The sequence below is a fragment of the Muntiacus reevesi genome, chromosome 18 (genome assembly GCF_963930625.1).
Source record: "Muntiacus reevesi chromosome 18, mMunRee1.1, whole genome shotgun sequence".
Classification (NCBI taxonomy): Eukaryota; Metazoa; Chordata; class Mammalia; order Artiodactyla; family Cervidae; genus Muntiacus; species Muntiacus reevesi.
The window spans coordinates 23,821,589-23,876,178 of NC_089266.1; the positions used below are offsets into that span (position 1 = coordinate 23,821,589).

Below are 54,590 nucleotides of genomic sequence, written 5' to 3' on the forward strand. Positions count from 1 at the left end.
TTCCTCTACAGCAAATGGGTAAACAGGTGGTTGAGAAATGGCAAATGGGAGGGGAGGGGAAAAAAAAAATCAGAAGAAGCTAGAGTGGAGTGTTTTCTTCCAGGTATCAGGGTCGCAGGTAGCTCCAGCCCTCCTTGGGAGCGAGTCCGGACAGGTGCAGCGCCTGTCCAGATGTTGCGCAAAGCGAGGCACGTGCCCACAGCCCCGGCCTGGATCAGGCTGCGGGGCAGGGACAGGGGTGGGGGTTTGTCCAGACCAGAAATAGCCTTTCAGGCCCCTGTCCCGGACACAGACCCCGGCCGCCGCCGGGACCGCTCCTCCCCACTCCGGCTTGCGGCCGTGGAAGACGGGGAAGGGTGGGTGGGGGGGGAGGCCGAGAGGTAGTTTGCCGGGAAAGGACACTTGGGGACCCGGGAGGGGAGTTCCCTGTGTCTGGGCCGCGGGGGGAGCTGCAGGCCGGCGGGGGTGAGTAAGGCCCAGCGGACGCAGGAGGCTCAGTGGCGGCGGCGGCGGCGATGGGGAGGAGGGTAATTACGCTGGGAGGCTCTCGCCACAGCACGTCCCCACAAATGAGAGGCCCCGGGCCCCAGACACCACACAACAAAGCAGGAGGCAATTATTTGGCTCCAGTGGGAGGGGACAGCCCTTCGCCGGCCCACTGCCGCTGAGCACCCGGCCTCGCCGAGGGCGCGGGGGCTGAGAGAGCAGGGACCGCTCTCACCGGCCCCCGCGGGGCAGGGGGGCCCGAGGGACTCCCGCTGGGTTACCCTCAGAGGGGGTCCCGGTTGGGGCAGGCAGAGCGGTAGGAGGCCCTCAGCATGATTAGAGCCATCGCTCAGCCAGCACGGAGCCTCCCACAAGGCCTCGGGGAGGCCTCCTGGGCACCCAGGAGGGCGAGGCGCGCAGGACCCAGGGCGGGGCTGGGGCGCGGACGACTCTGTGCGAGCCCTGGGGAAGCCAGTGGCCAGCATCTGAACCCCCCTCACCCCTTTCCCCCAGCTGTGGCCACACAACTGGCAACCGGGAGGCTCCCAGGCAGGTGGGAAACCACAGAGGAGGGAGCAGGAGCCAGGGAGATTCCAGAGCACGTGGCCAGACCTGGAATTCACACAGTTGATATGCAAATCAAATGCAAATTTGTCTTCTTTTATTACCCCCCTCAAAAATCTTTGGATCATGCCCTTTTGGAAGTGAGGTATGCCTGATGAGCTGGGAGTACCTCAGCCTCTGCTGACCCTCCCCCGGACTCTCCATCCACCCATGTTTGCTACAGGAAAACTGTTAGACAGTCCTTTAATACCTTGGATTCATTTAGGGCCTTCCTGCAAAGGACTTTCCCCTGTTTAGATGAAAGAGCCCAAAGTACAGATGGGGAAAAAGAGGCCTCAAGAAATTCAGGTACTTTCCCCTGCACTAAGAGCCCACCTGGAGGATGGCAGGGCTCCTGCAGCCTTCTGACAACAACTCTAGGTTATCTATGTGCCAACTGTGGAAGGGGAAAGAGTTCAGACTGGAAGCCCTAAAACTTGGTCTCTGGTCTCAGCTCTGCCCCTAACTTGCTGGGTTATTGTGTTCAAGTCACTTCTCTAGGTTCAAACCTACGGCTTGGTTCCTCTGAATTTCAAATGACCACCTCTGTAAAAAAGCTCTTCCAGATGTATCAGGGCCATCTGGTGTTCTTGCTCAGAGATGTCTGAGACCACCATCCCCAACTTCATCCCCATCAGCTCCCACCCTTCCCTGCTCCAGTTCCACGGAAAGTGAACCCCTAACCCCTGACTTTCTCTTCAAAATCTCAATCAGAATAAGCTTCAGGAAGCCTCCCCTGATTAACCCCGCTGAACTGATTGCTCCCTTATGTTGGGGCCCCTCTGTCTGTGAAAGGCATTGTTTGTCCCCTAAGTTTGGCTGTGTTGTTATTGTTGCTGAAAGAACTCCTAAGTAATTTTGAGAATGTGTGTAATATCCCCTTCTGCCCCCGCCCCCTGCCCCCAGCACAGGCTGAAGGCAAGGACTGTGTCTCTTCCACTGGACTAGGGCCTTCCTAAGGGCCTGGAGGGTGTGCTTGGGACAGAGGCCCCCACCTGGGTGGAACTGTGTCTCTACCATCAGATTAGGACCTTCCCCTAGGTTGAGGACTCTGCCTCCCTGACTTGCCTAGAGCCTTGTTCAGGAGGGGCCCTTCTCAGGGGAGAAGGGACACAGACAGCCTGCCTCTCCCAGCTCTTCACTGGCTGATTTCTCAACTTCTCCTTCAACTTTGTGCCATGGCCAGGTGGCTGATTTTGCCATCTCCCTTCTCCTGCCTGGGGGTCGTTCTGCCTCTTCCTTCCTCAGGAAACTGGCCTGGAATCTGCCTCCTCCTCCCCCTCCTCCTCTCCTAGCCTCCTGCCTCCCTCATCCCTCTCTAACACCTCAGGGCAAATATTTGCCATCTGTCTTGTTACTGAGATCCTGGGGCTGGCTCCCAGTCTCTCTGCTGCGCTGGGGGGTCTGAGAACACTTCTCATCAGAACTGCCCTCACCACCACCAGAATGCTTGGAGGTCCCTTGTTCACTGCCCTCCTAGGCTTCCTGGGGCCGGCAGTGTGGGTGATCTGAAAGTCCTAGTCTATCCTCTCTACTCCGGGGCTGGAAAACCTGTCAGAGTAAGCCTGAGTGGGTGGGGGGGCCACTGACACTGCATGCATCTTCCTGAGTGTTGCTCATCCACATCTTCTCTGTCTTCACTTCAGAGAGACTCCTTACCTAGGAACCTGCCACTTGGTATTCGTTCGTATATTACATTTATTGGTCCAACCCAAGAAAATTAATGCAAATACAATGCAAACCTGATACAAAGAGGCTCCACATCTGAAGAAGACTTGCCTCTCTTTCCAGAGGTGGTAATTTGCATTTCAGAGAAACTGAGGCTTAGATAGAATGCTTTCCTGGCTGGGATGCTGGGGCCTTTGGAAGATTCCAGGGGCCACTGACCTGAGTTGTGCAACAGGTATGCTCTCTTCTTCCTTGGACCTCATCTAGCCTGTGGGTTTTTTTTCACACAGTTTCTATTAATACATTTTTCCTTCTCTATGACTTGCTCCTTCTCTGGCTCCTGCCTCTCCTTCCCTCTGCACAGGAGCTCCACACCCTACCATACTCCCTGTGGTTGAGTGACAGAGATGGTTCCCCATGTCGACTTTTGAGGGGCCTCACCTGCCCCAGTGGGTACTCCCCACCAATCTGCCCATGAACCTAAAATCCCTGCTATTAGAGTGTTTCTGTGAGTGCCAGTGATAAATGCAGGTGACATCTATTTAAAGACCTGTGACACTGAGGAGTCTGGCTGATGGGTTATCACCTCAGCAGAAAGCAGGAAGTATAGATTTGGGATTGTTGGAGTGGGCCAGGGAATAAAGCTGGAGTGAAAGGAGAAGTAATCGCTAGAAATGCATTCACTTGACGAGTGTTTATTGAACACTTACCATGTCCCAAGAACTGAGCTGGGCCTGCAGGTGTGGTGAAGAGTGCCCGCCCTCATATAGCACAAGGGGGTTGTTCTCAAACTTGAATTACACCAGCATCACCTGGGATGCTCATTAAAACAAAAAGTCCCAAGCCCCTCTTGATTTAGTAAGTCTCTGAGGTCCTGGGAATGTGCATTTAGACAAGCATTTCTCCTTCCCTTGCCCAGTGGTATCCATGCAAGTGGTCTGGGGAAAGAAAACCCTGGGAGGGAGTTCCCTGGTAGCCCAGTAGTTAAGACTCTACCCTTCCAATTCAGGGAGTACAGGTTCAATCCCTGGTTGGGGAAGTTCCACAGGCCAAAAATGTATAAATACATTTTTTAAAAAGGGGGGCTTTCATGGTGGTCCAGTGGTGAAGAGTCCGCCTTGCAATGCAGGAGATACTGGTTCCCATATGTCTCAGGGCAGATAAGCCCATGTGCCACAACTACTGAACCCATGTACAGCAACTATGGAAGCCCGAGGTCCTAGAGCCCATGCTCCACAACAAAAGGAGCCACAGCTAGAGAGTAGCCCCCTCCACAACTAGAGAAACCTGTGCAGCAACGAAGACAAATTGCAGCCATCAAATAAATAAATAAATATTTAAAGAATTTAAAAAGAAGAAGAAGAATCTACCTTGCAATGCAGGGGACGTGGGCTCGATCCCTGGTTAGGGAACTAAATCCTACCTGCCAAGGGGCACCTAAGCCTGCCCTGCAACTACTTGAACCTGTGCGCCACAACTAAGACCCCATGCAGCCAAATAAGTAAATAAGTATTTTTTAAAAAAAAGAACGATTAATGTCTAAAAAGTCTTTTATAAATCCCTGGTGGTATGTTTTGAATTCTAAGAACATCCTGGAGTTTTGAGACCCCCCGGGAGGCAGAAAGAGGGGAGGAGGGTGCTGAGAGGAAGAATAAGCGGAGTCTGAGGGGAGGTGCAGGGTCTTCTCAGGGCACCTCGCTGGTCCCTCACGGTCCCTGTCTCCTAAGGAACAGTCCTGGCCCTCTCTCCTGAGGAGGGCCTTGCTCCACCGCAGCCTGTTGATTCCTGCCCTTCACCTCCCTCGAGGAGCAGGGCACCTTCTCTGGAGTCCAAGGAGGGTCAGCACAAACCGGGCGGGATGGCAGAGCCATCTGGCAGAGACCCCAGGCCATACTCCCCACCGCACCTGCCCCTTCCTCCTGCTCTCAGAGGTCCTCCTGGAGTCAGTGACCAGGCTAAAGAGAGAGGGGCTGAGAGGAAGGACTTGAGGAAGCAGAAACGATAGAAGTAGAGAGTGGAGGGAAGAAGCTGCCCCCCTCCCCTCTGCGCCTGGCGTTTGATGCTGGGGGTGCGGAGACATCTCCTCTCCCGGAAACTCAAGGCCAGACAGATAAACACAGATGGAGGGAGAGACTCAGCTGCTTTATTTATGGGCCCGGTGACAGGCCCTCTCCTGTCTCAGAGTCACTAATCTACCAGGCGGAAGAGACATCCCACCCCCTCGCCACCGTCTTCCCCCCCTCCTAAGACTGGGGCTCAGCCAGGCTCCAAGCCTCCCCCGCCAGTCGGGCGCAGGCCTGCGGTGCCAGCTCCTGGAGCCGGGGGGAGAGCGTCCAGGGCTCAGGGTCTGCCTCCAACAAAGTGGGGGACTTCATGTCCTGCTCCCCATGCCCCACCCTGCCCCGAAGGGGACATAGAGGACCTTTGACTCTGCCAAGGAGACCCACTCCTGTGAATGTGCCTGGGGACAGGGGGATGGTTTAGACACCACCTCAGGAGGTCCTTCCCATGGAGAGGCCACACAGTTCAAGTGTCTGGATTTGGAAGTGTCTGGGGAGCCCCCTGGGCTGGCCTGGTTAGGCCTAGAGCAGGGACTGATGGGAGATTCCTAATGTCCCCAAGGGGTCAGACTCAGAGCCAAAGGGTCTGGTTCCCTACAGTATTTCTTCCTCCTTCTCCTTCTTTTTTTTTTTTTCCTTTTTTTCCACACTGCTTGTGGGATCTTATTTGCCCTACCAGGGATCTTATCCAGGCCCCTGCAGAGGAAGCGCAGAGGCCTGGACGGCCTAACCACTGGACCGCCAGGAAAGTCCCTGCAGTGTTTGTTTCTAACGGTCTCCTTCTAATGGTGATTAACACCCACACAGAGGGGCTCCGGGGACCCCTGTGAACTCTTCCTTCTCTCCCCTGACATACTCCTGCCCCGGCAGCCTCTTAAATAGGGTAAATTCCACTGGAATGTACTGGAGTAGGATCCAGCAGTCACCAGGTCTCTCAGCAGCTGGACAGCACAGATTTCTCTGGCCTCCGCTGCCCTGTGCACATCTGCATGGCCCCTCCATCCTGACATTTTGATCCAGGTCTACCCCAAATCTGGGCAGGGGGAGAAGTAACTCAGCCTTCCAGAGAGAACAGGTCCCTCAGGCCCCAGGCTTGGAGGTCAGAGAGCAGGAAGAGGAGGGGGTCAGGGAGGGGGGCAGATTCCTATGTGGTGGTCAAAGCTGGACACGGGGAGCCTTTAAAATCCCAGAGATTTGAGGATTTAGCTCATAGGATCAGACAGCCAGCCGGCTCCCTGACTCACCAGACAGGGACCTGTTCAACTTGCCTCTCTCTCTTTGTCATTTCAGTGACTTTGGGTCATCCATGGGCCAGGGAGGAACTTCACCAGATGACACACTCCCCTAGCCCCTCCCCTCCGGGTCTGTCCTGCTCTCTGCCGCTTCCCCTCCTCTGCACCTTATCTTTGCAACTTCCCCCAGCCTGGGAAAAAGGGGGGATTTGGAATCCTAGCTTAGATTTCCCGTGAAGTCTCAGGCAGTTTCTTCTTCAGATAAATGGGCATAGCTTAAGGATAAATGACACTCACTTGCCTCTCCTCCTAAATCTCCTTCACCTTCTCCTCTAGGAAGCCCCTCTCCTAGATTTTCTCCCCATCCTTCCAGCACCACCTCAAGGCTTCATTCATTTGCTGTGTGTCCTTGTTTCTGGACTCTGATGACGAATCAGGGATGCGTTCTGTCTTTCCCCTCAGACTGGGAAATCTTTGTGGTCTAGAACCATGTCTCCCCTACCTAACCAAGAGCTCCCTGAAACAGTCTCCTTCTGGACCTGTTCCGAGCGCTGGGCACAGGACCCTGCCCACTGGCAGGCAGAGCCAACAGCCAGCCCTGGAGAGGGAGGAGGGTGGAGGAAGACAGGCACATTCATTTCTCCACTCTTGTAAACAGATCACCCCAAAGGTAAACCCAGGGAGTGATAGGCACTTATGAGAAAGGCTTCCTTCCCAGTGGGGGAGACTTTTAATTTGAAAAGAAGGAAAAAGAAAAAGCATTTCCCCCCAAGAGTTTCAGCATGGCTCATCCGACCCTGCCTTCCGATTCTCACTTGCTTCTTTCTTGGAGGCCCAAGACAGAGGGCAGAGGGTCTGCCCCATTTCTTTTGGACTGTTATGGTTCTCCCTTCTCCTCCCACTGGCCTGTCCCGCCCACCTGAGGGCCCTGGCTCCAAGCCAAGTGTCAACCTGCCCAGCCCCACCCAGGGTCCTTACTCAGGGCAGAACCAGCTGGGGAGGCAGTGCCTCCTTTTCGTCCCGACATCTGTCAACCTGTCAACCTCAAGGCCCCCTTCCAGGTGACAAGATGCAGTATTAAAATGTGAAGCAGCCTGTGGACCACTCTGAACTCAGGGGCATTTCTCGATCCACGACAGAGAAGGTGTGTGCGTTCAGCTTGGGTGCGTTTTCACCTCCTTCAAGTGATTTTAGAATCCATGGTCTCAGAGGGGTCATTGTGTCCATCCTCCTGCCCATGCTGAATGAGCATCTCTGTTGGATTTGAGAGCACCACCACCCTAGCAAAGAAACCATCATATGCCTGAGAATTACCTGGCAGTCCAGTGGTTAGGACTCTTGCTTTCACTGCATTGGTCCGGGCTCAATCCCTGGTCAGAGAACTAAGATCCAAAAGCCATGCAGGATGGTTAAAAAATAAGAAAAAGAAACCACCACACCTCTCCCCAGTATTCTGAAGCAATGAAATGCAGAGACCCACACAGAGCCTGCAGGCTGGTTGGTGTTGGCTACTCCCATTTAAACCTAGGAGACTGGGGTCCCATCTAGTTTCTGATAGGCAGAAAGCTGCTGCCCAGGAAGGAGTCTCATCCCTTTTGCCAGCTGCCCAAAGAGCTAATGAGAGCTCTCATTTGCTGAGCTCTTATTGTGGATCAAGCACACACAGTTTCTGGTTGAATCTTCACAACAAACTCTAAGGTTGGTCTTATTATTACTCCATTTTATAGGTGAGGAAGTGAAGGTTACGGCTACATTTCCCAGCCTCTTTTTGGGCCAAAGGCAGTAGTATCACTGTTTGATAGACAGCAGGGGGTGCCCACTGTGGACAAGGCTCTGGGCACTTGAGGGAAGGGTCAGTGGACAAACGCCTGGCCCTCTCTTGGGATGACATCTCTTTTTAAAAGTGTTTTATTTATTTACTGATTTATTTGGTCACGAAGTATGTGGGATCTTAGTTCCCCAACCAGGGATCAAACCCACACTCCCTGCTTTGAAAGTGTGAAGTCTTAGCCACTGGACCACCAGAAGTCCCAAAACACCTGTCTTGAGAAGTGTTCAGTCTGAAGGAGGGCACTGATGATCTGAGAAAAGAGTCAGAATGTACTTGAAAAAACAGTGCTTTCCTGATCCCTGATGCCAACATCCCAGTGGTACCAGCCAGAGGCTTCCATGTCTGTGTCCAGGTCCCAGGTGTGAGCTTAGGTCCCTGCTGACCCTATCCCCGGAATAAACAGACTTGGGATTCCTCTTCTCCGAGGACAAGAGAAAACCCTTTTCCAAGGCTGAAGAATTCTTGTGAAACACAAAGAACTTCTGACTTCCATGGCTGCAGGCCTCCCTTGAAGGAAGAACATTCTCCCACCTGGAAAAAGGGAGATGGCTAGGATGAACTCTGAAGGCATCTTGGACTTCCGTCCCATCCCATTTCCTCTTCTTCGTCCTGGCCAAGCTCTGGGGATTATGACAGTCTTCAGTGTGGGCAATAAAAAGTGCCTAATTGGTTGTTGTCCAGCTGAGGCTGCTCCCTCTTCCCCTGGTGGGGGCCGAGAAACCGGCTGAGTTAGTTTCACTTTTGTTATTGCACCCTCCCCATGGTTGCTGGGTGCTAGCGGAAGCAGGGCACCCAGTGGGAGTCAGCTGCTAGTACATGGTGATGCTTCTGCAGTAGGCATCCCCAAGGAGGCAAAGGGCCCCAGAGAGGACCAGAATGTTAGGTAGGCCACACTGCTTCTAACCTGGGAAAGAGGACACCACCCCCTGGCTTCTGGCGGAGTCAGGAGGAGTGCAGGCGCGCTTTCTGCTCTGGCCTCAGCCGCAGCACCTTTGCTTCTGCAGTGGAGGGCAGGGGAGGAGAAGACGGGCTCCAAAGCCAGGCTGCACCTGACTGTGCCATTACCCAGCTGCTGATTCTGGGCAGGTTACGTAAGCTCACTGTGCCTCAGCTTTCTCATCTGTAAAGTGGGGCTAAGCACACACAAAGCACTTAGAGCAGTGCCTGGCATGTAATAAGTGTTGAATGATTGTAGCCACTAGCAGTGTCCTAGCCTGGCGATGGGAGTGAAGAGATGGGATGTAAGTCAGGCTGAATTTCCACATGGGGGCAAGGAGGAGGGGTAGATGAGATGATTTCTGGAGCATAGAAGCTGGGTTTCCGAAGGGTTTCTCCGAGATTGCCCATGCTGAACACATTCTCCTTGTTTCCTCTTGGGGATAATGAACCTGACCTGTCTACCTGGGTCTTAGCCAGAGACTGCACAGTCACCATGCTGGATGGCTTCTTCCCTTCCCATTCTGAGGGCAAACCTTCTAAGCTTAGAACTTCCCTGTGACTCAGATGGTAAAGAATCTGCCTGCAGCTCAGGAGACCCAGGTTTGATCCCTGGGTCAGGAAGATCCCCTGGAGTAGGAAATGGCAACCCACTCCAGTATTCTTGCCGGAATAATCCCTATGCACAGAGAAGTCTGGCAGGCTACAGTCCATGCGGTTGCAAAGAGTCGGACACTGAGCGACTAACACCTGCACTTACTTGCTTCTAAGCTTGGGCCAGAGAGCCCTGAAAGCCAGGAGGGTCAGTGAGACCCCAGGATGGGAGATCCTCTGCCATAGAGGCTGTGCTCAGCTCCCCCCAGCCCTCTCTCCCACCACCCACCTTGCCTCTCCTGACTTTCAGCAGGAAGGCTATTCCTCTCTTCCTACCTCTGATTCCAGGAAGGGCAGAGCCAAGCACAGGCTCCTCACATTCCTGGCAAACCTGCCGCCCAGGCTGCATCCTCCCAGCCTGGGAGTCTTCAAACAGACTGTTCCCTCCTCTGGGAAACACCCTGCACCCTCTGCAACTTTCGTCTGGTCCTTCCTGAGCCCCTCCAGTGCTGGTGCCGGAGCCGGACACAAGCCCATCCCTTCCTTGCCTGTCCCCACCCTGAGACTCCCCAGGGCCTGCAACCTGAGACCCTCCCTCTCTCCCCTCGGTCCTGGATAAGTGTCCAGCTTCCCCCATCAGCCTTCGAAGCTGCGACCTGTGTCTTACTACTGATCCCCCTGGACCATGCAGGTCATCCCTCTGGGTCTCAGCCATGATAACCCTTTTTTCCCATTCTTCAGGCTCCCTATATTTGATCCAGGAAAACAGCATAGTCACTGGGCTGCCTGCCACCTCTGACTGCACCTGGGGGCTTGGCAGACAGACAGCCACCTGTCTCAGGAGGCTCAGGTGGATGCCGGCAGGCAGTGGAGGCCAGGGGCTCCCCATCAGAGACCCCTCAGAAGCCCCTCCAGCGCTGGAAGCTGCCGCAACAGATCACCCGGTGACAGGGTCAGGACCCAGCTAGGCTGCAGCAAGAGAGGGAAACCCCTCACCCAACTGTTGCCCTGCTCAGAACTTTCTCTGCCCCCTCCCCATCCCCTGCCGCTGGTCTGCGTCTGCTGTCTCTTGGGGTGGGGGGGGGATGCTTATGGGTAGGGGGTAGAGTGGGAGCAACGCTGCTAGCCCCTGGGGGGGCAGCTGAGATTTATGGGACTGGATTTTTACAGGCTGGGGAGAGGCCCCAGGCAGGAGCTGTGGAGCCTGACTGAGGAGCAAATGCATAAAACCTCCAAACATAAAAGTCTCAGCTGCAGCCTCCCCCCACCCCCCAGGCCTGTGGGTGGTGAGAGATTTACAGCTCTTGCACAAGGCCTGGAGGGGACTTGGGGAAGTTGTGAGGACACTTCAGAGCCAGAGTAACTCCCCACCAAAGCCTTCACCTTTCTCCTCTAGGAAAAAAAATATTACTCACCACGAGAACAGGTTGGAGCTGCCAGAAAGATGGTTATCACCGTGGGGACCCCGCCCCACCAGGTGACTCCCAACTTCCTCCCCTACCCTGGACTCTTCTCTGCCCGCAGGTCAGGGAGAAGTGCCTGGGGCTATGTTGGGGGGGGGGGAAGAGGGGACCACCTCCAGGAGGGCCTCCCTCTGGGGCGGTGGGGCTCATGCTCCCAGGGTCGGGAAAGGGCAACAGTGGCCTGGAAGTGGGGGCAGGAGTGTGGGTGGGTTCCCAACAGTTCTGGGAGAAACTCAACAATTAGGGAGAGCTTTCAGAGTGTGTACGTGGGGTAGGAGTCTTACCTGAAGGGAGATAAGGATGGCCCAATAAGGACACAGAAACAACAAAAACCCCGGAGCTCAGTGGCCATCTCGCAGATCAGCCAATGAGCCAAAAAGCTGAGCTGGGACTCTCAGGAGTGGAAGGCACTTGACTCAGCCCCACACCCTCAGTTCTTGCCCACTCAACTCAGCTGCCAGTCTTCCCCTGGGCCAAACCTCTGGCTCCTTCCCCACACATGGCAGGATTATCTGTGTCTAGGGCTCCACACTGGGGGCAGTTTAGTCGGTTCAAGGGTGTATTTCGGTCTCCTCCCTGACTCTGGACTTGGCACCCCATCATCCTGGTCCCCCACATCCCCTGCACCTGTATGGAGAAGCCCTAAATTTCAGCTGGGTGGGGGAGGGGAGCACTGCAAACCACTTGAAAGGGGCCCAGCGAGCATCGAGCATGTGGGACAGGTGGAGATCCAGAGCCTTTGAACTGGGAGGGGGCGGGGCTGCTGCCAGAAGATGGAAATCCTGGGCCAGGCTGGCAGCTTCACGGGGAGAGGGACGGGGAGGAAGCGCCGTAAAAGGCTGACCCACCCTCTCTCCAGCCTAGCCTTCCGCTCCCCGCCCCTTAGTCCAGCCTCCCAAGACCGGAGCTGGCGCTGAGACAGCCAACTGAGTAATGTCTCGGGTGCCCAGCCAGGTGGACAGAGACGCACTCACTGCCAGGCCCCACCCTGAGTGGTGGGTCAGCACCCCCAAGGCCAGGCCGGGGCACGGTGGGGAGGAGACGGAGGCACTGCCAGTGCAAGCAGGGCACCGGGTGAATCCAGCCCACCTGGGAAGAAGTTGGGGTGGGGAGCCCCATGTTCACTGGGGAGAAGGTGGGGTGCAGCTGTACTGATCTCTTGGCCTTTCTCTGGCTGGCGGGCAGGCGGGCAGGGCAGGGAAGGAGGACAAATTCAAGGTCAGCGCTCCAGAAGGGAGGGGGCCGTCAAAGGGGAGAGAGGGCTTTCTGCTCCCTTGGCCCCCAGCCCCCTTCAGATGACAGGCCCAAGGAGGAGTGGGTCGGGCTGGTCAGGACCTGCCTCCAGCCTGCCTTCCTTGCCAGCAGGTCGGCAAAATTGCTCTCCTGGTACTGCTTTTTTTTTATTTTATTTTTTGAAGCCAGATCAAAGGTGGGATCCAGCTGGGCGCTCTAGTAAAATCTCAGCAATGCGGAGCCTCGGTTTCAGTCGGGGAAACCAGGAGCTGGGGGAGGCACTGTCCCTGAGGGCTCCGGGATGAGACGAGAGAGTCAGGAGTGGAGCTGGTGGGTAGGGGTCCCGTCAGGAAGGATCAGTGACTGGAAGGATCCAGGCCAGGCCGCGGTCACCCTTGTCTCCACTGCTCTTCTCTCCAAGGAGGGACCCACCCACGTGTGACTCTCCCAGTCCCAGCATCCAAGCCAACTGGAACCTGTGTTCACATTGGCCACAAGTCACCGCTCTCATCCTTGTCACTGGCTCCAGGGCACTACTTTGTAAACCAGGAAGCTCTTAGATTAGATAAACTTACTCCCTCCTGCTGCAAAAGAGAGCACATTCCCCCTTTCCATTCTGAGTTCAGACTAGAAAAACACATCTCCTTATTTCTTTGGACTCTCCTGGTGAAGCTGAGATTCAGTCAGCCGGGCCAGCAGCAGCTCTCCCCTCCCTCCTTGCTGCTGACCACAGTGACTTCCTATGTAGGCCAAATCACTGCCATTCTTGTTTGGGAGACCTTTTCCTTCCCCCCAAGGACTACCACATCTCTTCTTCTTCCTGGAGCCACACTGCCATCCTTAATATTGTGGTTGGATGGGATTAATGGAATCCTGCATCCACACTGGTTTTCCGGGTGAACACGTCCTTAGTGCTGTCACCGGAGGACATGTTGTGCAAGCAGCCCACCCTTCTTTCCTCACAAGTCCTGAAGTCTGAAGAGGCCTGGTAGTGACTGGCATGCTGCTAGACACGAGGTGCGTCCAACAGGACAGAGACAGATTTCCCCAGAACCTTGGCTGACCCTGAGACACCCTTCTTGGTCATGACAAGGACGGCCTTCCTTGTTGCCCTAGGCAACAATCCTTTACTCAGGTTCCGGCTTCTCCCAGACGCTGAGGTCCCTGGCAAGGCCGATTTGGGATGGACAGTGAGAACGTGTGTGTGTGTGTTCCTGGGCACACATGCTTAAGTGGGTCTTGATGGAAAGGAAAGGAAGGCGAGAGTGCTACTTTCACAAATTCTGCCATCACTAATGCCCTGTGTAACCTCGGCCAACTCCTTCACCTTCTCAGGGCTTCAGTTTCTCCAACCATAAAATAGAGGGTTAATTGTCCCTCCTAGGGAAGCTAGCAGGGTTCGTTGGGCAATGGCTCTGAAGTGTCTAGGAAGAAGGAGATCTATAAATATAAGGGATCATTAGAGAGGATTTCACAGCCATTTTGTGGGCCCCAACGTTATTATTAATATTATTATGGTTATTGTTATCACCACTTCCCGAGTCTCTGCCAGCTGGGTCGGAGCTCCCAAGTGAAGAAGTCACGATCTTGAGCCCAGTGTCCCAGATAATGGCCTCACTCAATGCCCACTCTCCACACTCAGGCGGTCTGGGGGACCCTCAGGAGGCTAGTGATGGAGGAGGAGATGGAGTTTTGACAGAAGGGTGTTGGGGGATCCAGAAGAGAAAGTGCCTGCCCAGGGAACTTCACAACCGCTCTGCGTTCCTAGGGATGTTTCCAGTCTGCTGTGGGGAGTCTGGGCTCTGAGAAGCAGCCATGGAGCTGTGTTCCCAAGGTCAGGAAGTGTGGGGAGGGGCTGAGCGCAGGCAAGAGGCCAAGGGGGAGAGAGGATGCTGTTACCACAGGCAGTCAGAGGAGCTGGTTGGTAGAAAATGACTCCTTGGAGAGGCAAATGGTTCTTTTCAAGGAGTCTTTGTAGAGGCTGGAACGTGCTCTGTATTCAGGTGAATCAGGGCACAAGCCTGGCAAACAGTGGGTACTCAATGAAAGCTTGTTAAATTGAATTTTCAAGCTTGTCTTTCTGCTCCAATATTTAAAAAAAAAAAAAAAAAAACACCCAGCATCTGCTTTTTGGAAATGCCTTGGACGCCCCCTGGTGGGAACACACAAAGGCCAAGGAGCCACCAGTGCCTGCTATCCTAAAAGGATCCAGTGGAGGCTGCCTTTTGGAGGAGGTTTCACAGATCTCATCCCAAGGGGAAGGGGAAGAACTCTGTGGGGAAGGATGAGTGGAATGTCCTCGCTGGGAGATTCCATGGCAGTTGGTGGAGGACAGCCATAGGTCTGGGCAGGGGAGCCAGGGGACAGAGGGAGCTGATGAGTCAGTATTAGGATCGGAGTCTCTGGGTAGTGGAGGAGGAGGGGTTGCTGTGTGTGCACCTGGGGTGAGGATGGGGTAGCTGCCAAAGTAAAATCCGGGAGATACGTTTTACAGCCTCTGTTAAATTTTTCATGCTCAGAAAAGGCTTAAGGAAATCTGGATAATTGAAACCCTAGATGGACCTGGGAGAAAAAAAAACAGTGTTCATTTAAACTAGGTCTATGTTCCGTCAAATCTTTCTCTTGGCATGTAAGAGTGTCAGGAATGGTTTGAAAAGTCTGCAGCTTTGATTTTTCTGTAGGTGGAAAGAGGAGAGATGAGAATGTAGAAAACCAGAGGAGGAGAGAAGCAGAGGCTACTGGGAAAATCCTTAAGGCAGAACGAGCAGCCTGTAGAAGGCTGGGTTGGCTGCGACTCTTCAAAAACAACAATAAAACTTGGGTTGTAGCAATGAGTGAGGATCAACAGATAGTCGAATGCTGGGACATTGATATTCTCCTAATTTCTGGACATCCAACAGCAGCTGCACCAGGTGGTTCCTTTCATAAGAGGTCCCAGAAGGAATGTGGAGCTTCTTGAGGGCAAAGACTGCGGTTCTGCAGCGGTTCCTCCCTCCCTCTGGCGCCCTCGGCATCCTCAGGGATAGAAGCTCACTATCTGGTACTGATGAGTCAGACGGGGGCAACCACATGCAGAAAAGAAGGAAAAGGAAAATGTCAGGAAGCAGGAAAAACATGGGAAAATGAAGAGGGAAAGGGGTTAAGAGACAGAGAGGGAAGAAGTGAAGTGGAGGTGGAGGAAGCCAGGACTGGAAGAGAGACATAAGTACATGAAAAATGTTAAAAGGATGCTGTAAGGTATAGTTCGGGCCGAGGCAGAAAAGGAGAGATGACCTGCACATAGGTAGGTTACCTTTATTCAGGCAAGGAGGGGTGACAGTCGGCCTGATGACCAGGCTGAGCGTGAGATGGATCAGAGAGGCTTCATATTTAAAGGGAGGTTTGTGGAAGCGATAAGGGAAATGTTATCAGGTGGGACGTTTTGGGTAATCTTTAGTTGAGACGGCAATTGTAGTTGCACAGGGGGTGGGAGGTTTTGGGCAGGGGGTGATAAGTCCCCTGGGCAGGGGGTCGATAAGTCCCAGGCAGATGTAAGGGGTAGGAGGTTTCTGGGCAGGGGGTGATAAGTCCCAGGTAGATGCAACCAGCCCGGAGCACCAAGGTGGGACTTAAGTCAATTTTGTTTGCTCTGCAGTTAGATGATTCAGCAAGGGCCTTTGAGACCGTTGTTTTCTTTTCTAGGCCCAAGGACTCCTTCATTCTAGACCTTGAAATCATAAGAAATGGGGAAAAGGGCGCTGTATCTCTCTGGCTACTTCCTGCTGGATAGGGGCGACAGTTCTGGGTCTGGAACGGAGGATCATCCTAGGACCCAGGGTCTCTTTTTCCTGAGGTAGGGGTGAGGCTCTCAAGAAGAATGCTCTTGACCTCGTCTCGAGAGATGACCCGAATCCGTTCTTAGGGAAACCTTTCAAAGAGACTGAAGAGACAGGGTCCAAATAAGAGGAATAAAATGATAAGTACCAACGGTCCCAAGAAAGGGAGAAACCAAGGGAGGATCTGTTGGAACAGGTTTTGGGGAGCGTAAAGGTTTTGTAAGTCCTTTCTACGGCGTTCAATTCTGTCTCTAAGTTCTTTGACTGTGCCCTGGACTATGCCCATTCATTAACAAAATAGCAGCAGTCCTCTCCTAGGAAAAGTCAGGTCCCTCCCTTTTCCAATGTAAGAAGGTCCAGGGCTCGCCTATTTTGTAGGGCCACAGAAGCTAATGAGTTAATTTGTCTTTGGACTGAAACGAAGGACTCCTCTACCTTCATATCCTCATTAAGTTCTTGGGACAGCTTGTAATACAAATGGGCAGAGGTCGAGATGCCTCCAATCCCGGTGCCTAGGGCTGCTGCTATGCCGGTTCCAATCAGGTGGGGGGCTATGACAGCTTGTCTTTTCCTGTAGAAAAGTTCCCCTTGGGGTAGACTATTTGTTCTATCTCTTCTTCTTTGAGGAATGTTAGACCCGGGGTCAGGAAGACCAAGATGCAAGGTCCAGGGGGGTCAAGGGGAAAACATGAATATGTGTAGGTCCCGCAGAGAATGAAGAGTCCCAGGTTGGTACAATTATTTGTGCTGTTCCAGAGAACCCAAGTGGAACAGAAAGAGGGAGCGGAGTTTGTAAGACCAGTGTAGTTGGGACTAGAGACGTTGATACAGGTTAGGTTTGAAGAGGCTGAGAGAAGGACCTTGTCAGAGACTGGCCCAGAGTTGTGTAGTTTTTTGTTGGGGAGGGGAGGTATAGTTGCCCTGTGACAACCAGGTTGAGGGCAAGGGAATTGCTATGTGTGGTGAGAGAGACAGTGACACGCATATCCAACACTGGGATGTGTGTTGTGTGTGCTGGAAGAATTGGAAAGAAGAGCTGAGAAGGCGGGTAAGGTGTTGGTTGTCAGAGGGAGGTTTTAGGAGACGTCGTAATTGGGAAAGGAGGTCTAGGCGTTTATAAGGCTCAGGGTTTGCCTGTAACTGGGAAATTATGTTCTTTATGACTTGTTCTTGTTTCTTTTCTCGATATTACCCCACTCCCGTCGGAGAAGGCAATGGCACCCCACTCCAGTACTCTTGCCTGGAGAATCCCAGGGATGGGGTGGGGTGGGGGGTGGGGGGCCTGGTGGGCTGCCGTCTATGGGGTCGCACAGAGTCGGACACGACTGAAGCGACTTAGCAGCAGCAGCAGCAGCCACTCCCGTCTGAATATCCCCAGTGGGTAATGGGATAGAAACATATGTTTCTTCCATTTGGTTTATGGCAGGTGCTCACGAAACTCCCTCTCTTCTGTACTTTAACAGTGAGTAGGGATTTGGACTTCCACCCCCCTGAGGCTCATGGTGCATGGTATTGGAGCCATATTATAACATGAGGAATGAACATAGGAATCAATGTCTGAGCAGGGGCAGGGACTAGCCAGAAGGCAGGGGAGTGCAGCAAGGATAAGGAACAGGGGAGTCATGGGTCTGTTAGTTAGGCAGTGTGGAGGAAATAGCACCCCAGGAGTAGAACACAGCTAACAATGTAGGCGATACCGACGAAGAGACGAAGGATAGGTGAACAATCCTGAGTGGAGACAGCTACTGGGCCTATAGCAAGGACTACGATTAAGAGTGCAGTTATAGTTAGAGAGACAGGGAGGCCAGTCAGGGTGAGGGGAGGAAGGCCCCAAGTTGGTGGTTGCTTGAATCTGAGGAGGAACAGTGTTCACGTATGAGAGTAAAGAAATCAATTTCTTCTGGACTTAGGTTGTAGAAGGTCCCCTGAAGCCACTGAGACACTGGCGTGGTCAGATCTTCGAAGGAGGTTCCGGTCGGGGTGCTGGTCCAGAGGTCTGGTAGCAGTTGGATTGGGAACAGTTGTGGGTTAAGGAGTGTCCAGGTCACTCAGTGTCCTCTCGGATGGTTGACAAGGGTTGTCGCTGGGTGATTTTTAAGGAGGTGGGTCCTGTGAGGGAGACCTAATAGGGGTCAGTTAAGGAGGGCAGCGCAGGATCGGAGGTGACCTGTTTCAGGCAAGAGAGGTGTACCCAGGAGGTGACTTTCTCGAGTTTAGCTGCAGTCGGGATAAGGAGGATGTTTTTGAATGGTCCCTGCCACTTTGGGGTTAGGTCATCCTGGGGATTATCAGACAGGTAGACCATGTCTCCAATTTGTAAAGGGGGCAAGGGGGCTTGGGGGTCAGAGGTGGGCAAGTTGTGGTTGACATATTTCCAGAAGGCATTGGGGAATTCCATCAGCAGAGGGGAGTGTAGGAAGCTTGGTGTGGAAGGGGGTTCAGGGGGGTCCAGAAGGGAGCATGGGCCTTCCGTACATCACCTCAAAGGGGCTCAGCCCCAGGGGCTTTCTGGGCAAAGCCCGTACTTTGAGGAGAACAATCAGCAAAAGTCTAGTCCAGTCCAGATGAACCTCAAGGGATATTTTGGTAAAAGTTTCTTTGATTATTCTATTCATCCTTTCTACCTTTCCCGAGGACTGGGGACAATATGGAATGTGAAATTTCCAGGGTGTCTGTAAGAATTGGACAAGTTGTTGGGTGACCTTGGACATAAATTCCGGGCCATTATCAGACTGTAGGGATGAAGGTAGGCCAAACCTGGGGATAATTTCTCTGAGGAGGATTTGGGCCATGGTGTGGGGTCTTCTGTTTGTGGTAGGAAATGCTTCTCGAAAAGGTGTCCACAAGGGCCAGGAGGTATCTGACTCTCCGGCCTGGGGGGCATATGGGTAAAGTCTATCTACCAATCCTGTGCTGGGAGGCTGCCTCACATTTGATGGGTTGGAAAGGATATAGGTTTAAGGTTGGAATTGGGATTAGTACATTGACATGTCTGACAGAAGCAGGTAAGTTTATCTAAATATTGTTGGTCAGCAGCTGATACGGGGAAGTGGTTACGGAGGAACTGTTGGACTGTCTTGGACAAGGGATGAAAGAGTGAGTGTAGATAAGAAAGGATTTCTCTGGTGGTGGGGGGGTTGGGTGGAGTCAGGGCTAAGATGACAGGGGACTGGAGGGAAGGATGTGACAGTGCTATCTCCTTTGCCTTCTGGTCTGCGGCATTGTTGTAGGCTGATATGAGACTTCTTTTGATGTCCCCTACAATGGAGGATGGCGGCTTTGTTTGGTAAAAGTGCTGCCTCTAGAAGTTTGTGGATCAGGCTGAATTAATGATGGGGGGATCCCTTTGGGGTTAGGAAACCTCTTTCTCTCCATATAAGGATGTTTGAGTGAAGTATGTTATAGGCATATTTGGAGTCTGTGTGGATGTTAACCCTTAGATGTTTAGCCAGAGTCAAAGCTCTGGCGAGAGCTATCAGTTCTACCTGTTGGGAGGTGGAGTGAGGTGGCAGAGATGAAGCTTCAATTGTCTGGGTCCCGTGATTGTGACGAAGGTCCCGCTGGATGATGGCATATCCTGCTGCGAAAGGTGGGGATTTTTGAGTGCTGTCATCAATGAACCAGTGTGGGGTGTCTGGGTCTAGGATGGGCTGATCTGTTAAATGTTGGAAGGGGTCTTGGGTAAGATCTACTGTTACGCTGCAGCTATGTAGGAGGGGGTCTGTTGTAGAGGACATGGGTAATAAGCTGGCGGGGTTAAGGGGAGAGCAGGGGGAGAATGAGAGCTGAGGGTCGAGGAGAAAGGCATGTAGGACCTGAACCCTGGAAGGGGGAAGGGAGAGGAAAGTCTGATGTGATAGTAATTCTTGGAAGGTGTGTGGAGAACAGACTTTTTTTTTCCCCATTTATTTATATTAGTTGGAGGCTAATTACTTTACAGCATTGTAGTGGTTTTTGCCATACATTGATATGAATCAGCCATGGATTTACATGTGTTCCCCATCCTGAATCCCCCTGCCACCTCCCTCCCCATCCCATCCCTCTGGGTCATCCTAGTGCACCAGCCCTGAGCACTTGTCTCATGCATCAAACCTGGACTGGCGATCTGTTTCACAATTGATAATATACATGTTTCAATGCTATTCTCTCAGATCATCCCACCCTCACCTTCTCCCACAGAGTCCAAAAGTCTGTTCTATACATCTGTGTCTCTTTTTCTGTCTTGCATATAGGGTCATCATTACCATCTTTCTAAATTCCATATATATGCGTTAGTATACTGTATTGGTGTTTTACTTTCTGGCTTACTTCACTCTGTATAATAGGCTCCAGTTTCATCCATCTCATTAGAACTGATTCAAATGTATTCTTTTTAATGGCTGGTAATATTCCACTGTGTATATGTATCACAGCTTTCTTATCCATTTGTCTGCTGATGGGCATCTAGGTTGTTTCCATGTCCTGGCTATTGTAAACAGTGCTGCAATGAACATTGGGGTGCACGTGTCTCTTTCAGTTCTGGTTTCCTCGGTGTGTATGCCCAGGAGTGGAATTGCTGGGTCATATGGCAGTCCTATTTCCAGTTTTTTAAGGAATTTCCACACTGGAGGACAGACTGTTAAAGGGGCATGCCCAGAGAGTTTATTTGCTTTGGGTACGAGCGCTGCAACAGCTGCCATGGACTATATACAGGGAGGCCATCCCTGGGTCACCATGTCAAGCTGTTTTGATAGATCAGCTATGGGAGCCCAGGTGTCTCCAGCCCGCTGACATAGAAGTCCCAGGGCCTGTCCTTGGTTGGAATGGGCAAAGAGAAAGAATGGTCTGGTGTGATCTGGCAGGTGGAGAGTTGGCACTCAGAGGAGGCTCTTGGTGAGCTGGCAAATAGGATTGGCCAGCAAGGAGGGGTCAAAGAGGGGCTCATCCAGACATCCTTTAGTTGCCTCGTAGAGCAGCTTTGCAAGGAGGGAGAAGTTAGGGATCCAGACACAGAATAAGTTTAGGAGGCCAAGGATAGACAGGAGTTCCCTTTTTGTTTTTGAAAGTGGACATTTATTAAGGCCTGGATTCTGTCTGGGGGAATAGTTCTTTGTTGGTGGGATATGGAGAGCCCCAGGTAGGTGACGTTTATCTGTACAACTTGGGCCTTGGATTGGGACACCTGATAACCCCAGGATCCCATGGCCCCAAGAAGTTTGGCAGTATGTTGGAGGCAGTTTTCGAGTTGGGCTATAAAGGAGGAGGTCATCTACATATTGGAGGAGATGACTCGGGGCTAGGTTAAGTGTCTGTATGTCCTTTTGTAAACATTGTCCAAAAAAGTGGGGGCTGCCTCTGAACCCCTGGGGGAGAACTGTCCATGTTAGTTGTTGGGAAACATGAGTCTCGGGTCTTGCCAGGTGAAGGCAAAAAAGGGTTGGGAGAGGGGGGTGGAGGGGGATGGTGAAAAAGCCGTCTTTGAGATCTAATACCGTGAAGTGGGTTGCAGTATGGCAGGTATAGTGAGTGGGTTGGGTATGGCGGACAGAAGGGTGTAAGGGTTAGGGACTACTGGGAATGTCGGCGTGACAGCCTCATTGATTTTTCGCAGATCCTGGACCAGTCTCCAAGAGTTTGGTCCCTTCCTTACTGCTAGAATAGGGGTGTTGTGTGGTGAATGGGTAGGAATTAAGATGGAGGCTTGAAGAAGATGGTCTATGATAGGCTTAAGTCCCTTGTGGGCCTCCAAGGTGACAGAGTACTATTGTTGGGTAATTATAGTTGAGGGGTCTTTTAGGGTAATGTGGACTGGGGGATGATGTTTGGCTACGGATGGGTGATCAGTGTCCCAGACTTGGGGGTCTAAGGCGGGTAGATCCGAGGGAAGGTCAGGGGTGAGGGATAGGGACGGTCCAGGTGCCATCAGCATGCAGAATATAGAGACTGTATCAAGGGGGAGTATGGTAATAAAGACCCCCAATTTGGATAACAAATCTCTCCCTAGGAGTGCCATTGGGCATTGAGGCATTATGAGGAATGAATGTATGAGGGTCGATTTTCCAAATTGACAGAGTAATGGAGGGCTGATTTTTGGCCTTAAGGGAACTCCAGAGACACCCCCGCCCCCCACCCCGATTGTGAGTTCTGAGTCTTGAGTTGGGCCAGAGTAGGAAGTTAAGAGAGAAAAAGCGGCTCCAGTGTCTACTATAAAGGAGGTCTTTTCCCCGGCCACTACCCCATCTTACCCTAAGTTCCAAGCTTGTATTCGGGACATGGGCTGGGGTGCTGGAACCCGGGTCCCATCATTGGAACAACTCTCATAGGGTTGGGCTGGGGTTCCAGGGAGAAGTGGGGATCTCTCCAGGGGCACCAGGGCATCCCTGTGGACATTCCACTCTCCAGGTCTGGGAGGTGGGGACCTCCCCAAGAGTACCAGGGTGTCCCCATCGACCACAGTTTGGGCATGCTTTTGTGGGGGTGGTATGGGTTTCAGCATGCCTTTGCCCAGTATCCTGACTGGTTGCATAAGAAGCAGGGTCCGGGGAGGGGGCAGGTCTTAAGATGGGATGACTTGGGCCGGGCTGATCTCTTCCCTTAATTGCTGCTGTCAATAAGGCATATTTAGCTTTTCTCTCATGTCTTTTTCTCTCTTAGCCTCCTCCTCTCTATTATTGAACACCTTGAAGGCTACTTCTAGAAGGTCTCTTTGGGGGGGTCTCAGGGCCCTTCTCTAGTTGTCGAACCTTGTGTCTAACGTCAGGGGCGGACTGGTTGATGAATTGAACATGAAGGTAGAGTAACCCAGCAGGGGTGGTGATATCTAGGTTGGTATACTTCTGAACTGCCTCTGTGAGGCATGACAAGAATAAGGCAGGATTTTTGTCCACCCCTTGGGTGACTTCCCTGACTTTATCATAACTGACATGGATATGAGTATTTTTCGCATTCCTTCTAAAAGGCAGGTAATCATATGATTGAGTCTCCTGATACCTGGGTTACCGGGCTGGTATGTCCAGCGGGGATCTAATTGAGGCACTGCCTCAAGAGCAACTGGGCTATCCAGGTCTTGGTTATGTAAGTGATTCAGCATGGGCTTTCGCTGTTTGCTAGATATGGTCTTTTTCATCTGGGGTGAGAGTGGCATTTAAGATATAATATATGTCACTCCATGTGAGGTTATAGGTCTGGGAGAGTCTCAGGGATTCTTTTCTGTATCTGGTAGGATTTTTCAGATACATTTTCAGAAAATGATCCTAACTTTTCTTCTATCTGGCTTATGTCTGACAATGAAAATGGCACGTGGACTCAGGTGGGGCCCTCTGGTCCTGCCACGTCTCTCAGAGGAATCATGTACTGACCCTGTGGGTACTGACCCTGTGGCAGAGGGGGAGAAAATGGGGGAGGAGTCTGGGAGATGGGGTAGTGGGGTTGAGGGAGAGTCAGGAGGGGTTTCAGAGTTAGTAGGTGAGTTGGATGACGGGGAAGGAGAGGGTCGGAGGTGTGGCTGGTAGGGAGGGGGCTCGTCAGTGGAGTCAAACTCCAGGGGTGTGGAAAGTCACTATCAGCAGTTAATTGAAGAAGAGCCCTTTTGTTTGGGAGGCAAGGTGCATAGAAGGACCTCATGGGTAGAGCAGGCCTTGCATAGGGAGGGCCTGCTCGGAAGGGCCCAAAAGGCTTGGGCATATGGGACCTCCGACCATTTGCCATTCCATTTAAGGAAGTTGGTGAGATTTTGAAGAATGTTAAAGTCAAATGTGCCAAATTCAGGTCAGCGGTTCTTGACTGTCCAATTGGTATTGACGCCAGACCTGTATACAGAGTTAAGTGGTTAGCTTTGAGTTCAGTGAGTAAGAGCGGTTTGAGATTTTTGAGAACACAGGCCAGAGAGTAATCTTTTGGGACAGACTGGCCAGACCCCATAATTGAAAGGCAAGCAGCGGCTCCTAGTGGGAGTTCCAGTCGTCACCCACAATAGGAGTTATAAGAAGAGAGCTCTGTGTCGAGGTGGAGGCATCCCCCATGGTTGCTTACAGAGTGGCCTTAGGCCGGGGGTCCCCGGGACCCGGAGAGGACTGGGTTCTAGGGTGCCTCTAGAACACTGTCCAGATCTTACCTTAATCTAGGGGCTAGCTTGGGTGGAGTGTTGCATGTAGAGCAGTTGAATGGCAAGAGTTCCCTATTCCGGAGGTCATCAGAGAAAGAGAGAGAGAAAAGAGGATAGAGCCGGAGGCCTGCGGGTACGTGAAGCACCATTAAAGCTTTAGGACAAGGCCTGCACTGCTTACAAAGGCACTAGCTGTCCCTGAGGGGAACTTATGAGCCCTGCCAGAAAGTGAGTTCACGTTCCCAGATTCCAGGAAAAGGGGAAACAATGAGAGGGAGAGAGAATGAGAGTGAGAAAGAGAGAGAGAGAAATGAGTGCCTCGTCCTCTCCTGGGTTTCCTCACTGAGAATGTAAGGTATAGTGCAGGCAGAAGCAGAAAAGGAGAGATGATCTGCACATAGGTAGGTTACCTTTATTCAGGCAAGGAGGGGCAACAGTCAGCCTAATGACCAGGCTGAGCGTGAGAGGGATCCGGGAGGCTTCATATTTAAAGGGAGGTTTGTGGAACCGATAAGGGAAACACTAGTCAGGCGGGATGTTTTGGGTAATCCTTGGTTGAGATGGCATTTGTAGGTGGGAGGTTTTGGGCAGGGGGCGATTAAGTCCCAGGTAGATGCAACTGGCCTGGAGCATCAGGGCAGAACTTAAAGTTCACTTTGTTTTCCCCGAAGTTAGATGATTCAGCAAAGGCCTTTGAGACCATTGTGTTCTTTTCTAGGCCCAAGGACTCCTTCAGATGCAGTCATTCTCTCAGTCAACAAGCATGTACCATGTACCTACTATATATCAAGCAATGTGCGGGGAGTGGAAGGTGCTGTGGTGGACAAGCCAAATACAGGGACTTTGCGGTGGAGAACAGGTTAACTTTACAAATTATAAACGGGGAGAAAGTGACAACTTAGAGCATGAAGAGGCTGAAAGTGGTTGGAAACAAGGCAGGTATCACTGAAGGAGAAGCTATGCCCAGATGCACCCATGGAATAGAGTCTTCTGGTTGATGCTGAGACCTGCAGCTGGAACCACCTGTCCACCCTGGCTCCGTGGAGATCGAAGCAGGTAGGATGGGCAGGGGAGAAACTCAGGAAGAGGAGGGACAGGAATGGGTAGAGGTGGAGGTTATAGACTATTCATAGTGGTTTACCTGGGGACCCCGACCAGAAAACATCTTTGGGCTGACAAGCAGTTCTCTAATTTGGCTGCCTGTTGGAACAACCTGAAGAACTTAATATCCTCACCAGGGTTGCACCCCCAGAGATACTGATTTTCTTGGCCATGGTTTAGAATTTATTAAACAATCTCTAGTGAACCTAAAGAGCAGCCAGGGGAAAGCAGGCATTAGGAGCTGGCAACCTTGCCTGTCCTCTCTGTAGAGTCTGGAGGCCATCTGCGGGAAGCAATCTGTGGGAAGAGAAACTGTGTGATGGCTTTAATGTGTTGTAAGTGAGGTTCAAAGACTCCAAGGGTCCCGACAAAAGTACAAGGGGGTCCTCTCCTTAGCAGGTGCCTCCTTCCTCAGCTGTACCTCTAGTGGAAACAAGAAACATGGTGGTCTTTAAAGGGAAGAACCATTTAAACTACTCAAAACTGCTGCCAAATTCTTCTAAGTTTTTGCACCCTGCCCCCTACCTACACATGCAAATCCCTCCAGCTTCTGCTTCTGCTGGCTTCATGACAGGGCTTCTGGGGTGGAAGAAGCACAGCCGCCCCAGCTTTCATCTCACAAGAGGTTTGGCAGCAGCCCAGCAGGAAATTCAACCCCACCTCGCCCCTCAAATCCCTGCACCCTAAAATAGCTGACTCATGGAACCCGGGTGGAGTCCTTGGCTCAACAGTGAAGCAATCTTACCTTGAATAAGGGCATGGGAACAGAATGTACAGTCTACATAAACAAGTCATATGTAGATGTAATTGTATGCAAATATTCATTCTTTAGCTCAGCGTGCAATTCCTGCCAGTTTTCTAGTACTGGCCCCAAACCTTCCACTGCAGCCCACAGTCTAGGAGAGAAGTCAGAAGAATGAAAGTGGGCACTGCAGTGTGAGACAGTGAAGCCCTTTGCCTGTGCCAAGAACAGCCCAGAGAAGGAAAAGGATCTGGCTTAGCAGGGGATCAAACTTTGAGCAAGTTCTTGAAGGATGCATAGTTTACCAGGAAAAAGGAAGGAAAAAGTAAGACAGGAAATAGATGAGCATGTGTTTAGGAACTGTGGAACCTCTTCTTGAGGCAAAAAGGTAGGATTATGGAAAGAGAATAGGATGGCAGAGGGAGATGAAACATGAAAGGTACACAAAGAGTGTGAAGGCCATTGTTTGCCTAGAAAGGAGTATGGACTTTTTATCTAGAAGGGCGAAGGGAGCCAATGAAATATCTTAACTGAAAAAGTGAATTCTTTTGAAATCCTATTTTTTCAAAGGGGTAGCCTGGAAGAGACTAGTAACAATTATTCAACAATTACAATATGCTGGGCATTCTGCTCTGTATTTTATTATATCAACCTTTCATGAAAATGTTATTCAAACTGCCAGTCATGATCAAGAAAAGAAAGGGATAACGGATAAAATAGGAGGAGGTTGGGATTAACATATACACATAGGGCTTCCCTGGTGGCTCAGATGGTAATGCATCTGCCTGCAATGCAGGAGACCTGGGTATGATCCCTGGGTTGGGAAGATCGCTTGGAGAAGGGAATGGCTACCCACTCCAGTATTCTTGCCTGGAGAATTCCATGGACAGAGGATCCCCCACGAGAATTGGACATGACTCAGCAACTAACACTTTCACTACTATATATAAAATAACAACTTCCCTGGTGGTACAGTGGTAAAGAATCCGCCTGCCAATGCAGTAGATGTGGGTTTGATCCCTGGTTTGAGAAGATCCCATGGAGAAGGAAATGGCAACCCACTCCAGTATTCTTGCCTGGAGAATCCCACAGATAGAGGAGCCTGGCAGGCTATAGTCAATGGGGTCGCAGTCATACACACCTCAGCGACTGAACATGCATGCATATATAAAATAGATAACCAATAAGGACCTACTGTATAGCATAGGGAACTATACTCAGTATTTTGTAGTAACCTATGAGGGAAAAGAATCTGAAAAGGAGTACACACACCCACACACATATATATCTGAATCACTGTGCTATACACCTGAAACTAACACAATACTGTAAATCAACTAGACTTCAATATAAAAAAAAAAAAAAAAAGGGAAAGGAGGAAGGGAGGGAAGGTTAAAAGAAGATAGGACAGGACAGAAAACATCAGTGGATCATGGTTAGGAAAGGTAAGTATTGTTTTTGTAAAATTTTATCATACACTCACAGGAGTATAAGTGTACCGGGTGAGGATGCAAATGTATTTCTCACTATGGGGTTATGATTTAAAAAAAAAGGAAAGTCACTGCTCTAAGGTGTAGGTGTGAGCAGTCTCATTTCACAGATGAGGACGTAAGATGCACGGAGTTTCGGTACCCTGCCTCTCTTGTAAGTAGGCCGTGCCAGTTTCGAACCCACGCTGGTCTGACACCAGAGTGGATTCCTTCTCACTAACGCGTTCCAAAGTCACACATCTTATAGGGAAGATAAACCTACCCAGGTTGCGCCTGCCAAGTCTCACAGCGCTTCATTAAAGGAGGTAAGTGGGGGCAGAGGCCAATTCTGTCCACCAGAGGCGCTCGTTTAGAATGCATATTTCTGCCGTGCGCCGGACACGAGAGGCAGTCCCAGAATCTTTTAGAGAGCTTCAGGTGATTCTGATGCCCGCGTTGGCAGGTTGATGCAATAACCAGGTGAGGATTATGGGGGATTTGAACTGAGACGGTGGAAGTACTTTGAGAGGTGTCACGCAGCCCCAACTCCCGCTATTGTGCCTGCCGCCAATGTCTCACTGACAAAGTCGCCTGGAGGCTCATTTCCCTTTTCAGAAGCGATGAAAGGTAAAAAGTTGAATAAAAGACTGGTGGCTTTCAACTCACCAGGAAACTGCTTGAAATGGCCGAAGAGTGAGACACCCCTACCACACCAGGGCGACGCTGGATTTAGGCGCAAAGTAGATGCTATTTATAGGGCATTTGTCGGCCTCACCCTAAGGACTTTTGATTGGCTTTAGGGCAGATCTATCACTCATCTTCTGGATTAGAGGTGGGTGGAAGGTCAACCACGACCAATACAAAACCACTCCTTAGCTAAGCCCCTCCCCATCTAGCTTCCTGTTGCTGTCCATCAACCACCTGGTAGGTGGGACTTTGCCTCCCTTCAGTTGGCTAGCGAACATGTCGTTCACTCTTCAGTAAGCTTCCGGTTGGTGCTCTCTACCGTCCATCAGTGACATTTCACAGGTCTATTGGCCAAGCCAACGTCGCTCTAGATGCCTCTCTTTGATTGGTTGATAGTGCTGTCGGTCCCCAATGTACCGAGTTCTTATTGGTGAACGCTGCCGTCGCTCGGGCGGTGGCGGGCTCCGGGATTGGCGGGTGCTAGGCGGGCGGTGTCAGGCTCTCGGTGGCGGCGGAGGCGGCGGAGGCCAGGGAGGAAGATGTCGTAATGAGCGGTGGGTCCTGACCGCTGCCGGCGGGGTCTTCCCGGCTCTCAAGAGTCGGGAAGACGGGCAGAGGCCGCAGGGAGAGGGAGCCGGGACTGGGGGTTCCCCCCTGGGGCCGGACCTGGCGCCGGGGCCCGGCTCCGGTAGGGGCGGGGAGGGAGGATTCCCGCCCGGAGGAGGAGCGGGGCTGGCCAGCCAGGCGGAGGCACCCGGAAGGGGGCGTTCGACTCCCCGCCCCCTCGGAGCCCGCTAGGCGGGAGGGAGGCGCTTCCGGGGGCTGGCGAGAGGAGCGGGCACCCAGGGCAAACCTGGCACCTCGTCTGCCTGGTCGCCGACCCACCTGAGTGTTTCCCGGCCCGGGGACGTTGCCTGGGTCTGCTCTGAGGAGGCGGTCGCCTCCCTGTGTACTTGTCCTGTGTTCCGGGACCCTCTTGCATTCTGACTCTAGGTGTCCACCAGCGATTCAGTGTTCTCCCAACTGCAGAGAGGGGCGGGGGAATACTTGAAATTCCGACGGCTCCAACACAAGGGCACTGATGGGCGTGGAAGCCAACTTAGTTTTCTGGGTAGACAGTCAAGAGGTAGTGTCAGGACACGAGGGCGCTCCCTAAGTAGATGACCTCTCGCCTTGAACTGAGGAGTGGGCAGAAACCTTTTAATATTTTCACTTGCATCTTTGAGCTTCCAGCTAGATATCTGCCAGCGCTTAGCAGAATTGTGAGACGTTTAAGAACTTGTGGACAGAGCTCCCAGCCTGTTACCTGACATCCCATGGGAGTGGGGAGGGCGGAACTGCCGAATCCCAAAGGCCGGGAGCAAACCTAATGAAGACAGAAGAAGTAAAACAAAATGGATATTTACTTTCTTCCTCCACCCCACCTCCATTCCCATTGCTAACTTATGTTTCTCAGCCTCCTTCCTACCCATGCTTCTTGGCTTATGTTCCCAGTGGCTTTTAGATGAAAAGGAATTGTGTCTTCTCCTCTGGGCAATTGAGAAACCTGTCCTCAAGGCATTCCTTGGTTTTGATTCCAAGATACTGTCATGTTTAATTGTTTCTTAATTAACTTGATCCAGGGGGACTCAGTCTGGCTTTTCTCAGTGCATATTGTCCCGAAGTTTGTTTCTTCTTCTGAGACTACTTCTTGCTCACTTATTTGTTGCTTTCTTAGAGAAAGGGAGGGAGGAGCTGGTAAATCCGCTTTAAACAGTGAATTGACCCATGGTCACCCATTACACGGGTTTCATTGCAGATAGAAGAGTGATGACTGTTGGGCAGTACACTGGCATGCACTAAACTTGCATGCTGTACCTCAGAAGGCATTAAGTATGATAGTGGAGGACTAAGTGTTGAGTTGGTATTTGGATGAGATTTTTCAGGCTAGAACACTTAGGGTGTTGGCCAGCTCATAGAGAGGCTTTGAAGGGAATGATGGTAGAATCCACACCTTAGGAGTAATTTAGATAAAGAAACGTGTTGTCTGCAATAATGAATATAACTGCAGTGTCTTGTTTTGTTTTAAATTCTTGTGTGCGATGAAGGGGGCGAATCTGTCAGACAACCTATCAATTGGGCTGATGATGTCAGTGTTCCAGTGGCTTCTAACAGGCCTTAATACCTGTTGGAAATGGATTCTCATTGGCTGGGGCGATTGGTAAGTTTTCTAATTCTGGTTCTTCCACTAGGTTGTACAGAGGCTTAACCTCTTTGTTTAAAAGCAGCAACAATGAGAAAAAAAAAAAAAAACTTGTCTGACATAATTATGAACCCCCTGGGCTAGGCTTGTAAAGACATGGTCTCTTTGCCAAGGAGACCCAAGTAGAGTTAGTTCATCATTGGAATGTCACTTCACAGCTCTGCAGGGAGAACTGATGCCAGGAGAAAGAGTTTGGCCTCATTATTTGGCTTCTTATAAACCGATGGGCTCTTTTCTCTCAGATTCTATTAAGTTTGGGCCTCTGCAGGCCTGTCAGAGGAGAGAAGAAGCATTAAGAAGATTCTGGCAAATGTTTGGGTAAAGGAACCTCCTGGTGTAACAGCAGAGAGGACAATTCATTTTGACATCTTTGGCCTTGAAATTGTGTTCTTCTGTTGGTGAAGAGTAGCCTTTTGGAGAAGTTGCACAGTCTTTTGTAGCCTAAACACTTGCTTTCGCTATAGGTATGTGATCATTCACAAGCTTGCTTTACGCAAGGATTGCCCAACCAAGGCCTTTTTGAAAACCTTTAAGTCTGTTGCAGCTAACCAGTAGACCCTAGTGTTGGCTTGGGTTTAGCAATCTTATAGACCTTGCTCACCCCCATTTCTATGATGAAGTGTAACATTCTTCTAAGATGTAACGTTACCTCCTTTGTTCTCTGTCAACACACAAATTGGAAGCTTTATGTACAGAGATTGAAAAATTTAGGAATTATTTTGCAGGAGATAGACAGTGGCCACAGAATGAAAGGTGCAGAGAACTGCTTTAAAGGGTGCATAGAGTATCAGAAAACGTAGAGATGTGAACACTTCTGAGTTTAAATGATTACATTGTCCAATCTGAAAATTCGTGAGCTGCAGACTTACAGCAAAATCTATTTGGAGGCGCTCTAGTATTTTCTTATTAGTGTATTGGGTGTTATATCTGGAGTTTCCCTTTGAGCAGCTTAACTGGATTTGTGAATGTCTTCCCAGCAAGTTCTAAACCAGCTGGGCTGGAAGCCAAGATGGGCTGAGAAGTGGACATCATTATGGAATGCATTTGTTGATGCTTTTTTGTTTTTGATTTGCTTTTGTTTTGAATTCACATGCATCTCCTCGAGTGACTTCCTTCTATTGAAGGAAGGGAAAAGAACTTTTTCTTTATTTCTTTCTACACAGAGTCAACACTTAGATCTTTGTATTTCTGAAACATAGTTCAAAGTCACTTTTTGTTAAGAACTATTTCCTCAGTTATCAGATCTTTCCTTGGCTAGCAGCATTCTCTTGGAGACCTCAGGGTGGGGAGGTCTCACTTTGCTGTCAGTTTGTCAGTTGTCTGTTGAAGCTGGGTGGAAAGATGAATGAAGAAGGTAAAAATTTGGGGCAGTACTAATTCAAAGGCACTATCTGTTTGAGTAGGAAAGAGGTTAGAGATTGCCCTTGTGGAGATGCTCCCACTGGTGGATTTGTTCCAGTTGACAGGATTCTGAAATGGAAAACGGGTTTTTGTATTGTCTCACTCAAGGTGAGAAGAGAGCCCAGAAGCAAGCTGAATCAGCTCTGGCAGCTTGGGGACACGGCCACTTCCATTGCTCATCTAGTTTACACTCTTCCTGGATATTCTGAGGCCCCCACTGGCCTGGGGGGTTGCTTCTCATCAGCTTGACCTTCAAGCTGGCCTGCTCTTGGGAGATGAGTGCTGCTCAGGAGCAGAGGAGTACAAAGAACAAAGTGCTCAGTTTTGCTGCTTCTCAGTTTACCCTCTGTGAGCAACTCCAAGCAACGTTGAGATGTCAGAGCTGTTTGCCACAGGAAGAAGGTGTTTGCAAACCCAACTGAATGTTCCCTTTGCCCGTCTCATTTTCCTGAGCTATAGTTTGTTTCAGCATCAGCACTGCATGCTGTCTCTAGCCAGAAGCCCCACCTCACTGGATGCATCTGTCCCCAAACCATGATTGAAGCTGTTAGGTGGTCTCTTCATCTCAGCCATGCAGTGAAAACGGCTCAGGGAGCAGCAGGCACTGGCCTGCACACTCCCAAATGTCCTCTTTCTAGAGCTTCCTCTGTGGGGTGTTTGTTGTCTCTCCTAGGGGATTCAGTGGAACCACAAAGCCGCCTTTCAGAGGGTGTAAATAGGGAGGAAGAGACGGCAGGCAGGGCTGTGTGATTGGATGTGGAATATTTCTGCCCCCAGCCAGTGTCTAACTGGAAGTCTTCTCAGACTAGCCTCAGAACAGACCAAAACATTTCTCAGCCATCAGAAGAATAAATGGTGAGCCTCTCGTCCCAGGGGAAATGAAGTCACCACTCACTTTAACCAGTTGTGTCCCAGATGAATGTGCAGAGTGATTCACAAATGTGTCAAAACAGAGAAAGCATGTACATAAAGTTTGTACATAATGATATTCTATAGAGGGGAAAAAGTGTGTCTTGCTGTCTTCTTTTCTGTTTTTGGCAGAGTTCTGAGGCCCAGTATTTTTGTACCATTTCCTGGGACTCTTTCTCACCATCCCCTGCTGGCTGTCCCGTGTCCCCACTCACTTCTCTAGGGTCCCTTCCAGTCTGATAGGATGTGAACTAGCCAGTGATAACACGGTCACGTTTTCAGGAGAGAGATGCAGGGTAGAGACAGATAAGAGGTATTCAGACAACAGGGACCTGCATCATCTTAACTCACTTGGGAAAGAATTTCTCCCCAGTACCTGTTCATTGAAAGAGACATTGAGATGCAGCACCTGGTGTGTGGTGATGAGGTGTGTGTCTGAGGTTTCTGTCCAGGAGAAAGACTCGACTGTGCTGGTCTACACACAGACTCTTGTCCCCATGTGAGGTGACCAGCAGGGTTGAGTTCCTTCTGGGATTGGATCGGCTGAGCTGACCTGGTGAGTGGATGCCAGCACCTAGTGCCAGGATATGCAGATCTGCGGGTTTTCTCCTTTGGTTCTAAAATTCTACTCACGCTGTCCTGCTCCACAGCCTCCAGGATTCATTCATTCATCCACTCAACAAATATACATATGAAGCATCTACTGTGTGCCAGTAGGTAAGGAAGGTACATCTGGTAGAAGACATTAAGTTACTAGTAGATATCAGACAATAAGAAGTGCTAAGGGGAAAACTGAATGGAGGACAGGAGAACATTGAGGGGTATGGTTTACATAGGGTTGTCAGAAAAGGGAGTTTGAGAAAACCCTGAAGGAGGGAGGGGAGGGATTGAGCCAGGCTTAATCTGGGGAGTCCATGGGGTCGTCAAGAGTTGGACATGACCTAGCGACTAAACAGCAACAGTCTGGGGAGGGGAGATGGGGATGGGGGTAAGAACTCAAGCAGAGAGAACAGTGAGTACAAAGGGCCTGAAGAGGGGCCCTAGCTGGCATGTACTGGAATAGCAGGGAGGCCAGCATGGCCTAAGCAGTGAGTGGGAGAGTGACCGCTAAGTCAGAGAGGTCACATAGACCCCTTATGTGTCATGGTGTGGACTTTGACTCTTAATTTGACTGGGACATAGGATGTATTAGGGACTCTGAGCAGAGGAGTAACAGGATTGCATTTAAGTTTGATGGATCTCTGGATGCTGGTTGAGAATAAAACCAGCAGGGACAAAGTCAGAAGCCCAGCTAGGAGACTTTCACAGTTATTCAAGCGAGAGATGATGGGGACCTGAACCTGGGTGATAAAAAGAAGTGGTTGTGAATGCAGTCAGATTCTGTATATGTTTTGAAGATAGAGCTCAAGTGTTTCTTGACAAGTATAGAGTGGGCTTCCCTAGTGACTAAGTAAAGAATCTGCCTGCAATGCAGAGACCCGGGTTCAGTCCCTGGGTCGGGAAGATCCCCTAGAGAAGGGAATGGCTACCCATTCCAGTATTCTTGCCTGGAAAATTCCATGGACAGAGGAGCCTGGCAGGCTCTAGTCCATGGGGACACAAAAGAGTCCAACAGGGCTGAGCAACTAACACAGAGTGGAAAAAAGAAGGATCAAGGATGCCTCCCAAGGTTTAGGGCTGAATAGCTGAAAAGGTGGAGTTCCATTCACTGCCCTGGGGAAGTTTGAAGGAGACACAGAATTAGGGAGATAACAGCAGCCCTCTTTGGGGCTAGAGCAGGTTTGAGTTGCTTACCAGTAGTACATCCAAGTGGAGATAACATTAGGCAGTCAAGATACACAAGTCTGAAGATATGTTTAGGAGTCATCATGACTGTGGTGGTTTAGTCACTAAGTTGTGTCTGACTCTTGCAATCCCATGGACTGTAGCCCATCAGATTCCTCTGTCCATGGGATTTTCCAGGCAAGAATGCTGGAGTGGGTTGCCATATTCTTCTCCAAGGGATCTTTCCAACTCAATGATCGAACCTGTGTCTCCTGCATTCCAGGCAGATTCCTTAGCACTGGGCCACCAGGGAAGCCCAGACTAGGTCTGTATGAACCTATATGTATTATTGGTTTCTAAAGCTACGAGACTAGATGAAATCCCCCCACAAACAGGTGTAGACAGGAAAAAAAAAAAAAAAAAAAAAAACACAGGACCTAAGACTGAGCCCTGGAGCAGACATTTAGAATTTGAGAGACAGACCCAGCAAAGGAGTCTTAGAAGCAGCAGCCAGAGGGGTAAAAGGCCACCCTGCAAGCCAAGTGATGATGGTATTTCAAGAAGGAAGAGGGGCTATCTGTCAGATAACACAAGCCTAGATCTAAGAACCATCCAACTTGGCAATGTGGAGGTCCCTGGTGGTGGGGGTGATTTTTGTGGTGTGGATGGGAGGGGGCAACCTGGCTGGAACAGGTTCAAGAAAGACTGGAAGGAGAGCAATGAGGGACAGCAAGTATGAGTGGTTCTTGCAACGAGTTTTATTCGATAAGGAGAGAAATAATGGATCTTGGCTGATAAAGGGAATCTTCTGATGAAATTGTGGACACACACATGGGCTGAGGCTGAGGTCAAAATTGGAAGAAGACTAGAGGGCTCAATAAGTGGGTGGAGACAGGATCTGCAATCTTTACTTTCCTCTGGCATTAGCCACACCTGGAACTATTCTCTTTTCATGAAAATCAGTGAAATTCCTTCTACTGTTATGGATCTCTTTTATATGATTATTCTAATTGTTGGATTTTTGCTCGAGTATTTTAGAGTCTTTCTTGATCCTTTCTGTCTCAGTCCATTGTCAGCTCCCTTTGAGGTCCAACTTAGTTTCCTAAAACCAGCTATGGTTTAGTCTTTCCCTTACCAGCTCTGAATTCTTCCAGGCTAGGCAACTGGAAAAGACTGGGCTTAGGAACTGTTGTGCTGGCTTCAGGCCCAGCTGAGCTGACCAAAATAGCCAACAGAAGAACTGTTTGCGCAGAGTGAAATTCCTCTAGGGGAAGCAGCATAGCAGACAGCCAAGAAAGCCATAGTTAGGGTGGTAAGACCCCATGACACAGTAAAATCCAAGTACCCCCAAGGCCTGGCTGTGGAGTTTGAGCCAAGTTCTTTCTCAGTTGTGGTGTTTCTTTGCTTCCCTTCTCTCTCATCCCCTGGCTCAAGAGTAGTATTCTCAAGTGAAAGACTAGTGGAACAACCCCCCAGTCTGATGGCCAGGGCTCCAGGGTCCCGTCTGAAGCCTCTTCCTGTTACGTGGTGGTCCCTGAGTCAGCCTATGGAAAGGGCGAGCTGCGCTCCCTGCCCTCTTGTCGGGGGAGAGTTCTGTGAAGGGTGCCATGGTGCGTATACACTGGCACAGAGCAGTGGCACTTGCCCCAGACGTCAGGAGAGTTACAGACGAGCTCTGAAGAAGGACTGGAGTTGGCCAGACAAATGGGAGAGAGTGTGCTTGGCCTCCAAGTGAGAGGATGTGTTGTAGTTCCTGAAATGGAAAAAACTGAAATGTTTGTGGAGAGTTGAAAGGGCAAGAGATAAAGTAGGAAAGTTTGGGGGGGTGGCTGGTTTTGCCCTAAACTATTGAAGGATTTAATCTGAGAGAGTGGTTGAGTGAATTTACATTTTAAAAGATTCTTCCTGATAAGATTGTGGAGGCTGTATTAGAGGTGGCTAGGCCAGAGGCTAGGGAGCCATCTCGCAGGCTTTGGGCTGTATTTCGGGCTGAGCTAAAGGTGGTTAACTCTAGCATAAGGCAGATAGAGAGAGGTTCGTATTTAGGAGGCAGACCCAGGAGGACTTGATGATTGGGTGGTGATGAGGATGGAGCTCCGGTTTTGTTGTGATTGGAAGTACCAGAAGAGGGGCTGGTTTAATCAGAAATATTTATTATTCATTCAGCCTTCAGGCGCTGGTGTTACTGTACTGTGTAATAGGCTTGATGTAGCGGCTCAGCAGTGAAAACAGACCTGAGCCCCCTGACTTCCGTGTGTGAAAGAGAGACATTAAGCCCATGATGATTTAATGCGTGGTTAGTTACCAGAGGAGTTAACCTCATCTCAAGGCTCCTGGAAGGCCTCTCCAAGGAAATAACATGCCTTTTACCTAGTGGGCTCTTGTGGTGGTGGGGGGGGGGGGAACAGCCTGAGACCTGAAGGGTGAGTCGTGTTAGCTAGTGAAGAGAGAAGAAAGAGTTCTGAGCAAGGACAGGGCAGGGATGAGAACAGGGAAGAGATGGAGGCTCTTCAGGAATCTGGAAGGAGGCCCGTGGTGACTGGGGATGAGCAGGCCGGGGAGAGAACTGGCCCAGGTAACAGCTCGGCATTGGCAGTTCTGTGGCCAACCCAGGTGAACAGCCCACAGAGGGCTGGGGGTGCTAGTCCTCCACTCAGAGGGGAGCTGTGTAGGCCATTCATAGACCTGGGACTCAGCAGCCTGGGGAAGGTACGTGAAGCCATGTGAGTGGGCACAGTCACTCCTGGAATGGGTGTTGGGTGGGAAAGATGATAGTGAAGAACATCCGTATCGAAGGAGTGGCAAAAGGAGCCCACAAAGGGAAGAGGTGGCTGGAGAGGTAGAAAATCTGGGGGGATTTCAAGAGGAGGGAATGGTCAAAGGGTCGGGGGTCCTTTGGATTTAACAATGAGGAGGGCCCTGGTGACCTGGCAAGTGCAGTATCAGCAGAGACCTGGGGTGAAAGTCCAAGTGAGCAGGTGAGAAAGGAAGGGGACAGCAGGATGCTGGCAGCTTTTCCACTAAGTTTGGCCAAAGAGTGAGGAAGCTGCAGCTGGAGGGATGGAGGTGGAGATGAACCATCGTATGTTCATCCAGATCTGGGACACTCCCGGTTTTAAATTGGAATTAAGTTGGCTTCCAGTATAGGGAAAAGGAAAATCAAGGGTGGACTGGTCAGGCACTGAACACCCCCCAGCCCCTGCCTGGAAGCCTTGTGTGACAGCCTTGGAAATTTTCCTTGAGGCCTAAAAGAGCTGCAGTTGCTGGTATAGCAAATCACCAGAAAATTTCATGAGCCAGGGAACTGGTGGGAAAGTTTTAGCCAACCCAAATTAATGAAAGTCTGAATGATAGCATTCTGAAGGAAATGCAGCCTTTTCTTCCAAGAATATGCAACAGTGTCACTTACCGATGTTGCTAAAGTAGGTTTCAGTGAACAGCTATAAACTGCTGCACCATAAATTCAAATGGTGCAATTGAAAGTGACAGTGGTATGAAACAGTTCCCTAACGGTGCCTTAAGAGTCCTTTTGCAGGCTTCATACACTAATTAGCCTAGCTTTCAAAGTATGAAGGGAAAGTTAAGCACAATTTATGTCCAGATTACACATTTTATTTTATTTTATTTTATTTTTTTCCTCCTGACCCTCATAGCCTTGAGTTTCTTTTTGAATGTGAGTTTTGCATCCTTGGTGATGCTTGCAAACTTTTCTAGTGTTAACAGGGCCTTACAAGGGGAATTTTTGTCTGATTCTTTCCTTCCAGGAAGAAATTTCTATTGCATTCTGTCTTTCCAGTGTCGCTAATACAATCGGGCCTCACTGCCTTGACTTGAACTGAGTCCTAACGAGGTTTAGAGGACTCAGTCGTGAGGCGGTGCAGAGGAGCCTCTGATTGGGCGGGTTTCCATCACTCTGAGAGTTCAGGGATAGGAAGAAAGCAGCCCAGAGGACCTGGCCAGAGGATTCTTGCCAAGAAGCTCAGAACCGGGTCTTGGGGCAAGCAAGAGTCTGTGGGGTCTTGGAGAAATGTGATGTGGCCTTTATGGGTGAACTGGGGAAATTATTTTTTAGGACAATCAGCACCCTCAAGCGACATATAACATTTGATTTCTCATAAAGTTATTTTAAGGATTTATCAAGATCAACATATACAGTAGACACTCAATAATTGGTAGTTGTTCGAGTCTTTAACTTCGGTTTAACAAGCATTTTTTCTACATTCTACTTCATTTGGGCCTTCCAACTACTCAACCACACTCTGGATCCATATATGGATATTTAAAATCTCCATTCTATTGAGGCAGAAACCGAGGCTCAGAGAGCGAGCACTTGGCTTCGAGGTGGCCGGCAACTGGGGCTCTTCTGGAGAGCTCGGCTACTCCGCCAGCTCGGCAGCCCCAGGCCCCACCCAGATTACACATTTTAAACATAAGGTTCCAAATTAATGAGGTTCTAAAGTAACTTTGACTCTAGTCCTGCAGTTATGCGCCTGTATCACTTCTTAACCACTGTTCATTTCCAAACACCAACTGGAAATGTGTCTTCCCCCTTTCATGGGTAATCCTAGGATGTCATTCTGCAGTGGCAGGGAGATTAGCCTCCATTTTGGTTGCCCAGCTCCACAGCCCAGGGGCTACAAAGCTCTGCGAGACTCTAGGAGAGAAGCCAGTGGTTTGAGATCTAGAGGAACATTTCAGGGGCTGGCCAGGGAGGAAGATGAAACCAGCCAAGATGGTGCAGGGGCAACACCCTCAGTCTGCACTGGCATCAGGACTCTGCTATAACTTCCTAACTGAAAAGCCACTCAGCCCAGCCAAATCTCTAGACACTTTGAGTCCAGGGTGCTAATAACCGCAGAGGGAGAGAGATGGGAAAGGGAGGTGAATAAGCACCGGGCCAGTTTTCATTTTGTTTGCACTCTATCCTTTTCTGGTGTCCTCCTGTTTCATAACAGGGGATGTCAGAGGGAGAGTAATTCACCATTTTTAGCTAAGTGAACCTGAGCCCAGGGGAGCCTTCTGGAAGAGCCCCTGCCTGCCCTTCCCAGCCCTGCCAGCAACTAACTCATCCTCTGTTTTTATCGGCAGTTAGTTTTGAGGATTATAAAAAAATTTAAATTCTCAGATCAGATCATTTCATCCACCTTCCCACCCCACCAGAGGGACACACACCCCGCCTCTGGCTAAATGACTCCAGAGAAGGGAGAACATTTCCTCAGGAGGCAACTGATCCCATCATTTGAAAGTTCTCCCCTCTAGTAAACTGAAATTTCCACCCCACAGTCTTGGTTCTTCTCATGCAGTACACATGTGGAATAAATGTCCTGGTGGATATTGCTGCTCTGGTGTGGTCACCACCACAGCTGCCCTCAAGCTCCACTTGAAAGTCCCTCTTTCAAAACATCCCTCAGGACGGAATCTGACACTCCAGGCGGGGCCCCGTACAGAGCAGACGAGCACTATTATTTTCTTCTATGACTGAACTTTTGGAAATGCAGTCCAAGATTGCAGTAGCTTTTTTGGCAACCACATCTAGGTTCTATTGCTTCCCATTTAACTTTGAGTCAAAACCACTGGGACTTTTTCACATGAGAAACACGATTAAGCTCTGTCTTCCTGTTCTATATGCATGTGATTTTTTTTTTTTCTTCTTAACTCAAATGCAGTGTTTACTCAGCTTCAAAGTTTAAACCACCATTTATTGATTACCCACTCTAGGCTCAATATTGTTCATTACTGATGCCTCCTAGAATCGTGTCAGGATGACATTACCTCTGTTTTACAGGTGGTGCACTGAGGCTAGGAGAGGAATGCCCCAGCTGTCCCACAGTATGAATGCTTATTTTGGTCTGGAGCCTCATGCTCTTAAGCACTGCACATACCGGGTTTTTTAAGTTCTCTTTGAACCCTAGTACAGACACCCATTGTGTTTACAATCCTCAGTTTTGTGACATTCATAAAGTTAAAATGCCTTCTAGGTCTTTGCATGGTTTCCCTAACTTGGGTGGTGGATCGACTGCTTTGAAGCCATGTTTCCAGCCTGTAGGGCACAAAACCAATTTAGTGAGTCACAACTGGCATTAAAAAAAATGAAATAGGGTAGAAAAATATCAAAGCGGATCACATGTAGCAAGGGCAAATTTTATTTCAGGAAATTCTTCTTGCATGAGCACAGGACAGGGAAGTATGTGGGGGTGTATGTGCATATACTGGCTCTTGATGTAAATTGTTTTTTATGATTGTGGTTCATAGTCTAAATAGTTTGAACACTGCTCTAAAGGGAAGATGTTTTTTCAGTCAACTTAGGTTGTTTTCACTGTAAGGCTGCAACTTAATTATGTATACACCTCAATCTGTTTATCAGTTCATAGATGTACTTCCTATAAAATTAATTAACTAAAGAAAAGCCAATATAATCAACAGCATCATTTGGCAGGGGGGAAAGTTGACTGAACCTAAATCGCTGCTGTCAGTATACCTTCAGCACAGATTTGACACTCTGGCTCCTTGAGTCCTGCACACCCACCCTGCAGCATCTATTGTCCAGCAGCGTGGTCCTCCCAGGCTTCTGAAGAGCCATCATCCCTCACTTTGCACAAATGTGCCATGAATTAAATGTGCAGAATTAAGTTGTCTTAAGCCCATGTAGTCAGAGTGGTGCCACTTGGTACCAGTACAGTTGTACACACTCACAGAGGCCCAGAAACGTGCAAATCTTGGTGAAGCAGCAGTTACTCAGTCATCTGTAGTTACATGTTCTTTTTTGGCTGCTTCACGAGTCATTGCGTGATCCTAGTCCTGACTAGGGGTCAGACTCATGCCCTCTGCAGTGGCACTGCGAAATCTTAACCACTTTACCATCAAGGAAGTCCCAGTGTATGTTCATCTTTAAAAGATGATCATCGCAGTGAAAACACAAGAGTAAAACATTCTGCTAGAGAAAGCATGCGCCTCGGAGGGGAACCCTGCCGACCCGGTTGGGAGACCCACCTCTAGCAGGAGCCCCTGGTTGACCTCACAGCAGCACCCTGCTCAGGACAGACTGGATCTCAGCACTTAGGTGGAGGCATGTTCAGCTTAGCCCCCAGACTAGACTATCATCCTGCCTGTGGTTCTTTTCCTCCTTGTTCGTAAGAATACTATGACCATTTCAGTCAAATGCCCTGTTGATACACAGTGAGCTTTTGTATACTGTTCTCTCAGTGTAGCCATCCAAAGCCTCATAAAAAAGAAACAGGTTCGTTCAGCATGACTTGGTTTTAGCAACTCCATGCTTATTCCTTGAGATCACTGTCTTCCTTACCTGAGTAATTGTAGCGCTGTTCAGCTATTTGTTTCAGGGTTTTGCTGAGGATCAGTGTCTGTGATATTTCAGGATCCACCTGTGCGATCTGCCCAGAGCTGCCCTCTTGCCCCTCACACAGTTTGCTGCAAAGTCTCTGCCTACTGTGGAGTGCGGCTCACGTGGCCTCAGGGCCTGGAAACCGGTTAAGGCATTGACGAGCCTGCTTACTAACGCGTACTGGGCTGCAGTTCCCACTTTACCTTTTCTTGACCTTTTTCCATTTAAGAATCATTCTCCCAAAGAGAAGCCAGAGACCAGCCAAACTATGAGTGGTTCCAGGGGCTCAATGCCTGAGCTGTTCTGCCTCTTCCCATCTCTGAGTGATACCCTTCTTGTTTCTGTACTTCCTGAAACCTGCTTTCCAAAGGTCTGAGGTATATACAAGTCTGACTCTGCATGGTGCTCTTTTCCTTGTGATCTATAAACTATAAGATGGCTTTGAGTCTCAGATTCCCCTGATTTCCATTTTACTTGTCTTCAGTTTCTCTTAGATCAGACCTAAGTTCAGAGTAGAGATTCCTTCATTACTTCCTCAACGTTCTTTATTTTCCTTTACTTAAAACGAAAGTAGAGTAGAGTATATTCATTGTGGGGAAAATGAGAAAATACATAAAAATGGGAAAAATTATTTAAGTGAAGCAAAAATCTACCACCAGGAGATAATGGCTTTTAACATTGTAGCCTTTTTTTTTAATAGTTTTTTTTCCTGCTACATTCATGTATAGAATTACATACACATTTAAGAAAAAGTAGGATTTATGATATTTCATTCTCATTACATTCAGTTATTAACTCTCCTAGTCTCGGTGATACTATGGGCCATGCCTATCATCCTGTGTAAAACCATAAATTCATTTAAAATAATTACTCATGTGCGCGCACGCGCAGGCTCTCTCTCTCTGCCTCTCTCTCTCTCTCTCTCTCTCTCTCTGTGTATATATATAGCTTGATACCTAGGCCATTGTGTTCATGTGGTAAAGGCTGAGCATAAAGCGATCTAGACTTTTACATGGAGTGGGTGTGTCCTCCTTGTCAGAGATCCCAGCTCAGCTATGCTCCTCTCCCAAACTGGCTTGGCATCTGGTTACAGCAGGAGTGAGCAGAAGCCCTTGTCAGAGCTACAGGAATAGCTGGGAACGGGGACGCCCATGCCGACCGTGTAGGGGCTCCATTAGGTGGCACACCACTTAGTTACTGAAGCCCGTGTTTTCATGGTCTCGGTACCTTTACGTTATTCTAGACTTTTTGATGGTTGGAAGACAGCCCAGTGGAGGCCTGACCAGCTGTCCTCACAGCCTGGATGGCTAAGTCTGAGAAAGAGAGAAGGTCTCTGTAGGGTTGCTAACCTTGAGTAGGGTAGTGTGGGGAAAGGTCATCAACCTCTCACGGGGAGGCAACGGCCAGTAGAGGCAAAAAGAAAATCTGAGGCCAGGGGACATGGGTTCTTTTCAAGCATCATGGGTATTACTCCATCGCTTTTCTTCCAACAGATCCACAGACCAGCATGGCTGCCACTGCCGCTGTCAGTCCCAGTGACTACCTGCAGCCTGCCGCCTCTACCACCCAGGCGAGTGGGCAGTGGGCTCTGGGGGTTGGGGGCTGCATCAGCCCGGAAGGACTTGCTGAAGCTGACATGAAACCACAACTGAAGCTCTGTGCTGGCTCACTGTAACTCCCCAAGGCTATGAGACCAGGGAGGGTTCAGGTTTTCACTTTTTCTGACATAAGAAACCAAGGCAGCTCATCTAAGGTGCAACCATTGAGTCAGGGGAGAAAGCAGGATGCAACTCAAGGTCCTTCCACCAGACCCCACTGACCACACAAGGAAGACAGAGACTGTCCCTGCACCCCAGTGGCTCTTTCCTTGTAGCTTCGAAAGAGCAGCCCTCCTCCATTGAAAATGTCATGTCCCAAGCACTGGAAAACCCTTTTGCAAAGGGTTTATTCCTCCTGCCCCCCTCCGTTTGTCTTTCCCTCCTTCCCTTCCTCAGTTCTTCCTCACTTGATGACTCAAGGATCCTTTACCGCTGGGGTGGGGTTGAGGCTAACGGAGCTCCGTCTACAAGCTGAGGGTGATTCCAGGTCCCATTAGACACCATTAGGCCCAGGGAGTAAGAGGTCAGCTCATGTTGCTAGTTCACCCTGCCAAGGGGTACTTCTGGGGAGTTCCTGAGAAGGATACTTCCTACCTTTTTTCCACTAGTTCCTCAGTGAAGAAACCACTAGGGATGGGGAGATGGGGACAACTGCAGGGGAAGGATACGGGCACCCCACTTGTCAGGTGGGGAGGAGCCTGCCAGGAGGAGAGGATCCTAAAGGGCGGGGTGGTTGGGCAGCAGGCCTCACATCTCACTCTTGGTCTCCTCCTGGTGTTTTGCAGGACTCCCAGCCATCTCCCTTAGCGCTGCTTGCCGCAACATGTAGCAAAATCGGCCCTCCAGCTGTTGAAGCTGCGGTGACGCCTCCTGCTCCCCCCCAGCCCACTCCACGGAAACTCGTCCCTATCAAACCCGCCCCTCTCCCTCTCAGCCCCGGCAAGAATAGTTTTGGAATCTTGTCCTCCAAGGGAAACATACTTCAGATTCAGGGGTCACAGCTGAGCACGTCCTACCCTGGGGGGCAGCTGGTGTTCGCTATCCAGAACCCTACCGTGGTTAACAAAGGGACCCGATCGAACACCAGTATTCAGTACCAGGCGGTCCCTCAGATCCAGGCCAGCAGTCCTCAGACCATCCAGGTGCAGCCCAGTCTCGCCAACCAGATCCAGATCATCCCTGGCACCAACCAAGCCATCATCACCCCGTCCCCGTCCAGTCACAAGCCTGTCCCCATCAAGCCAGCCCCTGTCCAGAAGTCGAGTACGACCACCACTCCAGCACAGAGCGGGGCCAATGTGGTGAAGCTGACAGGTGGCGGCGGCAATGTTACCCTTACTCTGCCTGTCAACAACCTCGTGAACACCAGCGACCCCGGAGCCACCACTCAGCTCCTCACGGAGAGCCCCCCTGCCCCGCTGTCTAAGACTAACAAGAAAGCCAGGAAGAAGAGTCTTCCTGCTGCCCAGCCCCCTGTGGCCGTGGCTGAGCAGGTGGAGACGGTGCTGATCGAGACCACCGCGGACAACATCATCCAAGCTGGAAACAACCTGCTCATTGTTCAGAGCCCCGGCGGGGGCCAGCCAGCCGTGGTCCAGCAGGTCCAGGTGGTGCCCCCCAAGGCCGAGCAGCAGCAGGTGGTGCAGATTCCACAGCAGGCCCTGCGGGTGGTGCAGGCAGCGTCCGCCACACTCCCCACCGTCCCCCAGAAGCCCTCCCAGAACTTCCAGATCCAGGCTGCTGAGCCGTCACCTACTCAGGTACCACGCTCACCTTTCCGCAGCGCTCCCCTCTCCTCGGCTCGAAACGGCTGATGCTCCGTTCCACTTGGCTCACCTGCCTAGGTGATGCTGATGCATCTTCCCATCTGACCTCAGAGTTGGGAGTCAGGATCGTTTGGGATGGGCAGTAAGGGCCCATTTCTACCAGATCGTAGGGCCACATACTGCTTATCTTTAGAAATCAGGTACAACGTGCATATATACCTGTATTTTGAAAACTTCCTTTAGGGGAGTCTTTTGGCAGGGGGATGAGTAGGTGGCAGACAGGTAAAGTTCAGGGACTTCCCCCGGCAATCCAGTGGTTAGGACTCTGCTTCCGTTGCAGGGGAGCACAGGTCTAACGCCTGGTAGGGGAACTGAGAGCCCACATGCCGCAGAAATTTTATTTTTTTTATTCTAGAACTACGTACTCAGAATGATAGTAAGAGTGAAAAAATTCTAGTCAGAACCATAGAATTTGATAAAAAGTAAGAAAACTAATGAGAAAAATGCTAATCGTTGTTAATGACAAAAGTTCAGAAGAGGCACCCCTCCCTAGCTTTATAGCAGGAACATTTAGGATAGGTCCATCTGTGATGCTGACCTAAACAGGAACTTACTCTTGACATTTATTAGGGGGCTGTAATATTCAAATTTATGTGGCTCTGCAGGGCAGCATTTATACTTTGTGTAAATTTAGTAAAAGCCAGATATTAGGCCCATGTTGCAGGTGGAGAACCTGAAACTCAGGGAAATTATTAATATCCAGATCGAATAGAGCAGAAATAACTGGATTCAACCCAAAGAGCCAGGATTCAACTCAGATTTCAGACCCACATTTTTTTTCCCTTATTCCACCCTGGCTCACTGTGTGTTATGTGTGGCAGGGGCTACACTTAAAATTGTATAAGGATTTCTTTTTGAATATAAAAAACCAGCTCCTGCCATGGAGGAATCTATAATCCAGCTGTCTGTAGAGAGAACCAGGGCATCAGGGTGAGTGATGACAGTAGGGAGGTGTGCAGGGGAGAAGCACCCTGGGGAGGAAATCTGAGGCCTGCCCTCAAGTGCCTCCTCCCTTCTGGTATATTGCACACTGCCAAGTGGCTTTCTATGAATCAGTGTAATTTGTTATAGCACGTGTGATCCTCCCTTATCAGACCTACCTTGATGGTGAAGACCTGAGGCAATACTGCTCAGGTGCTGCAGCCTTCAGGTGCCTCCCTCTCTTCCCTAAGGTCCCGGGTCTTGAGACTGATGGAGGCAGGGCTTAAAATCGGGTCTTCCTAAGGAAGTAAGAATACATGTACAGAAAGATTTAGTGCTACAACGTTATGTTTTAATGATGCTACATTTCCTGAGGTACTGTCTGTTATCCAGCTAAAACTCAGCTATTAACTATGGATCTTCTAGGCTAATTTCAATCTTATCACTAAATTCCTAACAGTGGGTCAAAGGATAGGCATGTTTTTTAAAATGTACTGTACTCTCTATGAGAGAGGTTCTCAGTCCTCAGTCCTGAGGTCACATCTGGCCAGTTTTTGTGGTTATTCACCGTAAGACAGAGACCTCAAGACCTGCGTAGCCTAAAATATGTATTATCTTCCCTTTAGAGAAAAAGTGTGTTGGACTCTGCTCTATATTATGAGAAAGAAAATGTTCTAGTAACAGAAATTTCAGATATGCAGAAAATAGCAATGATTTGCAAAAGGGGCAGGCATATACCAGAAAATTGAAGGATGAGATGTATACTTAAATAATACATAACATGAGGTTTGTTTGCTTTTCACTGAGAAATATTGCCCTAAGTAATTCAAGGATCAAAAAGTAATCCCAATCAAAAAAAAAAAAAAAAACCTCCAATCAAAATCATAGCAGAATTTTTTTAAACAAATCATTTGAGTATAAGTTGTCATCTTGCCCCTGTTACTCCCGAATGTTTTATAGAAAGTGTATAATTCTCATACACAAGAAGGACATTCTATGTAACAACAGCACAACCCTCAAGCATAGAAAACTAGCAAGGAAGCACACTGACTTTTAATTCAGAGACTCCATTCAGGTCTCACCACTTGCCCCAGAGAATCCTTTGTGGCAAAAGGATCTCCTAAAGGCTGTTTTCATTTGTTCGATGAGCATTCACAGTGTGTCTTTTGTGAGATCATCATTTAGCTGCCTTCTAATTCTTCAGTTTGGAGATTTGGCATTATATTTTTCTATGCTAAGTAAACTGTTTTGTTTCAAATCAGCAGATAACAAATGTCACCTTCGTACGGGGATGCCATCAGCCCTGTTTGTTGGGCATCAGCAGTGGGCAAATGTAGGTCTGGGCTAGTTGGAGAAGGCTTGAGTGGACAAAGAGGTCCCCGTTTCTTCCTTGGGGCAGAGAGATGGCGTTGCATTGAAAGGTGGCAGGCGCCAGGACTCTCAGGGGGCACTGACTTTTTCTCTCTGGCCCCTTCCAGGTCTATATCCGAACGCCTTCTGGTGAGGTACAGACGGTCCTTGTCCAGGACAGCCCCCCGGCGACAGCTGCGACTGCCTCCACCACCACGTGTAGTAGCCCTGTGTCCCGTGCTGCCCATCTGAGCGGGACCAGCAAAAAGCACTCGGCGGCAATTCTCCGGAAAGAGCGGCCCCTGCCAAAGATTGCTCCTGCGGGGAGCATCATCAGCCTGAACGCAGCACAGCTGGCAGCGGCCGCCCAGGCCATGCAGACCATCAACATCAACGGTGTCCAGGTCCAGGGCGTGCCCGTCACCATCACCAACACTGGCGGTGAGGGGAGTCCCCTGGGCCGGGGTGTGGCCAGCGTGCTTGTGCATCCCACACATAGGCCTGACGTTTGCCTGGTCCCTTCCAGCTTAAAAGCATGTTCCCTTGGTCCTTACAGCAGCTTTGTAAGATAGTTTAAGACACATATTGGCCCTTCCTGACAGCTAAAGACCTTGAATATGATGGAGAGCATAAGATACACTCAGGAAAACTTTCCAACTAACATATGCATACAAAGTAGTTTGGCGCAGACTAAAGACATGTTCAAGGGAGGCTCTGGGTAAAGGTACTTGAAGGAAGGCTTCTTGGAGAAAGTCTTGACTTAAGGTTGATAGAAGAGAAGGGAACCTTTGGCAACAAGACTGGCTTGTATGGCACTCAGTTCGGTGGCAAAATATTTAGTAATATCTTCAGTATGAAAACCACCTTGCAGATAATCAAACACTAGTTACCGTGCAAAAATGGTGCATTGCATTCCTTGGCTGGGTTAAGGGCACTTTTCAGAGTAGTGGAATCTGTCCGAATCTCCTCTCTTCATCCTTAAATGAATTTCGGGTACTTTATGGCTTTGGTTTAGCAGCTGGGAGGAGTCCGCCTGCAGGCACTCTCCTGCTTTGATGGCTTTGTGCAGGTCCCAGGGGACTTGATTTATTCCAGAGCACAAAGCACTGTCTCTCCCTCTATGAATAATAATTCCTGGATGCTTTTCTGGGAGCAGAGTTGGTGTCTCACAAGGACCTAAAGCCGGAGGAGATTCTGGGAAAGCATTTCAAGATAAGACCCAGGTGGGCAGTGTCTGGAAGTGACTTTAGCCTGTGGAGCATAGTGGTTCTGGGCATTGACTCTGAAGTTGACGACCTGGGTTCAGATCCAAGTTCTACAAGTTCTGGCTGTGTGACTCTGAGCCTCAGTTTCTTCATCTGTAAAAGGGGGATGACAGTACCTATTTCATGGGCTTATGAAGCTTAAATGCGTTAAATACATTTAAGATCTCTAAAATGGTATCTGGCACATAGCAGGCTGAAAACTGTTAGCCACTATGACTCTCAACCTCACCCTGTGCAGGAGGGCAGAACAGGGGTCAGGCTCCTTCCTCTGCCCCTTTGGGCTTCCTCACCCTGAACTCTGTCCGCGTCCTCCCCACAGGACAACAGCAGCTGACTGTGCAGAATGTTTCTGGGAACAACCTGACCATCAGTGGGCTGAGCCCCACCCAGATCCAGCTGCAGATGGAACAGGCCCTGGCTGGAGAGGCCCAGCCTGGGGAGAAGCGGCGCCGCATGGCCTGCACATGTCCCAACTGCAAGGATGGGGACAAGAGGTAATTCGAGGCAACTGGCCAGGTGGCCAGCCCAGCCTGTGCCCTGTTCCCCAAGCCCTCCCTGGGACACAGAGAGGGGATGGGGCAGCGGTTCCTGCCACCTGGCCTCCTCCCCTTCCTGTGCTGACCCCACGTCCTCTCTCCACCCTGTCCTGCCCCATCTCTACCTCCCGCTCTCTCTGCTTGTTCCTCTACCCTACCCTCAACCCACCTCCCAGGTCTGGAGAGCAGGGCAAGAAGAAGCACGTGTGCCACATCCCTGACTGCGGCAAGACTTTCCGTAAGACGTCCCTGCTGCGGGCTCACGTGCGCCTGCACACCGGCGAGCGGCCCTTTGTCTGCAACTGGTTCTTCTGTGGCAAGAGGTTCACACGGAGTGACGAGCTCCAGCGGCATGCCCGCACCCACACAGGTCTGCTTCCCTCCCCTGCAGCGCCCTCCAGCCCACCCCCATGTCAGCTTCCCACCAGCGACATGGAGATTCCTGGCCTGGCCACGGTACTGCCAGCCACACTGAGCGCAGGGCACAGACTGTCTTCTCCAGTGCAGGCCTCCTGGGAGGTTCTCGCAAGCCTTTCCTTTTCTACAGTGTTTCCCACAGTGAGGACACTTGCACGACATGGCCTTGATGACTTCTGCCACAGCTGCATAGTTATTTAACAAGCACTGTGCCAAGCACGTTGTTGTTCAGTCTCTAAGTCATGTCCGACTCTTTGCAGCCCCATGGACTGCAGCACGCCAGGCTCCTCTGTCCTCCACTCTCTCCAGGAGTTTGCTCAGATTCATGTCCATTGAGTCGGTGATGCTATCTAACCATCCCATCCTCTATTGCCCTCTTCTCCTTTTGCCTTCTATTTTTCCCAACATCAGGGTCTTTTCCAATGAGTTGGCACTTCACGTCAGGTGGCCAAAATATTGGAGTTTCAGCATCAGTCCTTCCTGTATTCAAGGTTGATTTCCTTTAGGGCTGACTGATTTGATCTCCTTGCAGTCCAAGGGACTCTTAAGAGTCTTCTCCAGCACCACAATTTGAAAGCATCAATTTTTCGGCATTCACCCTTTTTTATAGTCCAACTCTCACATGACTTCTGGAAAAATAATAGCTTTGACTAGATGGACGCTTGCTGGTAAAGTGATGTCTGTGCTTTTTTAATATGCTGTCTAGGTTTCTTTCCAAGCAGCAAGTGTCTTGATTTCATGGCTGCAGTTACCGTTGCAGTGACTTTAGAGCTCAAGAAAATAAAATCTGTCACTGCTTCCACTTTTTCCCCTTCTATTTGCCAAGAAGTGATGGGACCGGATGCCATGATCTTAGTTTTTTTTAATGTTGAGTTTAGGCCAGCTTTTTCACTCTCCTCTTTCACCCTCATCAAGAGGCTCTTTAGTTTCTCTTCACTTTCTGCCATTATAGTGGTATCATCTGCATATCTGATGCTGGTATTTCTCCTAGCAGTCTTGATTCCAGCTTGTGATTCATCCAGCCCAGTATTTCATTTGATGTACTCTGCATGTAAGTTAAATAACTAGGGTGACAATATACAGCCTTGTTGTACTTCTTTCCCAATTTTGAATCCAGTCAGTTGTTCCATGTCTAGTTCTAATTGTTGCTTCTTGACCCACATACAAGTTTCTCAGGAGACAGGTGAGATGGTCTGGTATTATCTTTTTAAGAATTTTCCAGTTTGTTGTGATCCACACAGTCAAAGGAGTGTAGTCAGTGAAGCAGAAGTAGATTTTTTTTTAATTCCCTTGCTTTCTCTATGATCCAGCAAAGGTTGGCAGTTTGATCTCTGATTCCTCTGCCTTTTCTAAACTCAGCTTGTACGTCTAGAAGTTCTTAGTTTACATATTGCTGAAGCCTAGCTTGAAGGATTTTGAGCATAACCTTGCTAGCATGTGAAATAAGCCCAAGTGTACATAGTTTGAACATTCTTTGGCATTGCACTTCTTTGGGATTGGAATGAAAACACTTTTTCCAGTCCTGTGGCCACTGCCTAGTTTTCCAAATTTACTGACGTATTGACTACAGCACTTGAACAGCATTATTTTCTAAGATTTTAAATAACTCCTCAGACCTGGAATTCCATCATTTTCACTAGCTTTGTTTGTAGTCATGCTTCCTGAGGCCCATTTAATTTTAGACTCCAGGATATGTGGCTCTAGGTGAAAGATCAAACCATCGTGGTTATCAGGGTCATTAAGATCTTTTTTGTATAATTCTTCTGTGTATTCTTGCCACCTCTTCTTAATCTTGTCTGCTTCTGTTAGATCCTTACTGTTTCTGTCCTTTATCATGCCCATCCTTGCATGAAACGTTCCCTTGATATCTCCAATTTTCCTAAAGAGATCTCTAGTCTTTTCCATTCCGTTGTTTTCCTCTATTTCTTTGCATTGTTCATTTAAGAAGGCCTTCTTATCTCTCCTTGCTATTTTCTACAACTCTGCATTAATTTGGGTTTACCTTTTCCTTTCTCCCTTGCCTTTTGCTTCTCTTCTTTCCTCAGCTATTTGTAAAGCCTCCTCAGACAACCATTTTGCCTTGTTACATTTCTTTTTCTTGGGGATGGTTTTGGTCACCACCTCCTGTACAGTGTTACAAACCTCCATCCATAGTCCTTTAAGCACTCTGTCTACCAGATCTAACCCCTTGAATCTATTCATCACCTCCGCTGTATAATCACAAGGGATTTGATTTAGGTCATACTTGAATGGCTTAGTGGTTTACCCTACTTTCTTCAATTTAAGCCTGAATTTTGCAATAAGGAGCTCATGATCTGAGCCACAGGCAGCTCCAGGTCTTGTTTTTACTGACTGTATAGAGCTTTTCTATGTTTGTTTACACAGAATATATAATCAATCTGATTTTGGTGTTGACCATCTGGTGATGTCCATGTATAGAGTTGTCTCTCAGGTTGTTGGAAAAGGGTATTTTCCTATGACCAGTGTGTTCTCTTGACAAAACTCTGTTAGCCTTTGCCCTGCTTAATTTTGTACTGGAAGGCCAAATTTGCCTGTAGACCGGGTCGCTCTTGACTTCCTACTTTTATATTCCACCCCTGTACTGAGAAGGAGATCTTTTTTTGGTGTTAGTTCTGGAAGGTGTTGTAGGTCTCTATAGAACTGGTCAGCTTCAGCTTCTTCAGCATCAGTGGTTGGGGCTTGGATTACTGTGATGTTGAATGGTTTACCTTTGAAACAAACCAAGATCATTCTATTGTTTTTGAGGTTGCACCCAAGTACTGCATTTCGGGCTCTTTTGTAGACTATGAGGGCTGCTCTATTTCTTCTAAGGAATTGGTTATCTGAATTAAATTTGCCCATTCCCATCCATTTTAGTTCACTGATTCCTAAGATGTCGATGTTTAGTCTTGCAATCTCGTAGACATTTTATTCATTAACAATTTAATTTCCATACGACTCTGTGGGAATAGTACTATGATTATGCCCATTTTCTGAGGCATGGAGAGGGGGCAGGGTCACATAGCCAATGACTGGCGGAGCTGGTTCAACCCAGGCCCTCTGGCTCCCAACTTTCCTACTGTTATTTAACAAATGGTTTTCCTTAAATCATTTCACTCTTTTTACTCTTTTATGTTCAGTGAAGGATTACTTTTCACATCACAGGCTTGAGACCACAGCTAAGTGTTTTAATGTACCAGCAAATAAATACAAAACTATAAAGTAGAAAAATGTTCATCCATCTACCACCTAAGACTGTGCTGGCTGCCTCCAGTGGTCCACAGCACATGCCTTGAGAACTGCTGTTCTGGCAGATGCTCCCAGTGAGCAGGCCCGTGGCCTGGGCCTGGGACGTGCGGCCAGTGTGAGGGGCAGGTCTCACCCACCCTGGTAGCCTCAGAGTAAATACTCAGAACAGTAGCTCACCCAGCCCGGGTGGGTGGGTGTGATTCGGGCTGTTAGTTCTCAGGCTGGCAGGTCAGAGGGGAGAGGGCTTCTGTGAGGGGGAGAACTTTGAGACGGGGTTCGGCAGAGGGACACATATCCGTGAGTGACAGGCATCTCCTCTTCCCAGGGGACAAACGCTTCGAGTGTGCCCAGTGTCAGAAGCGCTTCATGAGGAGTGACCACCTCACCAAGCATTATAAGACCCACCTGGTCACGAAGAACTTGTAAGGCCAACTGAGGCAGGAGGCCCCACAGACGCAGGCCTGCCCGTGTCCTGCCTGGGCCTCTGGCAGAAAGGAGGCCCAGGCTTCATGGGCCCGCCTCGACCCCCTTCCTGTTGTGCGACTGTCCCCACAGGAAGGGGCTCTGCTGCCCCCACATGCACCTCCTTCTGAAGCCCCCTGGCTCCGCCCTGGCCCTCCCCTCTCACCACAAGCTCCTGGCCTGCCCAAACCATGGACACTGGCCATGCCCAATGAGACGTTCTAAACCAGGACGAGTGGGAACCCTTATTTCCAAAGGAAAAACATGAATTTCACTCCGTCGAGGAGCGAAGTGAGCCCCCTCCCTGCAACACTGCCGGAGTCGCATCGTGCCATGCCCCCACCCTCTCCTCCACCTCCCCGGCCCCCTCGGCCATCGAGGACGCCCTGACGCCCAGGGCCCTGCCCCCAGGGCTCCGCTGGCAGCCAGTCCGCCTCCACTCCACACGCCCCACCCCACCGCACTCCCCTCCAGCACATTCCAACTTTCTATTTAAAAAGTAAAGCTACCCACCCACTCCCTGATTCCCCTCTTTTTCTATGGAGAACGTTGCCTTATACTCTACTTCCGATGATGAACACTGTGTATTGTGTGTGCTTTAAAGAAGTTTATTTAATTGCTCCCTTCTTCCTGTCCTTGTTACTCACCTCCCCATGCCTGCTTTTAGTTTAGGGTTTTTGGGGGGCAATGATGAGCATATGAATTTTTTTTCCCCACTTTAGCGATTCTCTTTTCTAAATGACACAGCATTTCAACTCAAATCTGGATTCAGATAAAACACCTTCCCATCCTGAACCTCATCCCTCTCCTCATCATCTCACCCACCCCGACCAGCCCAAGCCCTACATGTGTACAGTGTATATTGTATAATAGACAATTGTGTCTACTACATGTTTAAAAACATATTGCTTGTTATTTTTGAGGCTTTTAAATTAAAACAAAAATCCAACTTTATTTTTAGTTGTAACTGCTTGAGGTATGTTTTATGAATTAAGTGACAGATTTGTTATCCTTTATTAACGATGTACTTTGTTGGTCAGCGCTGGGCTGACAAAAATTTTTTCTTGCTAATAAATTTAGTTGCCTGAGGCAAAATCTGCAACTTGGCAATGCAGCTTCCTTTGTCTTTTCCCTTGTAGCAGGGAATCCTGAGAAGGGAGCGCTGGTCTCTTCAGAGCAATCCACACTGGGACCAGGGTGGGGCCTTGCCCTTCTGACCTTGGCAAATCCAGGCCACAGCCCAGAAAGGGCCTCAGCCACACGGACCTGGCATTGGCACAGCCCCCAGAGCACCTGGTGGGGCTC

General features: G+C 49.8%; 1 protein-coding gene across 2 annotated transcripts; it reads left to right on the forward strand.

Moving 5' to 3' along the window:
- The first annotated feature begins 27,604 nt into the window (after positions 1 to 27,604).
- SP2 (Sp2 transcription factor) lies at positions 27,605 to 54,387 on the forward strand. 2 transcript variants are annotated; one of them, XM_065910164.1, is made up of 8 exons: positions 28,520 to 28,557; positions 30,091 to 30,203; positions 43,155 to 43,231; positions 44,045 to 45,019; positions 47,485 to 47,797; positions 48,941 to 49,115; positions 49,334 to 49,527; positions 53,149 to 54,387. In XM_065910164.1, the coding sequence occupies exons 3-8, from the start codon at positions 43,169 to 43,171 to the stop codon at positions 53,247 to 53,249; spliced, it is 1,821 nt and encodes a 606-aa protein (XP_065766236.1). In that variant the 5' UTR covers positions 28,520 to 28,557; positions 30,091 to 30,203; positions 43,155 to 43,168; the 3' UTR covers positions 53,250 to 54,387. The 2 variants fall into 2 exon arrangements, with proteins under 2 accessions (XP_065766235.1, XP_065766236.1); XM_065910163.1 differs by lacking the exon at positions 30,091 to 30,203 and having other exon boundaries at positions 27,605 to 28,557.
- Positions 54,388 to 54,590: the final 203 nt, after the last annotated feature.

What these genes read in the sequence shown, in the direction of transcription:
- SP2 (XM_065910163.1), top strand. An exon ending in CACCATCACCAACACTGGCG is followed by an intron (nt 47,798 to 48,940) that starts GTGAGGGGAGTC and finishes TCCTCCCCACAG; the next exon opens with GACAACAGCAGCTGACTGTG. An exon ending in GCATGCCCGCACCCACACAG is followed by an intron (nt 49,528 to 53,148) that starts GTCTGCTTCCCT and finishes TCCTCTTCCCAG; the next exon opens with GGGACAAACGCTTCGAGTGT.